This window comes from Lonchura striata, chromosome 1 (assembly GCF_050655825.1).
Source record: "Lonchura striata isolate lonStrDom1 chromosome 1, ASM5065582v1, whole genome shotgun sequence".
Lineage (NCBI taxonomy): Eukaryota > Metazoa > Chordata > Aves > Passeriformes > Estrildidae > Lonchura > Lonchura striata.
Window position 1 is genome coordinate 61,502,806 of NC_140703.1, and position 72,089 is coordinate 61,574,894.

At 40.4% G+C, this 72,089-nt stretch overlaps 1 long non-coding RNA gene across 1 annotated transcript; it reads left to right on the forward strand.

Annotated features, from left to right (window-relative positions):
• The first annotated feature begins 7,450 nt into the window (after positions 1-7,450).
• LOC146768694 (uncharacterized) lies at positions 7,451-39,539 on the forward strand. The gene is made up of 4 exons (XR_014954456.1): positions 7,451-22,391; positions 22,479-22,601; positions 25,877-26,041; positions 29,767-39,539. It is a non-coding gene; the product is annotated as an uncharacterized LOC146768694 (long non-coding RNA).
• The last annotated feature ends 32,550 nt before the right edge of the window (positions 39,540-72,089 follow it).

A 72,089-nucleotide genomic window follows, 5' to 3' on the forward strand; every position in this document is an offset into this window, starting at 1 on the left:
CAGTTTTAAATCAGTGGATGTTTTCATGCTGCCATCAGTAACATTATCATAAATAGTTTTATATGAGACACTTTCTTTTTAAGCCTTTTTTTGGCTGGTCACTATTTTGATATATGCTATATATATATATTTAATATTTGCCACTGTGCAGTAAAAACTTCTTTAATACAAAGCAGTAATGCAAATAAATGTTTCTTCTATTATATCTATTTCAAATTTAGCACCTACAGTGTATGTGTAACTGAGGATAATACAGCCCTGAGAATAATACTTGCTCATTGGTGACATACATTGTTTTTGTACCCATTGTGAGGTCTGTTATGAATAAAGATTATTAACTTGTTTGGGCATTTTCGTGCCTGTGTTAAAGGGATTATGCCAAATGTCTCTGACAACATCTACAACAAGTGAATAAGTGGTGGAAGTATCTTTGCTCATAAAATGTCCAGAATGACCCATCTTTTGTCAGCATCCCAGCCAGGAACAGACCAGCAATAGGCACAAGGGTTTCTAGTTGCTCCATGCCAAGTTTTGAGGTTATAATCTAGTGAGAGAAGAAATATGAAACACCTGACTTGCAGAGATTTCCATACTTCCATCTCTAAGGCACTGGTATTGTGTAAAATAAGACCCAGGCAGAAATTGTGCCTTAGTGGTAAGGAGGCTTTTTTTGTTCTACTAGTGTTGTTTTTGCCAGGTATTGGTGATGCTTACAAAACTGAACGGAGGCTCGAGTCAGCATCCGCTGCTCCTCTTGCGAGCCAAATGCCCGGGAGCGCAGATGGCCTTTATGACCATTATGGGCTGGAGACACATTCAATGAAAAGTAATTTAAGTTCTTACAGAAAAAGAAAAAGTATATGAATGTGGGTTTGTTCCCAACACGAGACAGTCTGAATCAACAATGGGAATGGGCCAGTTACCAAAGAGTCTGCTGGAGCAAGTTCCCACTGCCAGGGCAGGATCTCCTCTCCCTCTTGGCCATTAGAGGGAGGAAAAAATAACAGACTATAAGAGCCACTAAAATAAGGACCAACACCAAGAATGTACCATGGGTTTAATACCAGCTCCTCCTCTCAAAGTAATTATAGTTGATGCTGCCCAATGGTTACCAATGAATTATCTTTCATTGTTGGCTTTTGTTTGGAGTCAGTAGTTTGGGTTGAACATCAAGACCAGCACACCCTGGTCAGCTTCTCACAGAGAGTAAAACAGGACGGAAGGTGACAGGGAGTGTCATGCTGCTTCAGCCAGGGAGACAGGCAGCCAAGTTTGGGCTAGACCAAGGCCCTTTCTACATGTTTATTTCACATTATATAACCTTTATCCAAAAGTTCACCACAGGGCTAATATTAAAGTGAGAAAAGACCGGGCTAACCGAAATAGTGGTATTTCTCGTATTATCAACTCCTGCGTACTTGGAAATGTGGTATTTGCTAAAAATATATTGGTAAACTCAGAAATTTTCTTTGAATTTCATGATGTGACCTAGATTTAGGTGATGCAAGTAACCTTTGCAATACCATTTTCACCTAACTCATTTCTACTTATGTGCAAAGGAGATGACACATAATCATCCCTATGGCTCCCCCATACTCATATTGTAGGGCATTAATTTTTCTTAACAGGAAAATTAACTCAGTATGTGCCTCTGAAGGCTCAAATTCTGTATTACTCCTAAATTTCAGTGCTGCATGTTTAGGTGTTTCTTCTGCTATAGAAGTGAGACATTTGTTGGAAGTCTGGCTCATCACCCCAAAGCCACTGATGTGATGGATATGATTATGTGTAACTATCAACATAGAGGAACCTCCATTTTATTTACAGCAGTGCTCCCTTGGTAAAAAAATACAAACTTTTCTCTCTAGTATTATTCCTCTTGTTCATCTGCTTGGCTGTGACAATGAGCACTGCTCTCAGGTATTTAGAGTGTTTAAGGCAGAACCTTATTTAATGCAGTGAAAAACTTGGAAAAGTAGTGGGAAACCACATGGAGATCTCTGCAAATGGTCATCAGCAGTTAGGACAAGTTCATGAAGGTTTTGATGCCTTTGCTAGAGCTGTGATGTGCTCTGCTAGAATCAGAGCATTTAAGAGAAAAGCTCCTTCCAGAAAAGCTGCCGGATCATTTCCATGTAGAAGATCCACCCTCACCATCTGTCTTTGCTTTCTAGGGTACATATTTTGCTATTTTGGACATGTTTAGAACTGCGCCCATCTGGGCAAGTTCCAAGTAGAGAAGTAAAGAGAAAGCATACCCCGGGGTATGCTCTCTGCCCCAGGGGTAACAGGCCAACTGCTGTGCTAACATCAAGCCACAAATACATCCAGGGTCTGTATAAAACAGGGTGTTTGCTCAATGTTCAGAGGTGCTTAAATATTCAGCCATGAATTAGAGAGACTAGAAAAGCAAGGAAACATTTTCCTCCTTCATTGTATATTGTTTGTGTGAGATGGAAAAAATTGGCATCTGTGCCCTCCCCACACCACACTATGTTTCTCCCAGGTTGTTCCCATGTCAGCAGTGCCAACCACTATTTGTGCTCAAGCTTCCCAACCACAGGGCTACCCAGCTGTGCTTTCAGTGGTGGAGAGGTCTTTAACTGGTCCTCAGATTATCATCCTTTGCAGAGATCTACAGTGCCTCGTGCCTTTTTTAATCATTGGAACTAAATCGAGGATATCAATTACTTCTAAGTTGTTTTTTTTCTTCCCTGATCTTTCTAAATTAAGCGATGCTGTTAAGTTTTCAGGGGTCAGATTAAAAGGAGCAATGATCCAAGCCAACAATCCAACTCACTTTTTGTGAAGAAAAGATTCCCAGATTTTACAATGCTGAGTTCAGTGTGTGCAGGCTACCTGTGAAACTAGGTCACATCTTCAAGCTGTAACTTAAACTAGGTCGTACTTTCTGACTAGTGAAGGGGGGAGTACGAGTTTCAAAAGCTTGTAAATTATCATTTCCTGGAAAAGACTCAACGCGATGAAGTGCTATCCAAAAATCAACCAAGCCAGCTTGACATATAAGAGGAAGTTCATAAAACATCACTTTATCTTACTCTGCTTCATGAAAATGGAAATGTATTTCCTTTTCAAAATAATTGGTGGTGCAAACATTGATGCTGCTTGTGGTTTTAGCTGAGTAATTTAAAGTTTTCTGAGCAGGAACATTCAACACAGACTTTTCTGGTTCCATTTCTATAAATTGCATAAATAAGGGGGAGGTTTGCTCTGGCAAGTTTGAAAGACACCTGGGTTTGCAGGGGTCAGAGGAGAAATGTAGAGCTTTCTAAATTCACCAATGAAACATTTTGACATTAATAATCCTCACAATACCATGCAAAGTAGATAGCTTTTGGAAATTGTACATGAAAACTAGAATACTCAGTGGGTTCTTTAGACTCAGTAATGGGAGAAGCAGCCTCAGATGCTCCCCACGTCTGTGGAATCAATTGACCAAAACTAACCCTTCTGACAGTTTGACGTATCTGTGCTGATTCTTGCACGCATTGATTTCTGCACAAGAAAGGGTTGATATCTGCAGGTTCTTCTTAAAATTCCCAGTAAGTCCTAACTCAGTGTCATAGCAAACAGTAATGGACAGTATTTAGGACCATAAATAATGCACTTGGCCAAAACTATCTGAATACAGAATAACAACTGCAGTGACTGATCTGGCTGATATTTTTGAAGCTGAACTCAAGGATTTAGCTACTAATTTCCCTGAGAGCTGAGCACTAGAATTCTTTCACTGTCCTAGAAAAACCCAATCCTCTGAATTTTCCTGTTTACTGTGTGGAATGAGAAGTGTACATACTATAAGGATTGTAGGGAAAAATGACCAATGCTGGGATGGCTGTTGAGAAGAGATAAAACAGAGCCACATTTTCCCCAAATAAGTCCAGCCCCAGTTTGGTGGGCAAAGACTCCATTTGAATCTAACACTTGCTGACATGCACGACAACACATCTCGCCTTTGCTCAAGGGAAAGCCTGCAGCCAGCAGACTTGAGAATGTATGCCAGGGGCTTTTGCTGCCTTCGTTTTCTCTCCTGTGTTGACTGCTTGCTCACATCCTGCTTCTTGCGGCATTCTGCCACCCTCCTTTTCTCAGCTGAAGGCCCTCCTGTCCTCCATACCCTGTTCCTCTCCTTCTTTCTTAGCTTGCTGTCCCACAGGAACCCCTTTGCCACCGTTCAGAAGCCTGCATCCATTTGGCACTGAAAGTCTTTGCTGCAATGATTTGTTTTTTGATTTGCATCTGCTGTGAGTCCAACCTGCCTCCACCAATGCCCAGGGACGGCTTTCTGGTGCCTGTGTAACCCCTGGGCTGGTGAGCTCCTTGGTTAGCCTTTGCTGGAATAATAGTGATCAAAGCTAACTATGTTTTACATGGAGCTCAAATAACTTGTCCCAGGGGGTCAGTCAATGAGACAAATGGAGTTTTTTTCACCCTTACTTGTACACACTGAAAAGCTTTCCCTGTTGTTTCCCATATGAAACAACACACATTGCTCCAAGGGAGGTGGGGGTTATTCATCTTCCTCTCTTCTTCCCCAGCATCAGTGCACTGATTAAGACAACTAAGAACTTTTATCCTCTCAGGGTCCTTCTATCTCTTGTGTTTAAGGAGATGTTGGCCCCACTTCTCCAGTGGCTGTCCCTGGAAAGACCTTTCCTCCTTTCTTATTTTGTGTCTAAAATCTAAATACTCTAAGATCAAAGCAGACTTCTATTTCCTATCAGTCTTCTCCTCACCCCAAAACACCCAAGATCCCCAAGTGAGATGAAACATAAAGGGACCAGATTTATGGATCTTTTAGAGATACATCTCATTGGCAGCTGCTTCTTAACAAACAAGGGGTAGATACTGAGATATTTGCAGTTTCTGATTTGGCCTGTAGCAAAGCCAAAGTTAAATATCTGCATTAACCAGGATCTATGCTGCTTATTGCACTCTGAGCCAGCATCTACAGCACTTAAACTGCACCAGATATCAGCCACTGGCAGACCGGAGTGGTATAACACAGCAAGGCAGCTGCACTACCTAGAATTTCCTTTTCATTTGAAATACATCATAAAAAATCTGAAGCAGGAAATGGGTTATCTGGTAAAATTTCAAATGATGCTGTTATCTGGTATAACCTCAGCACATGCTAGAATTCATCACCTGCCCTCTAGTCCTGGAAATCAGTTCAATTGTGTCAAGCTGTTATTCATTTAATTTCTCATAGTAAAGGTGCAGACATTCACACTCCACTCTACTTCCTTCTCTGTGGGTTATTTCTCCAAAATGCCACTTTCACCTAGGAGCTGAAATTCTCATAATGCCAATGCAAATTAGGTAGTAGGGTTATGATAAAATACATACATACATACATATATATATATATATATGTTCTTAAATGTTTTCTAGATATACATTCACAAATGAAAATTCTTGCTTCTGAACTAACTGTTAATTTTGTTTCTCTGGAACATAAGCAGCGTGAATAGCTCCAAGAAAATTCTTGTGCTGGCTGATAAAACACATCCCTAGTAAATGTTTTAAGCATTATGATGTCAAAGAAACACTACCATTATGCCTAGATAAGATGGACTGCCACTAGTAGGGCACAATGGTCCTTAGCCTTTAAAGTGCCAGTCATATGAGGATTAGGTTTCTGAGACATTTTAAAATCCCACTTTAAATCTTTATGCTACCACAGCAGTCCAGGCAGACCTGTTTGTTCCTGGTGGGTGCAGCTTTTAGTATCAGTGGCAAATCCCAGGTTTCTGAGGTCACCCACAGATGCCTCCCAGGAACAGCTGAACAAGTTGTCAAGAGTAGAGGAAAACCAGCTTCTGCTATGCTCCCAGAAGATGAGAGCCCAGAGGGAGACATCACTTCTTCTGGTGTCAAAAGGAGTAAGGAGGACTCAGAAGATGCTGTGAGTTCCCCCTGGTCAGTAGACATGTCTTTGGGTAGTCTGAAGCAAGGTCCTGGTTTGTGCCAAAGGGTATGGCTGTGCTACTGAATAAAAGACGAAAGTTTGAGCACAGGCTCCTGTGCTTTGTGTGCTGTTTGGCTGTGGCTCTGCTGTTTGCTGCTGCAGCCCTGCTCTGCACTGGGCAGAGCTGTCTGCAGGATGGCCTGGAGCCCATCTGCAGGCTTGGCCTCACACTCATCCCTGGAACTCTGTGGCCTGAAGGACTCAGCAGAAGCAACCTGTGGTCATCCTGGCCTGGAATCTGATGGTTCCTCAGAAGGAAAACCTTGGGATTAAAAAAACAAAAAAACAAAAAACAAACATGAACCAACAAAACATATGAAGTAGAGGTGGAAATTATAAAAGAGATATGAAGAATTAAAGCAATCTCACAGGGAAGGTTTCTGGCTGTTCATCTGAAGGTTCAGATTAGGGGGTGTCAGGTGAAATCAGCTGGCTGTTTCCATGTTACTTGGGGGTAGGAGGAGCAAGGACATGTCCCCATAGCTGAAACAGCTGTAGCAGGGGCTGCCTACCTTTCTCTCCTGCTCTGTGGTTGGAGATGTGCTGAGCAGAATCCAGCAAGGCAGAAAGATGAAGAACTTAACTTTCCTTGCTGGGCATATAAATGAAGAAGAGACGACTGTAAACCAAAAGAGATGAAGTGGCCTCTAGCATCCCCCTTGGCAGGCTTTGGTTGATTTGACTTTTTGCCACTGTGAAACACAGTTGAAAGAGCTTTCCAAGTCAGCAGCTGGGCTGCTCTCTGCTCAATTTACTTGACAGAAAATCAAAACATTTTTGAACAAAACTGAAAATTTTCTCATGCAAAATTGCCCCCCTTTTTTTTTCTTGTGAGGACAATGTTATTTTCCCACTGAAATAATCTCACCCATCTCTGTGTTGTTGGTGCAAAGCTGACATAATAAGTTGTGAAGCAAGAACTCTGCGTGGAGTGAATCTCTTGAGGATGTGTAAGTCCAAAGAGTCATGACTATTCAAGCTCTTTTGCTCTTTTTTGCCTTTCACACTGGTTTCAACCATACTTCCCTCTGTCATGTTCTCACAATGTCTTTATCTTTTTTCCTGACAGCCTGTCTTCTCCCCCCTTTCCTATATCCTCTTCTGACATTTGAGCTTGGCATTTCCCTATTCAACCAGGCTGGCTGTATCAATGGCATGTGCTCTGTCCTGCCCATTGGGGTGGGCTATTATTGTGCTCCAAAGTGGTTTTTCACAACCAGCTCTCCTGGGATCTCTGAACAGCCTTCCACAAGATCCTGCCTACTGTTGCCCTGAAAAAAGTTGTTGTCCACTCTCCTTCCATTCATAGTAAATTTTTTGCACCATTTGTCTTCTGCACTTGACTAAGGGTCATTATAGGCTCTACCAACTCATGGTCCCAACAGCCAAGGGTGCTCTCAGTCATCACATGCTTGGCTAGTCATTCATTGTCCCCAAGCAGTTGAACTGGCTGAACACCTTCCTAGATGTTCAGCCTGTTAAAATTGCTCTCAACACATCCTAGAAATCTCCTGTCTTGCCTGAGCCCCACGGCAGATGCTGGAGTGAGTAAACACCACCTTGAGAACCAGAGCTTGAGACAAGAGAATTCATACAGTTGTTTAAAGAAGGCACCATCTCTTCTTTGATTCTTGACATTTCTATTGTAACTTCCCATCTGTAGCAGATGCCTAAGGTAGCATCCCCCTGGCTGACCCTGGACCTTCAACATTAATGTAATAAGAACAGTAATTCTCTACATTACTTCAGCAGTAATGTAAAGAAGAGAAACTTGAAAATGTATCCGTACCAAACAGTGCCAAACAATGCATTCTTGTCACCAGAAAGCAACTGGATACAACATTTTTTTTGATAACCAATTCAAATAAAAGACTGCATGCGGAAATAATACATGCAAGCCACTGAAGAGTCTGCAGATGAGAAAGATAATGATTTGTTCTTGAGCGTACACCAATTCAATAATGAAATTTTGATTCCTTTGATTCCATTGACTATGCACTCAAGTCAGGTTGGCAAACACACAAACCCTGAATTTAATCAAGCCTTTTACTATTTGAAAAGCAGTAAATGATGTGCTGATCTTTCTGCAATGTGTGATGTGTGCCATGCACAACTGGGTTGTGGTCACTGCTGCCAAACTCCTCTGAGCAAGAGAATGGAGCATATCAATTTACAGAAATAAAGAGAGCACATCAGACCTCTTTCTGTATCCTTGGGAAAATATTAAAAATTTAGCATCTAATGATGGTAAGAAGAAAAATGTAGAGCAGAACAATGTTAGCAGGAGAAAGCTAATCTGAAAAGAGAATCATTACCCAGAACATAGCTAAGGTAAAGAATCACAGTGGGAATCTGGAGATCTCCGAATTAAATGGGCTTGTTTTGGAACCCTGTCCAATTCTAGGTCTTCCCTAGAGAGATGTTAAGGAGTGGTACCTTATCTGGAAATGTAACAGTAAACTGCCTTCCCACCACAGAGCTGTGCAGGAAAAGGAAAGGAGAGAGCACAGAGACAGGAGATGCACAGAAATGTGTCTGCCAAAGAAACTTTGGCATTGTACAGCTGAACTTCAGAGACAACCAGCCCCTGCTAATTTCTGGAGCTTTAAAAGCCTAAACATCTTTAAAAATCTGTGCAAAAAAAGAAATTGTTTTGTTTCGCCCTCCAGCCTGAGCTCAGGCATTGTCTGCCTGTCTGTATTCTTCAGTTCCTGCCTGCAAGAGTAATGGCTTCAAGTGTCGGCACTTCTTCTATTTCTGAATATTCTGTCTTATTGTCCTTGCTTACTCTGGTGGATCCAGGACTACAGTGTCTGCACAAGACTCAAGGATTTAGTACCATATCTCCAAGGAAGTCAGAGAAGAAGCTGCAAGGGCTTGACCTTCTGATCTCATAGTGTACTGAAATCATGCAGGATTACTGAATAATAAGCCTTGAGAAGTTATGTTAATCATGACTAAACACAACCATGATCAATGATCACACTTCTCAGTTCAGATACAAATTATTATTTAACATTTACCTGGAAGCAGATTGACTGGTGTCCTGTCTCCTTATACAGTCCCTTCTTGGCCAGAGTGCTCCTGCATGTTTCAAGAACTGCCCAATCCCTTGTTATGATTCAGTGAGTTGATTTCTTGCTTACAACTGACCATGATGCAGCTGTAATGGTGATGACTGCAATGCACAAATATCACTGGTAAGGGCAGCACTTTTCTGTCAGCCTGTAATTAGCCCTTAACCTTGTATAACTCTTTCTATGGGTATCTTTTTAGAAAAGTGTCATTGAATATCCAATCTTCTTTCAAGGTTGGATCAGATTTTCAGAGGGATTTTGAGCACCCAACTCTTAGCCAAATGTACATATAATTACACCTAAAACCTATGAAGTTTGTTGTGGCATTCAGAAAAAGTTAAGGCAATGCCTGAGACACAGAGGTAGTGTTGTTTATGGTTTGGAAGGCTTGTTCTGATAGGGCTGGAGCTCATTTTAGGCCCTCCTTCTCCTTACAGCAATGTGTTGAAATAATTAATCCCAGCAGTGGTGGAAGTGTGAATCACAGTGGGAAAGCCTGTATCCATTGGGGGAAGGTCATTTATGCAAATTCCATTAGAAAACCTGTCCCAGAAGTTTGCAGTCTTAAATTGCATGTAATCCATTTGGATATCATGTTGGTAAAATATGAAGCTCTTCCCCCTTACAGAAATGAAAACATTGCATTTCTACCTTACTCTTCTTACTTTCCGTGTTTTTCAAAAAACAAACACTCGCAAGAAACATTCATCCATCCATCCATCTGTCTTGATAGGATTTACATCCATCAGGGAGATGGCACAGGCATTCTCAGAAACAGGCATTGTTCTGCACCACATGCTGCTGGAGCCTGGGATACCACAGCAGAGAAGTGATCAGCTACAGGAACCTGGGTAGAGAATTTCAGGCTTTGAGTCCCTATCACCACCTCTCAAGAGACAGTAAAGCTGATGCCCTAAAATCACCTGCCACATGGATACATGTGCAAGCACATTCCTGTGTAATATTTGTACCTTACTTGTATCTGAAATTTAACATATGTGGAGTTTAAGCGGTGCCCAAAAGATGGCACTGTTTATTTGTGCTTTTTTCATTCTTAATTGCATACCCTCTTCTAGGCTGGCATATCATCTGACAAAATTAAGACAGGACTTATGTACTCTATAGAGAAAAGCAGTACAAATCAAACTATTTCTGCAGCATAGCCTTTCCTATAACCTTTACTGTGCAATATTTTAATGGAAATGGGCATATTGATACTGTGTAGAATTATAACTACAAAGCAGTTGCCCTTTTATTTCCATCTAGCATTTTCACCGTGGAAGTTTCAAACTCATACATTTCATTTAATACCTGGTGAATGAAGAATGTGCTTCAGTCATTTCAAAAGAGAAAGAATTATTGACAAGAGGTGGATCAGAACCTGAGTGGTGCCTTGAAGGTCCCTGAAAATTAGCCTATACATCTCTGCCTGTGCAGTAATCATTGTCTGCATGCACTAAAAAAAAAAAACAACAAATGCCAAATAGCATGACAGCCAAATTACAGTGAATCAGTTGCCCACATTTCTGTTGAAACAGCTGAATCCCAAGTCCTACCTTAACAGCTTGCTGCAGCCATAGAACAAGAGCAAATGTGGAAATACAGTTTACCTTGCAGCAATGAATTTAATGAAAAGTTTGCTGGTAATCATAGCAAATGACAACATTAATCCCCATATCAGCTGTCAGGCTTCTCCAGGCCTTTAAAACTAGAAGGTGTGCCAAACAAGCTATAATAACAAAACTAGTATTACTAATACCTATGATAATGCCTTATTTTATTAAATCAGAGCTCTTTGCAATCTCAGCATGCAAGTCACTTCACCGAGGGCTGACATCAGCCATTTTCAAGGTAACAAACTTCAGGTGTCAGAATACCTGACAGATGGCTGTGATGGCTTTTGACACCACATTTCCCCAGTCCAGCTCAATCCAATCCAATCCAATCCAATCCAATCCAATCCAATCCAATCCATGTTACTTGTGGCTGCTGTATGAAACCAGAGGGTACCAACCAGTGATGGCCCAATAGGAAGAAAAACTCCATTGCCTCCATCCCTTGCCAGAACCTCCCTTAGGTCTGGTACCTCCTGCAGTGGATATAGCTGCTCAATGGGGATACAGACAGAGAAAATCTGCCTTGATGCTGCTCTCCAAGCTGCTGAGCACCAGTCCAGGAGTCAGCTGAACAAATTCCCCTCAGACCTAAATCTTGAGGCTTGACAGGTCTAAGTGGGTCATAGCTACAGCTGCACAAACATTTTCTGGTCTCTCAGACCTCCATGGAGCTTCAGTGGGAGCAACCTCCCTGTCCAAAACATATTTTTTCATCATCTGTGTCCTCTTCTGCACTCTCCTGTCCATGATATTTTCTGCTTGTCCTTGCTTCTGACTCCACACTTGCTCAATGCTATGTGTATGTGTATTTTAAATAAGTGTGGTGGGCTCAGTTGTGCAGAACTAAGACACTTGGCTGCTTAAAACCAGCCTCCTCTGAAGCAGTGTGTGAACAGAGAGATGGCTTGTGCTCTGGTGATTGCCTTATTGGATGGGGCTTGATTTCCAAGGTCAGGAGCCCATCAGACTGTGGGGGAAGTAGAAGATGAAAGGCAGGAAAGAGAGACAGGTTATCTTAAATTCCACCTCTCTTTTGACTGGAGGGCTTGTGACCAGCTCTGAGAAGAGACTGCCTGAGTGAAGCTTGCTTCTGAGTTCCTCCTCAGCATGAAGAAGTTTGAGACCCTGCTTCCTCAGGAAGAGTCCTATCCATCAAGAAAGGAATTAGATGCAACTACCCTCCTGAAAAAGCTGTAAAAAAAGAGATATTCAAGCTTCAGAGTTTTAGCTCTCATCTACAAAAACTGTAAGCTCACTCTGGCAGCTCAATGAACCCCAAACTCTGGGTCCTAGAAGCCACATCAGCAAACAGAAAATATAATCTGATTATTCAGGCTTTAGTTCCAAGGGTGTTTGTATTGCATGTGTTTTGTTTTGGGCATCTGTTTTGTTTTCCTTTTTTGTTTTCACCAGGTTTTTCTAACTAGATGTTCCTGGTCTCTCCCACAATGCTTACAACCATTGAGGAGGTGCCCAGCTTTCGCAAAGAGCTGTCAATGCTTTGTTATTTGTACTTTCAATTAAATACAGAGATGATGCCGAAAGAGTTGAAGTTTGGGTTACATCAGGATGCTCAGTTACTAACTGCCTACAATCATGAGTGGCAAAATTTTTGCTCATAATAATGACCATTGTTTTTGAGAATTTACTTCCACACAGAGTTATAATAAAAATTATATATTAGTCAATTTATTCTTGTGTTGAGAAAATAATTTGCCATTGAGGAAAAATAGGTTCCTTTTTTGGGCATAGTGGGGATGGATATTTTTCGTTTCAATTACAGTTTCAAGAATCATATGGGTACTGGAAATAAAACCTAATAAATTTTTTTCTTTTTTCTTCTTATATCTTCACTGCAATAATAAGGCATTGGAACTCATAAATTAGCTAGCAATTTTGATGATGCTGCTAGAGGTAGATACAGCTTGCTCTTCAGCTATCCCAGCTCTGCAGAACTGAAAACAGTAAGCATTTGATTGTGTCAGTAATTTGAGCTGATAGATCTTGGAGGGTACATACGGGCAAATTTTCAAAGTAATGCAGGGACCCGGAGCCACAGAATTCAGTGCTGCCGGGAAGTGAATGTCAGTACTGAAAACTTCAGCCACAGACAGCAGATCCGTGCAGCAGCGCGGTGGCATTTTAAAATCACCCAAATCACCACTATTTAAGGAGGTGTTTTTCTTGGAATGATTGTTTCAAGGGTTGGTGTAGCTAGGCAGCTATGAGCTGACTGCATACACAGCAGGATGTGCAAAGGTGGCTCTGGCACTGCTCCCATCCCTGTGCCTGCAAGGGGCTGAATTTCCCTACCCAGAGGCAGCTTCCCCAAGGCAGACCTGGGAGCTCAGTACGGGGAAGATTTGTGGAGGTGGCTGATTTTGGAGCTAGATACATGCACGGGCAGACTGGCTTGCTGGCAGTGGGTAGCAGCAGAGGAAAAACAAGAAGAGATGTTTGCCTCGGGAAATGCAAGCCCCAGGAGCTGGCATCTGCCCACTCCCACCCCTGCAGCATGGCTTCCTCAGCTCTCCCAACTGCTGCCTTGTTCTCTTGGAGCCTCCTCTCATCACCCCAGAGCCTGGAGCTGGGAGCAGGGCTGGGACGGTGGTTGTGCGTCTTTGACCTTGCTGCTTCATGACAAGGACCTTGATTCCTGTTTAAACACCTCCCACCGAGAAGCACTGTTGCTTGACAGGCTAAATTATATTTAAACACAGATTCTCAGCTGGTCTCTTTTCTTCACTCAAATGACAAAGGCACACAGTGCAAATAGCTTGATATATTATCTTACTCTAAGCTTAAATCTTGTCACAGGCATTGCCAAACCTGAAAGGAGGGTTGTCTCACTCTGGGTTAGGTTTGGTACATAGGCTGGACACAGGAAGGTGGCCAGCACACATGAATTTGAGGCAGGGCTGGTGTGTGGTTTGCCACATGTAGTCAGTTTTTACTGGGCACTGCCTTCTTTAGAGTATGTGCTTCAGTGACTCACCTTGTAAGTCAGCTGTGGTCATAAACTGCTTCCCAATTAAATCCATCTTCTTTTTGGGTTACCATGCCATAGGGGCATATAAGGGGTGCCCTCTATCCAATCCATGCTTCATTTTCAGACAAGTCTTTTCTCCTTCTTTTTTTTGAGGGTGTCTTTCTCCTCTGATACCAGATTCTAAAAGGATTGTTTTATGCCGTATCTACCTTCTCCAAATAAACAGTGGTACTCACAGGACTGCCCAGCTCCCTCCTGCAAGCACTGCCTCCCAGGGAAGGAGAGAGCAAGGTGTAAGCCCTGTGCTGAGACCTCCACCAATGTGGAGTGGCTGTCTGGCAGTAAGAAGTTACAAAAATCCCTCACCTGACCCCATCCCTGTTGAGGAAATTAATCTCATGAAAATGCATCCGATTTTCACACACCAGGGCATCAGGCATCCAAAAATTTCTGCTAAATCTGGATTACACAGATAAGGTAAAGAAGAAGAAAAATTAAGAGGCATTAGACTGTCTTCTCTCTCTCTCTTTGCTATTTAGCTACTATTTAACACTTTAATCCTTCTGAGGCTTTATTTTTTTCTTTTTACTATAATTCTTTAATATGGTCTGCACTGTTTATAATCATTCTCCTTTCTCACAGGTTTAGGCTACCATTTAAGCTCCCTTTTTTCACCTTAATTACCTGGTTAACTGTAGTCTCTCAGGAACCATAGACATGTGAGAGAGCAAGCCCTAATTATGAGGCTGTCTTCTTGCCCAGGAAAAGCTACTCACTGCAGTCTGTTTTTAAAAGCTTTATTCAGCAGGTGAGACTTAATTGCCTAAGTCAAGAAACTTCTACCATTTCCTTTCAGGTATTAGGCTGCAATAGAATGGAAGTCAGTGTCAGGAAAATTTTCTTTGAAAATTTTGCAAGATTGGTGTTTTGTACCTTCAGTACATTTTCAACCAGCAAGTAGTCCCAGCTGCTTGGCCTCTATGCTTCTGCTCCTAGGCCTGGAAGCAATCCTCGTCTCCAGCAAGCACTTATGTGAACAGCTGGGATAAACTTATCCAGGAAGGAACAGACCAAACCATTGCCCTGGAAGCCTGGAGACAGAGAGGAGAACTGACAGCAGTCAGCAGAATGATGGTGAGGCTGCTATGTGAATCCTCTGGCTCAGGTTGTAATAATAGAGTCTGGTCCTCTTAGGTGATAAAGCCTCTGATTTGTGATAGCTTTGTTGAATATTCACTGCAGTGATGTAAGGAGGAAGAATCCCAGCATGTACCAGAATAAGACACTATGTTCAGCATCTGCTGAGCGAGCTATTATTTGTTGCTTTGTTTATTTGCTTTCTTTAAATCATGCTTTGGGAAGTCTTCATGGGATGCAGCTGTGCCTATCATTGCAGAGTCGTGGGCAGGAGTAGGCAGTGCTTTTCTGCAAAAACAACAGAAATGAGCCTAATAACCACAAAATACCTCCTAGAGCAAATAACTCACAGAAATTTCCATTCCAGGCTAATATTTTGAAGTAACTGGAGATCATTTCCTATAATGATCATCACCTTTTCTGATGCTCAGAATGACTCAGAACCAGCTGCAAGGCTTCTGTGGTACTGCAAACACTTGAAAATGTATCTTTTGCACAAGCACCCACTACGCAGTCACAAAATGACTTGAACACTCTCAGCATCTCTTCCTGTGATCCAGCCTTTACTGCTCAGAAGGTATTTGTTGCTAAGGACTCAATGTTTGACAGCCCAGGACTTGTAGGGCTTCTGTTGCTGTGTTGTTAATGTTCTCTCCAACACCCATGCCCACATCCAGAAAGACACTCGGGCACTTCAGATGCCACACAGGTCTAACTGAGGCATGAGCAACGTGCCTAACCCTCCTCAGAAGTGAAGACTCCAGTGCTTGCACTATTGCCTGGCTTTGGCAGTCCTGCTTGTGTCCATTTTCAGAGATGCTACATATTGAGCTGAGTGTGGGATTAGTCTGAAGTTCCTGTGGGACCCACAAAGGCTTTGTAGGCTTAAATTCCTAAGCAGTCAGGTTTGGTATATTTCTTTTTAGCACACTTAACTCACACTGGGGAGACTGATTTCCATTTAAAGCAGAGAAACCACTGCTACATCTTTGTTTACCGAACTCACAGGATGGTGAGCCATCAAATAAGCTTTTGTTCAGAGGAAAGGGAAAGTGACATCCACCTTCTGTAACTGACTGAGGTGGTAAAATCATGTTTCTGGTGTCTTCATCTAAAAAGGAGATGTACATTCTTCTCCCACAATCCAGGGTTCTGTGAGAAGTTTTGCATTTGGAGTAAAAGGCAGAAAGATGAAAACTAAAATAATTGTGAGACCAGAGGGATCCTTTGCAAAATCACGTTATCATAAGGGCATTCACTGGCAAGTGCTTCTTCCCTCATGGCCAAAATAGTTAATGTATTTTATTTTAAGAGTATGTAACATAAAATTAATACTCAGGAACATGGCTATTCCCTTAGCAAGTGAACTCTGTGGACATTAGGCTTTAGTTTTTTCCATTCTATGAATCTCCCATTCCTTTCTGGATGATGGTCAAGTTTCCAGAGAGGAAAGAGCAATGTTGTCCATGTGGTGGTTATGGGCTCTCCCTGCAGCGGGTGTGAGCTGCTGTTGGACGCAATTTTCTGGTCTGTGATCCCCTTGGTGAATTCTGTGATGTTTCAGGCACGCTGTGCGTGGCTGGGAGGGAGGACTTCTCTGCTCAGGACCAGCAGCAGAATGCATGATGTTAATGCACCAGGTCAGCACTGCACCATTCATGGCTGGTTTGGGATTTTATCTTCCATGAGTCTACCTAGTAGCCAGCTATAGCTTGATGTCCCTTCTTCTGCTATCCTTGGTTAATGCACTACATTTTTGGCCTGTTAAGGAGTTTGTAGATTCCTTAATTCTTGTGAACTCCAGGGAGAACAAAAAAAAAAAAAAAAAAAAAAGGCCCTTTATTAGTCAATGTTTGTACAATGCCTTGAAAATACAAAATGGTGCACAAATGATGAGTGCTATTTACTTCAGAGCTAATTTGTTAACATTTTCTTTATTTTGGGAGCCTTTGGGCTTAGCTGTTCATTTGCTTAATTGCATCTCAGGCTTCCAGTTAAAAATGCTACACAGACAGCAGTTACACCATGCCTTGGGAAGAAAACATTAGAGATGATGTTACTGACTCACCAGCCACAATGCTTTCTCCATTCATGTTCTGTATCCCTCTCTCCATTTAGCCTTCTGTCCTCAGTTCTTCCCACCATCTCCCACAGGTATAGCTAATACAATCATTGGTATCACAGATTTACAAAATAATAACAACAACAACAACAACATCTTCTCTCACATGACTTATTCCTCTGCTTACTCATTATGTGCCTCTTTGGTGCTTTTTGTAATTATCTCTGCCACATCCTTGGACAAGCATTTGCATCATTAAGAATGTGCTGTTAATGATATGGTTTTGATAAATTAAGCAATATTCAGAAAAAAATTCAATATTCTGTAGATTTTCATTAAGTTACAGTTATAGTGACACAATTTGCTGTGCTACAGTTCACACTGAGTTAGCCTTGTTTTCATTAAAAAACTCATTATTTAGAGATTTATAACTCATTTATAGAAATTTGCCCTAGGGTGAAACTTGACTATGTTTTTCACTCAAAAAAAAATTTAAAAAAAAGTAATTCACTTTATATTTTGTGACTTTTTCAAGAAAATTATTGCACCTGTTTTAAGCTTTTTGTGTTGTGGAACTAAAAATAGCCTCAATTTCAGAAATGCGATATTAGTTATAGTTAATTATTAGTTATAGATCTTAGTTATATATATCAATTAACAATAATTGATGTTCATACAAATTCTACTTATGTAGAGGAGGTAGCTCTAAAAGGTGAAGACAATAATGGAATTGGGGTATTTACTCACAAGTAAATGACTCTTCCACTTGTGGCAGGTGAATAGGATTTATTGTTCCTACTGTACTATGCTTCCCTCTGGAATATTGCAGGAAACACAGAAAATATCAAGGTATGGTGGTTCACACATTGCTTGCCATGATGGTTTCTCATAGCTTTTCCTGGAGATTTGGGTCATTGCACTAATTAGTGCCTTTGCCACTCTTCATTCCTTTAGTCTGATTTGGATAATTGAAAAGGAGAGAGAAGTTTTGAAACAGGAACAGCCAATTGTTAAGGAATGATCAGGCTCAGAGTGTCTGGGCTGTTCTGGTAGGCAGCTTACAAACACAGAAATAGGCACAGTATGAATATCAAGGCTATAAACGCCAGTTCAGAGTAAGTGTGATGCAAGTATATTTTTGGGATCGTGACTGCATTTATCAGTGTTCTGTTCTGTCTGGTATAGAGTAGCTGGTTCACGGGGATTTACAGACCTCCTTCATGCAGAGCCTCAAGGCACTCCAGCAGTGGAGTTTTAGATCCTCATGTACTGAAGCAGTGACAAGATTGTGAGGTCAAATATTAATTTCTTATTTAGTGCAATTCATTGATACTGCAAACTCTTTTGAGTGCCCCAAGTCTCTTGGGAGAATTTGTTTATGTTTGGGGATCTGAACTGGAGCCAATTTAGAAAAGTCAAAGTTTTAATTCTGGCCTTTTCCTAGCCTCACCTATATTATACCAGAAATAGTTCTGCAGTGTTTCATATTCATTTGTTGACTGTAGTTTCAGAGCCTGCCATACTTAATATTATGTATGCAGCAGACTCAGGGTACGCTTGTTTGAGGACACACATTCAGCCAATTTGAGCTCGCAAATGAGAGTTTTGTGTTCCCACTTGGGTGGGTAAGGTCATTTGTGCACAACAAAATTAGACCACTAATTATAGAGACTATCTTAAAATTTGGTAAAAGGCACATTTTCCCCAGGCAAAGAACTCACTGGGCTCAGTGAGTTTCGAACATTCAACCCGCAGGAGAAAGCTGATCCTACACAATATAAGAACTTACTGCTTTTGTATATCAAGTATAAAATATAGGACCTGCAGTTTTACCATCTTCCATATTCCCAGGCCTATAAGAACAAAAATAAAAAGACTTAACATTTTGCATAGATGCAGTGACTAATCCTAAGGGCCTTGTCTTTGAGTTCCTAATACACTCTGGTCAGCTTTTTTTGGGTTAGAAGAGCTCAAAACCAGCCTTGTCAGCAGAAATTGAGGAGGAATTAGTTATCTTAGCAAATAATGGGAATGTCTTACCTCCATCTGTGTAGCAGATTAACGCTACCCAAATGGAATGGACTTGGAGATTGTGAGGAGAAGTAATGCTTAAGACTGAAATTTCAGTAATGAAATTTTTAGAAATAGTCGTTCGCCAGGAAGTTTGTTCTATGTACATGTGTGGTATAAAAAAAACACTGATAGCATCAGGTATAAACTTGATTTCAGTGCTATATAAACAGTAGTAAAACAGCTTTTTCTGAAACCAGAGCAAGGAGTAGATTGCTTTTAAGTAGTGTTTGGGATTGATGCTAGGGGAAAGAAATACTCAAATGAAAATTATTGATGCAATGAAGATAAATTCAGATATTATTTTCTATCTCAGCCTATTTTTCAGGCAAAGTTAAAAGACAACATTCTCTGGGCAAGAGAACACTAACTGTATATTTGGGGTTCAGCTTTCAAACAGGAATTTTCTTTCTCTACCCATTCCCACTGAAGTTAATGCCTTTGTTTTACTGAAAGGGTAACACTTAAGGGTAACACATCTGTGATGTTAAAGTCCCTCACAAATACTGCTTTTCAGGGATGGAAATTCAGTTTTATGAAGATGTGTAGGAACATAATTCACTCTAATCACCTGCATTTTTCTGAGGATCTGGACTAGACTACCTATCTGTACGTGTAAATTATTAACTACAAATATTGTGCCACCTGAAACAAGGAAGCAATGTCTACCTGTTTTAAAGGATTGTTCTAAGGGGACAAAAGAAGCAGCAATATCTAAAGTAGGCAGATATAAGGAAATTGTTTGAATATGGCTTCAACAGCCCAATTTCTAGGGCCATTCGAAGCCCACTGAGCTCACAGGAAGAAAATGCTGGACATCTAAGCTACAAAAAGAAAGCAAAGATAGAAAAAAATGATTTGGCGTCTTTCAGTGATATCATTAAGATTTTCTAGTTAATTTAATTAGAGGCATGCAACAATGAGCTATTTTTCAGAACTGGATCTGCACTGCTTCAGTGAACCTGTAGCGACTTGGGCAACTGCATTAGTAACATATCTGTCCTATGGGCTTTGAATGGAGTGACTCGGCTCCTGATCAGAAGAAAACAGTGAAGACTGTCACCTTTGTCATAGGAAGACAGCTTTGGAAAGGCAAACCTCTGCAAGGCAAACACTGTAATTAAGATGAATGCACAGCAGCCCTCTGTTTCTGCAGGCAGCAGCAAGGGAGGGCCAAAGAATTCCTCCCAACACCCACACTTCTCACGTAAAATAAATCAACAGAGCTTAGGAAGCGAAGTTCCTGATAAATCCCCTGGATAAGACGTCTGCCTCACATGAACCACAGGCCAGCTTTGTGCATAGCACAGTGTTAAAGCAGAGCTGCCTCTTCAGCAGGGTGGCCTGCCTCAGCAGCCTGCTCCTCTCAGGTCTCACAGTCACAGATGGGAAATAATTACAGTTGCAGAAGCTACAAGTCTTCCTAATGTGTATAAATCCATCTGTGGATGCACTGTAATCTCCATACATACCAAAAAAGATCATGTGTGGGAATTTCCGTAGTATGCTCCCAACAGCCTGTTTTTAGGAAGAGAAAGTAAGAGTATTGCAGAATCCCTGAATCCCCCTGCTAGCACAGCTGCTTCAAGCACGCACCGGAGGGCAGCTGCGGTTTTGGCATCTTCTTTCCCTTGGATGGGACCCATACCAATCACACAGATCTGGGATGTGTCTGGCTCTTAGGGGCACGGGGGAGGGCAATACATTTGGATGGGCTCCTTCCACTGAGGATGGTGGGTGCCCTCACTGAGGCAGCAGCGCTACTCTCTTTGGACTCCCTGTGCTCCGTGGGCCTGGCTCACCATCCAGGTTTGACAGCTCCACCTGACAGCCAGAGGTGGCTGGAATTCTCTTCACTTTCTAAGCAGAGTGCCCTCCCATGCCACCCGCTGCTCAGGGCAGCTCTGCTCAGCAGAAGGAGCATAACACAAGAGGGAGATGACAGTGGAAGAATTGAGGCATCTGAGAGTCAGACAATACAGGACTTAGTAGGGTTGTATTTTTTTTTTTTCTGAGTAGGCAGGAAATTGATGATGTTTTTAAAGATTATTTTCAGTTGTTGGTCTGGATGAGGAAATGGGGCAAGATAGATTACCAGGCAGATGTTGTATGATTTGCTGACAAAAAAGAATGTTTTCTGATATAGCCCTAATTAAAGACTTGGCAGCAAATTGCTTATTAGATGAGAAATGAGATGCCTCAGATGGAAGGCAAAACACCTTGTCATATTTCTCCGAAGTGTCAAAATACAGATGAGTGACTGAGTGTCTAAGCTCTGTTGTGCCGCTGATCACAGTTTGTTCCAAAGAGACAATATTTTTCTTGTCATGGGAGAACTCTTTCAAAGACTGTTTGCCACAAAACTTTCTAACTGATAGGACATACAGAAGATCCACTTGTAGCACATGCCTTGCAATGACTCAGCTGTGGAGGGAATCTCCTGGTGAAGAAGATGACATCGTGTTCATCTGCCACATGGGACTTGTGACAGCAATAGTGCTGTGTAATACTTTCTCCTGTGTGTGTCTTAATTGTGTCTTAATGTTCTCTCACCCAACACAGGAAGGCAGATTCCAGCAGAATTGAGTAAAAAAAAATAAATAAAGGTGGAAAGGAAACTGTATGAGCAAGGTTTTGAAGGGAATTGCAGATCAGTTAAGAATAACTAAGCAAAGTATTGTTCTGCTAAATTATTGTGAAATCCTGAAAGCTGAGTCAGTATGATTATAACAGCCAAATATTGCAAAACAATTAGAATTATAGATAAAAATCAAATGTATATATGGGATAACAAGACCAACATGCTTGGAGTTGCTGGGGCAAGGAATAATAGCCTGGGGGATGACATGGGGTCCTGGACCCTGGGACAAGGGAGACCTTGAAGGCTGGGCAGGGATAGTCAGGTCATCAGTGTCCCCAGGGTCTAGGCAGGGATTTAAAGCTGGCTCTGAGCAAAACAGAGACAAGAAAATGTAGTTGTTCTTGTACCTCTCCCTGTCACCACCCACATATATGCTTTATCCTCACATGTGTAAATATTTGCCTGAGAAGCAGCTATGTCATTATAGTTAAGGCTATTTTGGTCTGAGCCTGTCACAGGGAGACTGTTGAACCCATACAATTGCAAAAAGCAGATGAAGCTGTTGATCAGCCTCTCTAAGATGTCACTGAGCCAAGCTGTACCATCTTCATTTAGCCCTGCTGACTTCTCTTACAAATCTTTCTCTTCAAACCATTCCTCATCCTGGTACTTTTTGCCTGTGTTCTTACTGGTTGTTGACATTTTTGGCAGTGATAGTCATCTGTGTTGCAGGGATTTGCTGTTACTAGACAAGTTCATTAAGGGTGAATGAGAGCTCCAGAAATGCCTTGCTGAGTTACCATACTTCAGCTACAGCCTGGTGGAGGTGTCTTGCCCTCTACTCCTACCTGATGAACTTGCTTCCCTGTGAGTGGTGACCTAATGGAGAATTTCTGCTTGTAAAACATAATACACTGCAATATTCACTAAACATTAATGTATGTTTTCAAAAAGGGCGTGGGAAATTGCTTCCTGAAGACTCTTCCATCCATCAGTTGAAGAAATGGTGAGATACATGGTTGGAAATTAAAACTCAGCAAGCTTAAGAAATTAACAAGCAATTTATCAAGACCTATGGTGAGTTTATCACTGGTGATTTCTTGGGGGTAAAGATTGGTGTGGTTTTTTTTGTTTGTTTTAAAAATTGTACTTTGCTTCAAAGAGAATTTGAAGTTGGACATGCATGACACAGACAAGACTGAGATGCCTTCTGGAACACTGCAAGAAAACAGAAATAGAGAAAGAGAAATGAAAGTGTTTTGACAGTACAAAAGTGAAAGTCAGTGCTGTTAGCAAGAACTCGGTACTGTTAGCAAGAATTTCTGGTATGAAAGATGGTCATCAGTTAAAAATGAAGAAAATCTGGCTGGATAAAGCCCTGGACATCCTGGACTGCTCTAATAGGTCGCATAGTGCAAAGTAGACCCTAACTCAAATAGAAGGCTGAACAAAAGGTCTCCTAAGTCCAGCTTCCAGCTTGAATTATTCTCTGATTTGTACATAGGATTCTAGGAAAGAAAAGACATTGTTATTTGATCTGGATACGTGGTGTAAAGTGGGGGTGTGGATTCAGGCTCTTAAATCTCAGCATCTGCGATATATGTGCCTCAATGCAAGCTGGATTGCTGAGGTCCTAAAGTACACAACGAAGATCAAGTTGTTACAGAAAATGGAGCCTGCAGAGGCTCATTTAAGGTTGAGATTAACAACTAGCTTGGTGCTACTGACTGTAATATAAACACACACATACAGACACAGAAATTTTAGAGTCCAGTTCTGGAGCTACATGCCATCAGTCAGTACTATGATACGGCCATGAAAAAGACAAATGCACCCTCAAGTATGTTGCACAAAATGTGCTTTCTAGAGGTAAAGTTCCAATGTTAGTTTCACTGGGTCTTGCAACCATTTCTCTTTCAATTGAAGTTTACCATATTTAAGATTAATGAGAAAGAGGCTACTGAAATGATCAGTGGAATTTCACAAAAAGTCTTACTATCCACAAGGGATTGAGTTGTTATTAGACTTGCTTATTGTAGCAAACTGAGGACTATACTTTCTCTCTCTAAATATTTCAGGAGTTAAAACCACAAAGCATTGAGGGAACAGTGCTGACATGAAACAATTTAAAAAGTGATTAAGAGTTAAAATTCTTTAGTGTTAGTATAAAATGACAAAAATCTTGTTTGTAATTTGCTAGTATTCTGACACCTTTCTTTCCCTGGAAAAGCAAGAAAATCAACAGATTTCAAAGGCATCATCCCACAAAAAGCTCCATAGTGCCTTTCGTTACATCACTTAATGCCCCAGCTGTTAATAATAATATATTTATTACATAAATATTAGAATATGTGTATCCTCTTTTATGTATCAAATGTAATTACCATATTTTTGGCATTCTTGTGGGATAATGACCCTACTAATTCCTTTAAAAATTCCTTTGTGCTATTATTTCAACTTCATAAATATCTTCATGCAAATGTACTATCAACCATCTTCCTCAGTTCCTAAACTCATTCCAGTACAACAAAATAATGCATTGCAGGTATTATTTTTTTAACCCTTTATATGAATAACAAAAAACGAATGGAATCCTCTGTGACAAAAATAAAAAAAGTTAAAAAAAGGAAAATGTATTGGTATTAGTAGTATTTTTCCAATCTAAGCACTTTCTTATTGTTTTTTACAATAATAATCACTACTTTGGTTTTGCTCTGCACTTGAATGTTCTTTTTTGGCAGTAATTCTCATTCACCTAGGATAATTAACCAAAAGTCTTCCCTTTTGCTTCTCTGCCTTGCTCTTCACCATTGGCAAACGCTGCTCCTCAGTTGTACACTATGTCCACACCTGCAAATATTTGAGGTCCAAGTTAAGCCTTGCAAACCATGCATTGGACTTAAAATATTTAAATCTTCATAACACATCAGGGGTGGCACTGCACTTGCACACATTTTATGTAGATTCTGTTTTTAGCAAGACCACGAAATGGGCAGTTGGTAGTTGCATAAAAATACCTGTATTTGGGCCAAATGTTGGTAAAGACATTGGGAATGACGCATATAGGGCTTTTTAGCTCAAACAACAACAAATACTGTTGGAACGGTGTGTAGCAGCTCTCAAGACCCCAACATTCGTCAAGATGTTTTTTCTTACAATAGTATATATTTAATTATTGCTCTCTTTTTATGGAAATATATGTATGTATTTGCTTAATTGTTATATTTATTAACTTATTAACCTGATTTTCTGTTTCATTAAACTGATGGACTATTTGATACATAATTAAACTATGAAATCTTAACTTGCTATCAACATAAGTTACACTCTTGATTTTGTGCATTTCATTTAGATGGTCTAAAATATTTACCTCCTAGTGTTAAATTTTAATTGAAGGTTTAGTTTGGTTTGAAACTACACAAACTAGTGCTATGTTGTTTTTGTTAACCAAACATGTATTTTAAGGTTTCTTATACAAAATTTTGGAATACTTTAATAAGGGAGATAACTTTTCCCACTTTCAACTATGGGAATATGGGAATATAGCAAAGTTAGCAAAATCAGACCTGTGAAAAGTGCAATGTAAGTTTTTGTGGCTTGGCCCCAAGCTTTTGAGAGTCTAAACTGCAAGTATAGCCTAACCTCTGAAAAAGCTCCCACAAAAAAATCTCTTTGCTAGTTCAGAGACTTACAGTCAGTCTCCAAATGTATGGGGACTGAAATAAAACTAATAATTTTGAGTTGGAATTTTTCTTCATTTTCTGAATGACAGGCCCTGGAATGAATTTCCAGGAGAAATGCTGAGAAGAGAAAAGCTTGTTTTCTTAGAAATAGAAACAATAAGTTTCAACTTAGAGTATTTGGTTCAATTGTCCACAAAACCAAGATATCAGTTTAACATTTCTCACCTGGTTGTGTGTTCTCTGTTCTGAATTCAGAAAAGTCCCTTTGGTTCAGTGCTGTACAAGTCAGGCTCACACATTGTGGTCCCTCTGGACTAAGAGGTTATGAATTGTGCTAAATAGCAACATCTATCACTGTCATGTTACTTCTAAACTACTTTGCTTTCTAGTATGGACAGACATCTGTGAAGTCAGTATTTTACAAGCAGTGGAAAAATCCACAGTAAAAAATAATAATTGCTGAAAGTATTCTAACAATCTTTACCTTGACACTATGAGAGTAAACCAATGAAATGAGAAAAGTTTTTCCAGCAGCTAGATTTTATTAGATTGTGTAAGAGACTGAAGATGTCAATTATACCTAGGCTGAACACTAATTCTTGTGGCATCCCACTAATCACTTCCCCACAATTTGATGAATGTCTGGTTATCATTACAACTTGTTTATAGGCTTCCACACAAAGGAGGATGTTTCGAGAGAATAAACGCTTTATTCCATTCCTGGCCCTAAGAGAAACTACACCAGTGACAGCTCCTCTCAAAGAAGGAAATTGTTTTGCCAGTTATAGCCAGTCAGGAAGGAAGCCAGCTAAAACCTCTTATAAACACCAATGAGTAAGTATAACTGGTTTATTCTGCTTACTATAATGGGTCAGCTTTTCCTGTCCCAGTTTTGAAGAACTTCATGTCTATCGGGCAGAATGGCAAGATTTCACCTACCTGTACTGCAAAATACCATCTGAGATTTTAATGTATATTAATAGTCATCATCTGCTGCAATTTTTCTTCTAGTCAGTGAAAGAAATTGACTCTATAAAAGGTTCACAGGGATTAGCAAACACTTAAGATTCTCCTTTGTTCTGTTATTGAGCACCCACGTGGCTCCTACTTCAAATAGTTTTCCATCAGCATTTTGAAGTGTTTTTCATTTGAATCTTTATCATGCAATGGAAAGCTGCTTATTCATAAATAGAAAACAATGACAAAACATTTAAATAGATGTGTAGGATGGTGGGAGAAAGTCTGCCTGTATTCCAGAATTCTCAGTGCAGATCCCTGTTCCACAAGGGTAGTACTATGGACCATCTCCACTACAGGCTGGAGGTTTGATTCAGTATGAATAAAGTCTGAGGGAACAACTGGGATTTGTTTCATAACTCAAATCAAGGGAGGTTACAGTTTTAGATAATATTGAAAACAAAACATTCAGTTTTTTTCATTATACAGAATTATAACCAAAAATAGAAAGGGAAAAAGAAAGTTTTGTTTGGTACAGAAAAAAATGGGTTCTTTTAGTTTTTAATAAAAGCAAACCAATTCAAAAGCTCGTGTACAAAAGTACCATTCTCCTTGTTCAATGGTGTGGGCACTCAATAAGTCTGCAGGATAATAATAGAAATCATTTTGCTGCCTGATAGGTTTAAATCTAAGTATCCCATGCCTAAGAATAATGCCTATGTTATATGATGGACACATTGGGGAGGTACTATCTGGATGAACAAGAACACTTGCTTGGAAATTGGGTTTGAAACCCAATGTATTTCTTTGGCACTTTGTACAGCAGGTTATTAGTTCATTCATGCACACAAAATGTATATTTTTCCTTTTTTTTCCCTACAACTTGGTGAACAAAATAGTCAAGCCAAGATTCAGCAATTTTCACAGGAGAAGGTAGGAAACAGCTCAACCTGGAGTACAAGAGAACAGGGCAGTCACTTAAAAAGATCCAAGGCCCTTTTGGGAAAAGGTGCAATCCAAATCAAATTTTACATGCTAAATGAGTTCTTTAACTCTAGAGTAAATGGGAGAGGAAAATACTTAAGTCCCAATAGACAGAAATGTTCTACTTAACCACAGTTTTCATATGTCCCAAACTTAGACATAATTTTTCATATTTTATACATTTTTGTATTTATGTTCCTAATAATGCCTGTTGTTTATTTATGGGGCCTGACAAAGTTGGGTTTTTTTTTCTTGTAGAAGTACTTTCATTAATTTTTTGCTTATTGATCTGCACAATTCTGTTCATGCACTTACTTTTTACTTTTACAGCTGCTTTTCTCCATTCTAAACACAGAAAGAAGATACAGATGAGATTTTACAATCAAAGGCCTAGAACATTACAATATAATATGATCAGCAGCATCAAACACAAACACTGTTATCTAGAAGGTGAAACATAGGCAGTGTTGTCCTCAATAATGGCAGCTGAGATGAGGCAGTACAGGTGTCTTGGATATAATGAGACTCAGAGAAAGACAGTTAAGTCTTGGTAAGAGTAAGCATGAAACATCTGTTTCATTAATGAATTTATGACAAATAGCAAGATTTAGTTCTGTCTTTCTTCCTAAAGATGCTGATTTCTTCTTACTTCAGGATTTGGATGATAGCCCAAATCTTTTCTTCTCTAGAAAGCAATTCCCACCCTCTTTTAATGCAGAATGCTTAAAAGCCAACTGTTTCCTTGATTTAGAGCATTCACTCCCTTTCCCAGCAGGATCATGGCTCCCCGGGTCAGAAGAAGATTTTGCCCTGTTATTTTTACCAGTATCTTGCACCATCAGGCTCTCAAATTTGCTTTGTGTCTTTGTATGTTACTGTAAAAAATAATTTTTTACAGCATATAATTTGCAGAAGTCACCTGGGAAATTTCTTGCAGGGACAATGCTTGTAAGTATTTCAAGGGTAGTTCATTAAATATTACTTCTCTTTCCTTTCTCTGTCACTCCACACTGAGATTTCCTTCACCTTTCACAGGAAGGCTGGCACAGGAAAAGATTTAGATCTTTAGAAGGGACTGAGAAAAGACAGAAAACCTAACAACATCTGGAAGAGAAACTTTCAAAAAACAAAATCTTCCAAGTTAAAAAAACTGCGGTGAAATAGGAAGCTATTTTTGAAAATACTTTAAACAATACAGAAACCCAGATTGCAAATATTTAGCAATTTTTCTACAAATATTTGGTTTGTTGTACCCAAATCCTCCTAGATAAACCACTGGATGTATTATTCCACTTGTAATTTTCATCCAAATTTGACCAAGGTACAGAGAGGTTAGAGTAAAAACAATGAAGTTATTTGCTGAACCATGGCAGAGAGGGAAACAGTAAAATTTCCTATTCCCATGTTTTAAGTTATTGTTCTGTTTTTGTTGTTTAGGAGGTGGGGAGGATGGCGGGGGGGGGGGGGGGGGGGGGGGCGTGTGGATGGGTTTAAAAGATGCCAGAAGCTCACCAAAGCTCACCACCACATGAAATGTGGTGTTTATCAAGAGAACTGTGATCACAATGGGAACAAAGTTGTTTCATCTATTCAAACGCCCTTCGGAGAGTCAAAAGGGTAATGCACAAAGCTGAGGCAGGTAGAATGAGCAAAGTTTGGAAACACCAGGCCATCAGTGAATGGAGTATTTGCATGCATTGTAAGTACCCAGGAGTGGAGAACTCAAACCCTGCTTCAGTCAGGGGATCTTCACCTCAAACAACTAAAGCCTGCAGGGTTGTTGTATTCCCTTTCCACCCGCCCTAGGCAAAATACACCGTTTCTTTACTGCCTATCTATCTACAAAATGATGTGAAGCACAAAAACACACACAGCCCTACTGGGGGCTTACTCCTCAGAATGATGAAATCAATGAACACCTTTTGTGAGTAAGTACAGTTCTTCTTTGGCTAGGCAGAAAGGAAACTCTTAGGAAGAGAAAAGAAAAGAAAGAAAAGAAAAGAAAAGAAAAGAAAAGAAAAGAAAAGAAAAGAAAAGAAAAGAAAAGAAAAGAAAAGAAAAGAAAAGAAAAGAAAAGAAAAGAAAAGAGAAAAGAAAAGAAAAGAAAAGAAAAGAAAAGAAGAAAAAAGCTGAGATGCTGCACTACTGAATTATAAAACTTACTTTCATTTTATAATCCTCTAGATGTAGACAGATTTAAGCAACAGCTAGTTTCATGAGTTCCTTTATCCTGTTGCAGAGAATTGACAGAAGTTACCACAGGTACCTACAAAGAGAATTAGTGTGATAATAGTTGTCTGCTAGCCACATGCAGATATGCCAGGTGCTGTAGGGAGTCTAGAATATCACTGGACTTCTGTATTTAAACAGCTGAAGCCATCTTCATGACAAGCTGTTCTTTAAAGATTTGCACTTTTAAATTTTTATTTCATCAGATGTGCTTTTACGGATTCAGAATAAAATGTGCACTTATTATATGGAGGATGAAACACACCCTGTGACCACCCCTGCCCTCCCCCCCACCCCCCTCCCCCCCAAGTCCTACTCAGCTGTTTAAATTTTGTCAAGAAAAATATTTGTCACTTCCAGAGGTTGGTTGCTGTTATTTTTTCCCACAGGCTAAAGAAGCCAGATTTTACCCTATGACAGAGCCTGATAGTCTTCTCATTGTCTGAATGAACAAGTGACTGTCATCTCCTGAAGAAGCTTGCATTCAAAAGACGAAAGTCTTCTTGGTTTCAGCACAAAGTGCAAGTGGAATTTGGTTCCTAGGAAGGGAAGTGCCTGGGAAGAATTGGAATTGCTGGTTCGTCGCTGTCATGGTGAAACAATACAAAGTAAGGCAGGTTCAGTCTCCCAATGACTTGAGAAATGTCCTGTGAGGGAGGGTAACTGACCCTTATTTTTTCATTCCCAGCAGTCTGTTCTGTAGCGTGCTGAAATTCATACGGTAAAAGCTCAAGGCAAATTTTCTTATCTTTCTCACTCAATTTTTTTTGGTCTGAAACAAGAGCTCTGCTGATCTGCCCACTGCATTCTGTGTCTCTGCATTCAAGTGCCCTTTGTCCTATTTTCCTTTAAGTGCCAAATATAGATTTGATTGCAGTTAGAAATGTCTTTCTTCTTTTTTTTCTCCCATGTGCATAACTATTATCCAGTCAGGGAATTATCTTGCATTTGTGTCAAAATTAATTTTTTAAACTACTTTAATTGTCCTCTCTTGCTGCAATTATAGCATCGCATAATGAACCCTTCACATTTCGGTATCCAGAGGGAGGTAGTTCAATAAATATTTTTAATTGCCCATTTTGTGTTTCACAGAGGTGAGATTCCCAGTATGAAAAATGTCCAGAATGTCTTATTATACTCAATTTGTTCTCTTAGATTAATTTTTATGGTACCATCCCTGATGGGACATTACCATTCCCCAGGTGTACACACATCTTCTCTATATGCAGCCAATATCTGAATCACCAAACAAGGATTTCAGGGATGGACACTTGGACCTATTATTTGATGCCAGTAAAGCATCAAGATATTTTTGGCTATAGTATACTCTGTCTCAGTAACGTTCTGTTTGTCTGCTTCAAGAGGCCACTTGGTAAATGTTTATCTTATACTTTTGGAGGCATGAGCTGTTTTCTTTTACAATTGTAATTTTCAATTGCTTGCTTTCTATAAAATTTCTTTATCTTTTGACAGGTTGAGTCAGAGTCACAAAGTGAGATTTTCTTGCTAATAGACATTAATAATTTACTGTGTACAAAACTGATTGGGAGCTTTCACATGGTTTACATTTAGAGGAAGGTACAAACACATAAGCTTCACAAGTTGAATTTCCAATGCACCTAGATTCCAAGGATGGTCCTTGTTTCCCCTATGTTTGTAGGTTTTAATGAGGTAAGTCCTCAGTTAAAAATTTCACCTGATTCCTTCTTTTTATCCAGTGTATTGTTTATTAGATGTGGTTATACCTCTTCCTTTCCCCTTTAGGTTTTCAGGCTTTTTTTTTTCCTTCCTTATTGGTTTTTAATAGATACATTAACAACAGAAATGCTCCTGTCATTTCCCTTTTCATGTGTTTTAAAGAAAAAAACCAGCTAATTCATAGGTTGAAAATAAAATCTCACATTTTGAGGGTTAGACAAGTAGGAAATGAACATACTAATAGAAATTCTCTTGACTGACTAAGAAAGTAAAATAACACAATGGAGGAAAACAGAGCAACAGACACTCATGGGACTGAAAGACCATGTATGTCCTTCTCTTTCTCTAATGCTCCTTTTTTCCCTGTCCAACTTTTCAATTTTTAATTTGTGTATTGTGAAAGCAGCTGTGTTGTGACCCCTTGCATACTGGAAGACCAAAGCTGAAGTTTGCTGCCATAGGTCTTTGGGCTGAAGATGACCAGAGGACACCCTCATCAGAGTCAACAAAGAACAAAGAGATGTCCATGGAGGCGGTCAGCTAGTTAGTTCCCGCTCACAGAATTACGGGGATTTTTTCTGTTGAGATTACAGGGAGCAGAAGCAGGTCAAAAGACAGCCAGGACGCGCTTTTTGTAAGAGCCCCAGCAGTTGTCTGCTGTTTGTACATGAGTTCATCACTCAGAGGAAAAGATCATGTGTGTAGGGAAGCGTGGAGCACTGCCTCAAAGAAGTGACAGCTCTCAGAAGTCTGTCACCAGAGTGGAAATGTCAAGCTACATAATCATATAAATCTCAAGCATATGAGATAGGAGAGATTGATGGCCATAAAATAAATCACCTCCATCTACCAAATGCCCTGTTTCTGTATTTCTGAAGAGTTCTGTTAAGGGTGATTTATAATGCTTTTTCTGGGTACCCAAATGTTATGACATCAGAAGCAGTTGTTTTTCTGGAGGAAGGGCAGAAGGGGCAAGTTGTTTAATGCTGAAATCATCTGCATGGATTTATTTATTGTTCTGTTTATAATCTGGTTTCTTGCTTACTAATTGTATTATTGTAAGGAAAAAAACCAAACAGCATTGGGTTGACATTGTTGATAGGACGAAAAAATGGCCTGAAGCACCAGGAATGCTTCAGATTGGACATCAGGAAGAATTTCTTCACTGAAAGGAGAGTCAGACAGTGGAATGGACTATCCATGGAGGTGGTGGAGTCACCATCCCTGAAACTGTTCAAGAAACGACTGGATATAGTGCAATGGTTTAATTGACATAATGGTGTTTGGTCAAAGATTGGATCCCATGATCTTGGAGGTCTTTTCCAACCTTAATGATTCTATGATTTTATGACATTTTCCCAACATTTATGGTTCCTTCATCTAAAATAGCACTTGAGGTTTTAATGCTTCTTTGTCATTCTTAAACTGTATGGGTGTGTGTATTTTGTATACTTTAATCAAATTATTGTTTTTAAGCAGAGGATAGAAACAGTTACTATATAGTTCCAAAACAAAAATTCCAAAATATTCAATTTGTGGAATAATTTTTTTCATGTTACAATAAAGAGCTTAATAAAAAAAAGTTGTACTGAGAAATCTATCTGTCTGTTATGCAGAGAGCTTTTTTGTGTGTGTTGATCAAGGTCCCTGCAGTGTAGGATGGCATTTGTCTGCCCAAAGAGAGGCATCAAAGAATCCATTCCACCTTTAGGGTTGATATAGAGAAATACAAAAACCAAGATGGACTTGTCAAGTATAACTCACTCTGTCCTGAATGGAGTCAGAGATGGGCCTCTTCTGTATTTCATGACACATGAAAGAGTTTTCTTTGCTCCTGATGTTCCTCAGCCAGTCCTGCATCAGAATCGTGATGTGTCACATAAAGGTAATGTGAAATTATCTTTATGTAAAAAAAGCATAAGGCAACAGAGTTTAGAAAATAAGGCTGTCAGACAGGAACTTGACTTCTGCATCAATAGCACAATGAGGGAGCAAAGAGAGGCAAGATAGTCACTCCCAGCTTGGCACCATCTGGCCAGAATATTAACCCATAAGCTAGAGAGCAGGGGAAAAAATAATAAATTCAATCAAACAGCTGGAAAATCTGCAAGCCAGCCAACAATCAACCACATAAAACTTGGCTAAAAGCCTGAAAAACTGCAGATGATTTTCTGTGACCTTCACCCCTTGTTTGGGGCTGTCTCCCACCAAATCCAGTGAGAGCTCTAGTGAAGACAAAGAATGAAGGGAACTCTTGTGCCCACACTTGTCAGACACCCATGGGGAAGACCTCATTTTCACCAGAAAGGAAGCAGAAGACAATTTGGTCACTGATTCAGAGCTAACCTTCAGCTATGTAAAAATCTACTCTGGAAGCACAGATGAAGATTAACACCCTGTATGTTCCTAGACCTAACACTTACCAGCTCAGTGACATTGATGGAACTGCAGAGAGGTTCTGTTTGATTTATAGATAAGTGCATAGAAGAGTTTGAATGAGAAGGATTTCCCACCCCCTCCCCCTTTTTCCTTTTCTCTCATATGCTCTCTGCTCATTATAATGGTGTTTTTTAGACACACAGGTCCACAAAGCTGGCAAGGATCTTTGGTGGTCCTCTCAACCTTACTTTGCTCTGTGTTCCCTTATCTCAGTCGCACCAATTCCAAGGTTTGTACATCCACATTAAAAAGGATTCAAAAGGATAACATAATATTATAATGATAAGGATATCTCATCTCCAAGGAAAGATACTCATAGAGTGAGAAAGTCCTAAGGAAGCTGATGAATCTTCACAGTTTTTCCATTTGTAATTATTACTGGGGACAGGAAATGAGAGGAGAGCGGCAGTCAGCAGGGTGGTGTTGGGCAGAGGGCTGGGGCTGGCCTGTGTCTCTGTGTGCATGTGCAGTACTTGCTCAGTGCACAGGAACAACCTGACTGAGCCTCCACCAAATGGGCAACATCACAAGGCTCTTCACTTTTTAGACTAAAAGAGGGTCGATCTAGATTGCAGTGAGGGTGGTGAGGCATTGGCACAGAGAGGTGGTAGATGCCTCAAACATTTTCAAGGTCAGACTGGATAGGGCTCTGATCAATCTGATATAGTGGAAGACATCCCTGATTGCTGCAGGGTAGGTGGACTAAGAGGCCTTGGAAGGGTCCCTTCCAGCCCAAAGGAATCTATGTCCTATGATCCTATGAACTGCCACTAGATGGAGAGCTTTAGATATACTCCATGTACATACATCCCGGTGCAAAGATTCAAGGACTCCAAGGCTGGAAAGCAGGTCTATTACCCTTAAGTCTGAGCTCCAGCAAAAAAAAGGCAGAATATTTGGCTTAAAGACTTCCACACTCAGGTCACCATTCATTGCTGTGCCAAAACAGCTTCACAGAAAAGAAACATCCTTTATTTCAAGACTTCATACAAGAATCCACCATATCTGTACTGAAGGTGTTCAAATGGCTGTTCAAAATTCACACTTCATTTCTCATCTGGTTCTTGTCTGCTTGGAATTCCAGCCACCACCTCCATGATATTACATGTTTTTTTACAGGATGTTTTTACAAACATTATATCTATGGTTTATAACTCAGCTTCTATCAGCATTTTTTTATTTCTGACCCATATTATCTTGAGCTGGTGTGTGTAGGAGTTATCTGACATTAGTGGAGAAGCTAAGTGTTCTGTATGAGTTTCAACACTGAATTTTTAAATTGCATTTTTGTTTTAAAAAAACTAATTCCTCACTTATCACAGTTTGGGCGGGGTAGGGGGAGAAAGGTTTTGCTAAAGACTTCTGCCATTAATTTAACAGATTCCAGTGAGAGTTCGGTACTGTCTGGTTTAATTTAAGCAGGGTTACCTTGAAATGCAACGTTCATGACTACTAATTTTGACTTCAAAAAGAGCTGAAATTCAGTCATCAAATTATTCCATCAAAGTTTAAAGCAATGTTAATAACTCTCCTTCTGTCTTGTTCCTTGTACTTCTGTGAATTATCTGCATTAGGAAGCTGGATCTAAATAGTTGTGTCACCTCACCAGACCTCTTCAGGGGCTTTCACTAGAGGCAGAGAAATATGAATAATACAGCACAGGAGGCTTCTTACAACAGAACAGCTTTATTTCTGTGTTTGTTCTAAATTCAGTCCTATTGCAGGTGACATCAGATGGAGAAATACTCTGCAGAGCAGAGGGGAAAGGCACACTGGATGTCCAAGCCTTCCTTACTCAGGCATATCCAGGCCAAGCAGGGAGTGGGGACAAGTTTGCCCAAAGCACATGTCACAGACCTTGTCACAGCTGCCCCACCATCTCTTGCTGAGAGGTCACCTCTTGATCTGTGCCAAATTTCCTAACAAGGATATAACTGGGCTTGTGGGGCAAGCTTCCTTCCCTTGTCCATTTGCATATCCAAGTGGAGCACTGTCAGATGTCCTCTGTGCAGAATGGATCTTGTCAGAAGTGCTCTTAAGTGAGAGACCTTAACCCTCACACCCTTTCCTCTCTTTACTTTTCATCATTACTTCTCCTTACATCTCTCCTTCCCTTAGCTTCCTCTCCTTCTGAACCCTCTGCCCTGACACCAAAAGAAAGTCTAACTGTGATCCCCTTAAGAAAAACAGTGTTTCGGATGGCTCTGCCACAGGGAATGTGTCACTAGCTCGTGCTCAACTCCTGCGCTCTGAGGCTGCCTCACACCCAATGGACATGAAATGGACTCAGTGCTCTTCATGGGGTTAAGCTTGATGGAGTTTTCTGGACTGTTGAGAAGGATAAAGGCCTTGTATTGTGTTGAGGAACAGAGTTATTAACAGGAAAAATATTTGCAGAGTTATTTTGGTGCCATCCATGTTGAGATGATACCTTCCTCTTTCAAAGAGAAAAGTATTCCTTTCACTGATAGATGCACAATTTAATGGGACCAGGTTGCACAAAGAGTAACTCATGGTCCAAGAGATGCCATCCAGCTGGGAGGAAAGCAGGAGCTGGTGGTGACCTCAGCAGCACCAGCGCAGGAATGTACTAGCTGTGAGAGGCAATTGCAGCAATAGTTCAATGACAGCTAGACCCACCCCTAGTTGCTTGAAAGAATGAAGATGGGAAGATTTCAGGAAGGCAGGAATAAGAAGAACCTGGAGAAGAAGGCAGGTTTTGCTGACTTTGTTCTGTTGGAAGGCGTTTTTATGCCCTTAATTTTGCCCAACCTCCAACCAAAAAGAACCTCATCACTGAAGCATTTACTTTTGTTCATTCACTGTTCAAACTCATAAAGGAAAGTTAGACAGGAACCTGATCTTTCTGAAGTCTGCATTTTCATAAATATTTCCCTTTAGGAGTTTGTGAAATTGAATTTTGGTTGATAACCATGCTTTGTTCACCTAGCCTTATATCCTCAAGAGAACAGTGAGAAAAATGAAAAGACTTTAACAAAAAGTAATCATGGCAATTCAGTACAATGGCAGGGAGACAAAGATAAGATGAGAAAGAAGGTACTGTTCTCTCTGCTTTCCTTGTTCCCTCGTTTAAGTGATAATTTTCATACCTTACCTTTGAAAGATATAATTACAGTAATTGGAATCTGACTATTCATGAGACCTATGCTGTGCAGTACTTTTTTCCCTTGATATTTGTGTCTTTTTAACTAATATAAAATCTTTAATCTACTAAATAAATACGTAGGCCTTTATTCTCTATGTCCATGTACTTTGTGCTTCTCAGGCAAATAAAAGCTGCATTAATGCCAGCATAAGAAATCATGGGAGCTCATGCACTGGAAAAAAGAAGGGCTATTCAGAACTATTTCAGAGTTTCTGGGACCACAAGGAATACAAGCACTATTGTGGGATATGTCTTACTTGTCTCTCACCACGTAAACATCAGCCTGGTCAGCTATTCCTAAGAACAGAATGGAAGAAGAAGGTGAGTCCAGAGGGGCAGGTGTTTAAGGGAGAGGGAAAAAGAGTTTTGTGTTTTCTTGAAGACTGGGGAAGAGGTAAAAGCAAGATGAAAATGTTGGAGAAACAAGACAGTGAGTCTGCTCAAGATGGTGTGCAAATCCTCAGCATGGCTCTGGGAGGCTGGACTGTTCCCAGAGACTCTCCCGGAAGGGTGGGAGACTGCTGCCTTCCAAGTCTTTCAGTCTCTGCAAAGGTTAAGAGTCAGTCACCTAAACTTGACCATCTAGTTCTGGTTTAGATGTTTTGTTAGTGTCAGTAGAGAGGTCTGGCTTAGTTGCTTCCCCAAGTTTATGTATGGCCAGGAATTTTCTTCTGCTTTGTCTCTGAGCTGAGGTAAATTGAAGTATAAATACTCTGGGGACCAGGACACTGTCCAGCCAGCCCTACAATTTGGGAAGAGCAAAGGTCCAGGGTACGTTCCTTATTGTGCTCAGCTGCCTATTGGCCACATCTCAAAGCATAACCAGTGTACCCACTGTCTTCCACTAACACCATGCTGGGAAAAAGCCAGGTTACATGACTTGTGGGCAGTACAAAGAGCCAGTGCTGTGAGCATCAGTGAACCATAAATAGCCTCCTACAAAGTAATACATGTGCCACCAAAACCTTTAAATATGAAATCCTACATCTTCAGGCATGCATATGAAGGCAGGGAGGTTTTGAGCAGCTGCAGGAAGTAGTGGGATTTGTGTGTTTTTTAGAATTTTCCACCCTGGAGTGAGGTTTCTCAAACTTTGTTAGTTTGATACCATCAAAAACAGCAGCAGCAGCAGCTGCTCCATCAGTGAATGCTGCTGCTGTTGAGGAGAGGGTAGAACCCACATCAGCACTATACCTCAAGGTCCCTTCCAGTTGCAATCTTCCTACGATTCAGTGTTGACTGTGGCTGGGCCATTGCTCACATCAGGGCTGAAGGATTGTTGAAAAAGGAGAGCTAATAGAGAGATACTGTGGCTGGGAAATGAGGCATGCCATGTGCAAGGAGAGCCTGAGGGAGCTTGGCTTGTGCAGCCTGAGAAGAGATGGTTTTGCAGGGACCAAATACCAAAGTTGTAGGGACTGTAAAACTTAAAAGAGTGTTGGACCCTTTTTGGAGGCACACAGAGAGAAGGAAAGTGCAGCAGACATCAGTTGCAGAAAGGGAAATTCCAGTTCAACATAAGAAAAGAGGAGTTCTCAAGTTTTTTTAAGAGGTGGAAAAGATTGTCCAGAGAAGTTGTGCAATTTCCAATCTTGGAGATACTCAAAACTCATCTGGAAAGGCTGAACTTCAGTGCTAGTCCTGCTTTCTTCAGGGAATGAGATGATCAGGAATAATATAGATGACACCCAGAGGTCTTTATTCACCTGAATCAGCGTTTGTTTTTGGTATTTCCACCTTCATCAGCTGATCTCTTGAACTCTGCTTATACATAGGATGGGTTGCATGTGACACAACACCGTTTTCAATGACCATGAGTAGTTCTAATGGTGCATGTGGTCTATTCTGTTTTGTAAACTTTCATCCTTACAGAAATAAATTATGATTTCTATTGTTCTTTTCCCTGAATAATCTTTCTGACTGGTAGCCATACGGTACAATGATATCCATTGATTAGGGCTAAAACCAGTTTCCTTGAGACTGATCAACATTTTGTGTTAATGAGCTAAAGAGTCTTTTGTTTGGCATAGCCTCAAGTCAAAGTTCCTTGTGGGCAAAGGAAAAAGAAGGAGTGGGCTGGCTGTGTCTACATCTCTTCACACTCTTTGGCAACTGTTGTACTGGGCAGGTTTGGCACCTTGGTGTGCTCAAGTGCCTTTGTTTTTAATACCTGGCTGGATCAGAAAGGTCATGCTAGAGCAGATATAGCTTGGCTGTTTCTTAGCTCACTTAGAGTGTGGTTTGTGTCTGAGCTGCTCTTAGCTAAAGCCAGTGCAAAAGATCATGGTGCTGTCAGACTGCATTTAATTTTCTGTTATAGATACAACTTTTGTGTCTGCCTCAGTTTCTTTATGCATTATCTGGGAGATGGAGTAAAAGCTTTGGGGGAATGCTGCTGGGATTGGAAGAAGAGAAAAGGCTCGACACTTTTAATGTGCTTTCTGTTGATGCCATTATACTGTGTGAATAATATCACTTTACTGAAATTTTTTCACTTAAGTTTTACTGAGGTATTTATAATGCTTGCCAAATTGCTATGTACCTCTCACTACTGAAAGTAAGATAAATGCATGATAGTATAATTCAGCTTCACTTGTTTTCCATCCAGTTGTGAGAAAGGAAAAAAAGGTATATCTTGATGTCTTCTTCCATTTTAGCAGTAGTTTCTCATTCTGGTCTATTTTGTTTCATCCTTTTGAAAATGATGATGAGGTAGAAAATAATCCTGTGAAAATGAGTAACAATAAAATTATAGTGATTCCAGATGTCTTTTTGAAAGATAGCATCTACATTTGCAGGTTAGTTTTGATTCCATTGATCATTTCTGTTGGTATTTTCTTGTTTCCCTAAAGGGAGATCCCTTTACAATATCATGACCCTGCACTATCTTGGGTGATTATCTTTTTGGGAAGGTGCTTCATATGCCAAGAAAGCTACCAGAGACATCACATGTACAGTTACTCAACAAATGGGTTAGTCAGAGTGGATGTTTTTTTTAAGTGATACGTACTTTTAAAACCTATTTTGGACTGAAGCACAAGAAGGTGGAGTGACTTCCTTACAGTCACACTCTGAGTCAGTGGCTCAGTACTCCAGGCTTCTCATATTTTTATTCCAACCATTGAGAAGACCACATAGCTTCCTCTTGGCGTGCCTTGAGGTTTCACAGCTGAGAGGTGCATGCTGTAAAGGTTTTTCTGCTAATGTGTGAGCGGCTGATTTTAGATCAGAAGTTCTTTAATGTAGGAGGACAGGATCCATCCAGCAGCAATCAGTTTGCTTCTTGTCCATGCAATCCACCTCCTGTCTGTGGAGCTCCACTCAGACATTTTCCTACAGCACTATCACCCACCACACAGTCTCTGCTTACCATGGGAGACAGAAAAATCACCGTGGTTTCTGTTCCCAGGGCTCTATGTCAACCTTCTGTAGTTTTGGCTGGTGAGGTTCGTAGACTCTTACTTTTCTCATCACTTCAACTGCTGAATGAAACTTCCTCCCTCTTTTCTCTCATCCACACCAAAACCCAAAGCAAAGAATCAGCTGAAATGGCCAATTTTTGCTGTCTTTCAGACGGAAACCAGGCAAAACCACAGAGTTTGGCCTGGTGTCTGCCGGAAACTATAAATAGGGCTGTTCAACTGAAACTCATCCCTGTTTTACTCAAGCCACAACCCAAAGCTGTGAGACAGTCTCCAAAGCCGGGTGGTTGTTTTGCAGTGTGTTGGCCAAGTACGGTGGCTATAAGAAATTGAAAATTCTGCTGAGTTACCTGCTTGGTTTGGGGTTTCATTGCTGAAGTTCCATATTTCTGTATTTACGATCAAATGCTCTCAAGCTTATTTTTAGGTGTCTCCTGGCCCTTCTTCAGGTTAGGTAGAGAGCCCTGGAATATTGACTACTGCTTCTCAGCATCACTGATTCTCAGGCTGGTCAGTGAAGGGATTCTAATTCTTCCTCAATTTGCCAAGATGCTTTGAAATAAAACATGATTTTGTATTTGAGCATTTTTACTCTGATCAAAATATGGTTTATTCAAATCCCAATAATCTGAGGATCTCATCCAATACTCTCAGCATGGTAGAAAGGATATTGAAGGAAGACATGCTCTTCCCTTCTGTTTAAAGCAATGCAAAAGGCCAAAACAAATATAAGTATTCAGAGTCTAACAAAACAAAAGAATTCAGAGTCTAATTCTGCACAAGTTACCTCTTAGTCTAAGACTCTGCACTGAACTTCTAATACGTTCCAAAGAAGAAGTTAGGCTATAGCAGTGTTTGGATCAATACCTTTCCATAAAGCAAGTAAAACACTTTTTGACCCAGCAATTAAATAACTTTGTACATTTAAATTTGTCCACCCTTAGAGAACAAATTATTTCGTTGTATCCTGCTCTATGTTTCTGTCTTTTGCTACACCAAACTTTACAGCTAGGGTAGGTTTGCATTTTTATTGGGTTGTATCATGAGACAGGATGCCTTTCCAAATATTTTCCTCAGCTGATAGTTTAGATTTTCAGTTTATTCACCTGAGATAGCAACATATTCTTGTGTTAGCAGAGCTGTCACACTTAATTTGACAATTTAGAATTTCTTCTTTGGTTTAGTGGATGAGGTGGTTTTGCAAGGCAGTGTAATGTAATGAATTTATCTGCCTGAAAGGTGTCACTCAGAATCTCAGAGAGATCTATCTTTATATATTAGTAGGTCAGCCTTGACTCTGGAAGTACATTTAGGTCACAGTGCATTCAAACCACTCCAGCGTTGGGCATGTAAACAGGGAGCAGGAAGGCTGCTCCCAATCCAGCTGTCACACAGGCACACCAGAGAAATTAATCACAGGGCCAACTGTGCTTATTGCCTCCCAGCCACAAAATGCCACAACAAGGACCCCTTGTGAGACCGTAAATACTGTGTCTTCCATCAGCAATGAGGATGATGCCACCCAAACCAAAATGTCTGTCTCCAGCTCTCTGTGCAGAGGGCGAGGCAGGGTTCCACCTCCTTCATTTCTCTAGGCAGACACTGAAGTGATGCTTTGTTGTGCTGCTCTTGTTTTCTAGGAGTCCATCTTCAGCCTCAGCTCTGATTTGTGAGAGAGCTGAGCATTCACAGCTGCAAGTGAATATCAGCAGCTGCACTTTGAAGGTAGGAAAATGCCAGGTCACAGGATGCTACAAGTGAGAAATCCCCAGGTTAATGGATATTTTTTCTTACTTAATTCCCTCTCTACCCCCTTTCTTGGTCTTTAAGAGAGGGGCCACATGATTTCATCAACAGCAGCAGAGCTGTGGGGCCACTAAATGTTCTAGCAGAATTGACAACAACACAGTGAAAGCTACATCTAATCTAACAGGATTCGTGATTTGGAACAAAAAAGGACACATTGATTTTCAATTTTGTTTAGATTAAAAAAAATAAAAGAGGAGGTTCTGTTTTTTTTTTTTTTTGTGTGTGTTTTATAGGTTTTTTTGTTGTTGTTTGGTTGTTTTTTTTTTTTTTTTTTTAAAGATGGGAATGGGTCTGTGGAAATAGTTTAATTTTTACTTTCCAGAGCCTTTTTGTTTGTATCTACTCCTAACTTTCCTTCTGTAACCTATTTTTACATGGATTGATGTCTCTGTTTGTCTTCCTAAATTTTCTTCTTCCAAGTAATATTCCAGGCTCTTTTCCTTAGGCTGGACTCAGATTGTTGCTGGCATTCTCCCCTCCAGTACCTGGGCATCAAAGGTAGGAAAGATGGAAGAGAATGCTTCACTCTAATTACCCTTCACTTCTGGCTATGGCTGAAATTGTAGGAAAAGTCTCTCTGAGCCCTGGACTGGGGCACAGCAGGGCACATAAAGCACTGGCAACCCTCTATTAAGCCTGCACACATGGTAGTTTATCAAACCCTCATAACCAAGCCCCATGTAGACATGATTTTTGTTTTCTTAATAGTACTGGGCAAGTTCTTGAGCAAGATGAAGCCTTGCTGTCAAATCTGAACACCTGTAGTCTAATGACACAAAAGGTGTCTTGAGGAAACACACAGAGAAATTAGTGTTTTGCCTTGCCCCACACTCAGAAACTGGTGATATTTTTTCAAATAAATAGTGTATGCGTGTCTATCTATAGATAGACCCATAAAACAAACAAACAAAAAAATCTTGGCCTAAAGCAGACACACAGAAAGGGAAATTTCAGTCTAAATAAAAAAAATTGGCAAAGGGCTACTAAATCCTATGGCAGATTGGGCTGAACTCTATTTTATCTACTCTGTGCTTCTGTTGTTTTTATTCAATTTAGCTGTCTAGACTAGCCTTTCAGTTTGTACTGAGCAGCTCTTTAAATGAATACTGAAGTCTTCTGAACATGTAGTACAAAAATGGAACATTAAAGAAAAGGGCATTTTAAGGTGACTGTTAAAATAGGGTGTATCTCTGGATTGTCCTGTTACCTCTATTTCAATTATATCCTTTCTCTGCTCACTATGAAATAGATTGAAAGGATGTTGATGGGTCATATGATCCCAGCCCAATCAATTAGCAGCTGTTAAAGATGACTATTTTTTTTTCTGTGACATAAAACAAAATTACACTTGAAAGGCCTAACAGAGCCTTTTAGAAAAACTCCAGAGATGTATTTTTCCATTTGTGATTTCTCTTTTTTATCTTTCTCAAAGCCCAAAGCAAAGATCTTGATGAGATGATGTTGTGTGTGCATGCAGCAGGCTTTTCCTCACATTACTCCTCACCACATCTGCAAGTATGATTCTAGACCATGCATCTGATTCCCACTCCTTGTCCTGAAACAGCTGGGTTGACCAACACACCTCAACTTTTGAACAGACAGTGAAAACAAATCTATGTCAGTGAAAGGACTTTTGTAGGCAGCAATCATCCTTTGCATGAATCTGCAGAATCCCAAATGTTTGTTTTCATTATGTTTTTAGGGATATATTAATTCAGATACAGTCAAATCTGTATCTGACTTATGCTTTCAGATGCAAAGAATCTGCAGAAAAGCTGCACTGAAATAAGCTCTTCCCATTTCATGATATGTTGATAACATCCCATTTTAATTCAAAGACTTGAAAAGAGGCTTTCTTGATTGCCACTTTGTATTAGTTTAACTTCAAGTCTTGTAACCTAGTTTACATGATATTTTTAGCCCCGGAACCATGCTACAAAGCAATGTGAAAGAAAAACCTCCAAAATGCCCCAAAGCAAAACAAAGAAAAACAACCAAAAATCTCCTCTCTCAATAAACCAAAGAATGGACTGGAATATAAAGGAGCAACTTGGCTCTTTCTAGTGGGACTAGCTCCCTTCTAGATGACTAAACACAGGAAAAAATATGCCTCTCCCACACCACCTCCCAGACTTTTATAATTTTTACTCCCTAGTTTCCTTTTTTTTTTTTTGTAGACACACTAAAATCCATTGAATACAATGGGTGGAATAGAGAAAACTTTGTAAGTAGTGGTAGGTTTCAAATATGTTCTCCCATGTGAAGAAGGGAAAGAAGGGAAAAAGTAGCCCTTGAGAGCAGAAGAGCTTATGGAGCTTACTTTGTACAGAATAAGGGAGGCCTGCACGCTGAGCATTCTGCTTGCTGCACGTGTCTGGCCTGAAGTCCACACAGAACCATAGAATTATAGAATGGTCTGGGTTAGAATGGACCTTAAAGATCATCTGGTTTCAACCCTCCTGCCACGGATGGTGAACATCTCCCACTAGACCAGGTTGTTAAGAACTCTGTCTAATCCGGCCTTGAACAGGAATGGAGCATCCATAACATCTCTGGGCAACAGCAGTGAAGGAAAATACTGCTTGAGCCTTCCTTCATCCTTTCTCTCTCCCCATACTTTTTCTGGAGAGCTTAGTGTGTTGCCCTGCCTGAGTGGCCATTGGGGTCCCACACGCTTTGAGTGCCTGCTTCAATCTAATGAAGAAAGTTTCTTTTTCAGCTGCACCATCAATCACCTCCTCCTGGAAATTATATATACTTTATATTCTGCATGAAAAACAGGGAATTAATAACCCCTCGGTTCATTTATTAAAATATTTATTCTCAAACTCTTTCTACCATCTCTTTTTCTTAGATATGGCAGTGAGTGATGAAAATATCTGTCCTGCACTGAGAACTTTTGCAAATAATGCAGAAGTTTACATGATAATAAAATATTGTTTCCTGTGGTGAAGGCTCCTGAAGCTCAAAGAAGCACACACCTTTTCAGCTGCCATTAGTGTGCATACAGAACTGACTAATTATACACTAACAAAAATATTTTCCCTGACTCTATAAGCACACAGTCTGAACCTGAGTATTTCTGCTATCTAGTGCTGCTTTCCCTCATCTGGAGTGTGAGCTGCTGATTACAGGAACATAGGTCTGAAATAATGAGAAAATAATCTTTTCACTCAAAGGCTGATCTTGGTTACCACCTTCCTTTGCTCCACATGTGAACAAAGTTTTCTAGTCAATATGGGGATACTTTACATAGGGGAAGAGAAATTGCTGTGTCCTCAAGGTAATTTGTATTACTTGCTAAACATGCAAGTGATGAACTTGGAAGAAAATAGGTATCAAAGAGAAAACACAGGTAGTGATTCAGGCTGAGATGGGGGTGTTGGATGGCAGGTATACTCTGTGCTGTTTGGAATGAAAACGCTAAACATTTTGTCCCTGCAAAAACCTCAGGCTCATTAAGCTGCTCAAAGAGAGATCAGAAAGCTGCCTTTGTTCACAGCAAGGGCTTTGTGGCTTTAGGAAGGGGTCAGTTTGGTGTTTTCCAAGACAGGGATTTGTAAGGACCAAGTATTTGACTCCTGCCTCATGTACAAGGCTTGTGCCTTGCCAGTGATAGTCAGGGCTCAGCTGTTCCCATGACTTCTTCACAGCCCATCCACCAGACTGAAATGCACTTTGCCCAGCACTTCAGCATCTCAGCTAGAGCAGGATGACTGATTAACCTACACAACTCTCTTCCTGTTGGTCTGAGCACTGGATTTTTATATTATCCAATCACCTAAAGGGGTGAAAGAGGCTGTCTTTTTCCTCAGAGTGCCTGACTGTTTCTTTACTAGGCTCTTTAGCCTTAGCTCAGTAGGATTACTTGATAATGTTTGATTGAATGGACATTTTAACCAGGAATCCCTGGAAAATATCTTGTGGGCAGTATCTGTGCCAGTAAATTGTTTCCCTTTTGAACATGAGCTCTTAAGAAGAGAGATGATGATGTTATTTTCCTACATACAGGTTGTTAGCTATCTGTTGATATCTTAGCTGTCTGCTCTCTACTCTCTTCATAGCCTTTGCAGCAAAATGGGAATTTCTGGGTGTGATTCATTTTACCCTAGCATAGCTGTCTGTGGTTAGAGAAATTGCTCCCTAAACATGCCAATTGTTTTCCAGAGTTTAGAGAAGGAGAGTAGGATGAGTCTCCCTAGATAACTACATAGGCAAATATCTAGGGTTAAGTGAAACCCACACAGGCTGTCCTTTTATTTGTACTGAATTTGGCATATCAGCTGTGTTTTGCCAGCTGGACTCAGAGATACTGCCATCCTGGAGCTCATCAACTGTGACACTGATGCTAGGAGAAGCAGACACAGGGAAAATGAGGTCTTCTACAACTCTGAATTTGTGAGATATGCTTTTGACTGAGTGATCAATCTCTCATTTGTAATAATTCTCAGTGTTGCTAACATTGCAGATACTGTTAAAGCTGGATCAGTTACTGAGGTGCTGAGGAGATCAACCTCTTATGCCTAATGCTGTCTGTGACCTGCATGGAGTGGCACTCATTGACTGTGACTGTAGATGGTTCTTTATTAGCAGGTGAAGATGGGCTTGGTCTCAGGACACTAGGGCACCCAGCATGGCTGGTAAAGCTGATTAGGTAAAGAGGGTTTAGCCAGAGTGGGAGAGGCCTCTATGATAATTTAGTGTAACAATGCCCTAGAGAGGTGGCTCTAAAGATACCCATCCTTCTTACCCTTTTACCCTAGGCCAGTTCATCTGCTTCCTTGCAGTAAAAGAAAAGAGATGTGAGGTTCTGATGGTTCAGTTCCCAGGTGCATGAGGTCAGGCCTCTCCTGTGTGCAGCTACCAGCAGTTATTGCTTCTCTTTCAATGTCTGCTTTTCCACTGGGCTATCTTTGAAGAGGCATTTTTCTGTGATAACACAGGCCCTGTCCAGAGAAAATGAGCCTCATCTTTCAGTAAGTACTTTATTTCTGGGGTTTTAAAAATCTATTGAAATTGTCTAATGGTGTTCCCTTTTATTTTTTTTTTTTTTAGTTTTCTAAAGGTATCCCTTCATAATCAGAACATAACATTTCAGAAAGAGAAGGGCTGTTCCCCAGGAAGAGCTGTTGGCAGGACTTCCAACACCTTCAAGAAATAATGAATTCAATCCAATATGTGTTCATGGCATAGGGTGTTTTATTACCCCTTGGTGTATTTGGAGCCTGTGTATTAATCATCACCTAGAAGCAAGAAGAAAATTGTTAGAGTCTCTTGAGGTGAAGGCTGTGTGGAAAGTAGTTGAGGGCTTTGTGGTATACTTTAGTGGTTTGGAAGCTGAATTAACGTGCTGCTTTTTTTTTCTTTTTTTTTCTTTTTTTTTTTCTTTTTTTTTCTTTTTTTTTCTTTTTTTTTTTCCCTTCAGCACAACCAGCCCTGGCTACAGAAACGGATTTCTTGCTGTAGAAAAAGAATTTATATATTTCCTACCAGATCAAAGTGAGGAGAGCTGTAATTTTTCATCCTCTTGGCATGGTGATACAGGATTAAGTGCATTTCATCTGTGTAATTTGTGGATACTGGTGGGCTTTTTATTCAAATTCTAAGGCATTTATCTTAACACTGATATGCACTTTTAACTGTGGAAGGCACAGCTCTGACCTGGCTTTTTTTTCTTTTTTTTTCCCCGTGGTCCAAGGATGATCTTTAATCTAATTCATGTACCTGCAAGAAGACATCTAGCCTGCATATGAGACAGCGTGGAAATTCTGACACCTACATACTCACATGAAGAGCTTTGTTTTTGCCTTCTGGGTTCTCAAAGGGAGAAGACAAAAAGTAAAAAAAAACTGCAAAAGAAAAAAAGCCAAATAAACTTGGTATGTTGTCTCAGAACATGAAATGTAATACAAAAGTGGCAGGTCGAATAAAATGTTCTTCTAGCCCTGCATACTGGTTCCAATGCTGATTGGAACTGGAGATTAGAGAGGACTGTTAGAGAAGAAGAACAATAATAGTACTTTCCTCTAACACCTTCTCATATTTTTAAGTTTTCTGGGCCGGACGAGGTTTTATTAACCTTCAGTGAACTTCTCAAATCTCTTCAGTCTTCCTTGAAACCTATATACACTTTCTCTGTCTACAACATCCTCTGTCAAGGAATTCTGCCTGTGAATAATTACTTTCTTTTGTTTATTTTGAATTTTCTTCCTGTTATTTGATGCCTCCTGATTCTACTATTAAATCTTGGCATAAGTGTGATGTTACAGGCCCAACATGGTTAGTTTTGCCTGAAAGGACAATTCAGAATGCCAATCCAGGGGCATTTTTCAATCAAATTCCAGGAGAACTTGCAATTTTCTTTTATTTCCAAAACATGTTTTGGTGTGCCATTCTGTCCCATTCCATCACAGACCAAACCCAAGGCAAGCTGAATTACTTGCATTTTCCCCTATTGCTTGCATGTTGTGGTAGCTGCTTACACAAATCAGGCCTAAACTGTTGTTTGCTTAGCTCAGAAAGCTGTGTTAACATGACATCAATCTAATGTCATTGACTGCCTGAGGGAAAAGAACCCACAAGTTAAGCCAAACATGCTGGTTGATTGACTGATGGCAATAAAACCCTCGCATGGGGCTACCACAAAGTTCAGATGGTTTGGCGAGGCCCTCTCCGCTGTATTGTCTCACATTTCTCTCCAGTTGTCTGAGAGTAGACAATTTAATGAACACCCAGTCAAATGTGTCTTCTGCAGAGAGTGGCGTTTCCCTCCCCATGCTTCCATACTGGGTTTTGCCATACAAGAACAGCCCAGGCATTTCCAACAGGGTGATCATTATGGCAAGAGAGCATGGGAAAGCAGAACAGCAAATTAAATCACAGCTTATTAAGCTTACCTTTCTCCTTCATCGTCCCTAATGCTCTTTTTCATAACTTAAGTTATAAACTGGAAGAAAAACAAAATGTATCCTCCTTGCAGCCTTGATAGCACCTAGCATAATGAGGCTTCCTGCCGTCTTATGGCCTACAGACATCACCATAATTTAAATTATTGGTAAAGTAATTCTAGTTCATGGTCACAAGCATACAGACAGATTCATTCATGCAAGTTAGGAATGCATTAATTAGTTTTAGTAAAGGAGTTAATAATCAGTATTCTTAAACATGTAAAGCTCAGGGAGGATATTTGATTTATTGTCTGAAAATGGAAGGACTTTGGTCATTAAAAGGATGTGAGAAAGTAATCAAATTGTGTCTTCTTGGCTGCCTGTGGGTCGCATTTCCAAAAGTATTTGGATGGCTAAAGGTGCTGGCAAGAAAAATTCCACCTCAAGGGTTTTTTTTTGTTTTTGACACTCAGAGGTGCTGTACAATTGGTGCTGTCATGCTCTGGAAGGAGGCAGCCTGACTGAAAGGCTGCAGGGCTGGAAGCTGAGCTGTGGTTTCTCTTTCCAGCCACTGAGACTGTCCTGCAGTGTTAAAATAGCCATAAGATAATCACACCCCATCCTGCACCTCATTGCTGCCCATTTGTAAACAAGGTACAGTTTTGTGCACTTGCAGAAAGGCCTTTAGGATCAGTGAATGATAAAAAGGGATACTTTCATTCTAGGGCAAGACTCAGGTTCATTGCCCAAGACTTGCTATTTCTGCTGACCTTGCCCAAGATATGCTAAATTGTGAGTTACTGCTAACTGTGATAAGGCTTCTCTGGTGTGAGCAAATATTCATTAGGGGTTTAACTGAAGCAATTGCTTCAGTTTAAATAGCTTAACAGTGATCCACTGAATGTAGATGAGGATACATATCCTGTGGTATGGCTCATATCGATACTGGAGATACGCACATTATGAACCCCCTCAATCTGTTAATTCTTCTCCCCTATATGTGGAAAGTTATTTTATTTTAAAAAACAGCAATTATAGCATCTTGGTTTTCTTAGGGTGTGTCCATTCCTCAGGATCAGTCAGGAGGTCTTGCAAAGAAATTCCTTCTGTTGCAGAACTCTTTTGTTGCAGGTATGCCAACTGAACGTGCATATATGGTGTGGTAATTTGGGATTGCGATCATGGAGATGTTTAGATGGCTGACAGACCAGGGAAGAGTTAAAATTTTACCTTTACTAAATCCATTCCTTAGGGACAGCCTTTGTGCTCACAGCTGATTGCCACCCATCGTTTCAACATCACCACTGTATTTAGCGGCCGTGTTGTGAGCCAGCTGTGGGCACTCTGTGCTGCAGAGGTTGCTGTCTCACAGCTGGCACTGATGGTTGTGGTCCTCAGTGGTGCCCGTTTGCCAAGGTTTGGTGATCAGGCCCAAAAGCTCATTTATGAAAGAAGCCAGAATTGGGCTTGTCATCCTTCTTTTCTCTGTTTATTTATATATCTGCTTATGCCTGATGGTTTTGTGCTGATTCCTATGAGAAAGGAAGAACTCACCTCCTCCCTGTATCACTTACTGTGCTTTTTGCTTTGCATATCATCCTTCTCATGTAGTATGCAGATTGTCCTGGCTATTTGCAGTCCCATCTGCTTATGCTACTCCCTGTCTGGCAATTTTTGTTAGCTCAATGCCACCTACTTGCAACTTCACTCATCTTTGGTAGTCATGCTCCTCACATAGATTCTTATAGATTCTTATAGGTGACATCTTGCTGTGCCTTGAGTGTTACAAAATACTTATATTCTGTTGTTAGTTACACATATTTAAAATGAAGGCAGGCATATGAATTATATTCTAATACAACTATAATTTCTAGGTGTTGCAGACCTCTGTTTTGCTACACCTGCATATTTCCAATGTCATCCAGCCTTCTGACCTGTCTTTCTGTGGAACATGATGGTAGCTTTTACTCTCTTACATTAGGAACCTGGTAGCCATGCCGTGCTGTGACTTTGTAAACAGATGGATATTTTGTTGGCTTCTCCATGGCTATTTCTGCAGATATTGACTCTTAAATAGCCTGCTGGACAAGAAAAGATACTCTATTCAATTACTAATAAAGCTCTTTATAACTCTACCTGAAGGATACAGAATGTTTTTTACTTTCCCGAGAAAGCAATTCTGCCAAGAATAAGGTCAAGGAGTGGGCCTCATCTCTGTCAGTATGATATAGTGTCATTTGTAGAAATAATGCTTGAATTAACTGGTAAGTTTGCTGCTTTACCTTTGAACTCATCCTGTCACTTTGATTTGGGAAGCTGCATTCCTTGGTGGATAGGAAGAATGAGAATGAGACTTTCCTCAGCTTTGTCCCCAGATCTACCAGCATCTTCCCTTGTGACCCTGAACAAACCCCTGTGGACATTATTAAAATATTGGAATAACAGCCAGACAGAAAAAAATGTTTTGTAGAAAACATAATTTTATCTTGTTATGGTTAGTGGTCCTTGAGATAACTGCAGGGGAAGTCCTTGATCCTGAGTGAGTGTAGCTATCCCGGTGCTCAGGACGAGTCTCTGGAGTGGCCATTTCTCTGGTGCCTTCTGCTCCTTGGCAGGTCTCCCTGGCAGGACCACATCTCAGGGGATCTTGTGATGTGAAAAGGTGTGCTGCCCACACTTGGTGTTTGTTCTCCTAACAACAGGTGAGCCTGATCCTCATGCAGCCCTTAAACCACTCTAACTCTTGTTTTCTCAAACCCTCAGTTTACTCATGAAAGGGGAAATGTGATATCTGCCTCACAGAAAATGCTTAGGTAAAAAGGCAGCTTCTCTTGATATTGGTGTAATCATTCTCTGAGGTCAGGCTGGATGATGGGATGGCTAAAATGCTAACTAACTTGTTGCCAGGGTCTCATCCTTCCTAACTGATGAGGTGTTTTGTCATCATCTGGAGGAGTCAAGCAAGCCTTCCTCACCCAAGATTTTCCATTTATCTTCTTGTAAAGTGAGGGAAAGTCCTTGGAAAAGAGCTGACAAGTAAGTGATGGAGTTAAAAGCAATAGGGGTACTTTGACCTAAGGAAAGTGAAGTGAAAATTTTAACTCATGGGATCCTATGGAGAACTTGGACAAACCTAATGTGGTAGCAAGGGTATTTTTCCAATTTACTGAAGTCTCATCCTATGCATTTCACCAAGTGGTTCGCTACCTGCTGAGCCCATGAAATGCTCATGAGCTGCCCCTGTGATTTGGGCCTCATCTTATGACTCTACTGTGGTTTAGTGAACTAGGCATTTAACTACATAAATATTAAAAATATTCAATTAACTTTGCTTGGATCTGTCTGGAACTAAGAAAGGAAAAATTTCTAGGGTTTGAAATATATGACTTGGCATGATTATGTGGTGAAATGAATAACGTTTTAATGAATGATTTGTAATTATTTAATAATTAAAGAGCTCTTATGAATATTCTTGAACACCCTGTGGAAAAAATAAATTGTATGCTGATTTCATCAAGCATTCAAATCTAATCAGAATTTATTTTTATAGCATCATTTTAAACATAGTCTACAAGAACATTGCCACAATAATGCAGATGGAACAGAAACGTGTCACACTGTAACAACTCTGCTTTTTTAAGTATACACTCCTGATTCTTCCACGCAAATAATTGTTCTGCAATAATGAATTGCAGCTGGACTCTGTTTCAAGACCTGCAGCAGCCAGTCAGGTTTCATCAGTGGTTCGGTGACAGGCTGAAGGTGCACCAGTTTTGGTTTGTAAACACAGATGAATGGTAGCCACGTGCTGCAGGGGAGATTGGTCCCTGTCATGCCTGGAAATGAAGACAAAGAGAGACAAAAAAGCAAAGCAAGAGGATGCAAAAAGGGAACTCTTTCACTCCTGACATGAAATCATTCAGTCTCAGTCTCTGGAAATCCAATTTCCTTTAATTTCTCTTTCCATGGTATGCATATTGCAGCTTTGGGCCAATTTTAATAAGATGATGTTTTCTCTGTCTAATCCTGGAAATATTTTTCCCAGGTATAGCAGAGATTCAAGAAAAAGGTAAATTATGTGAACCATAAATAATCCCAGATTTTTCTAAACTAGAATATTAAGGGTCAGGCAAATTTTTATGCCAAACAGTTTTAGGTTAGCAGTCATCCAACAGATCTGAAAAGGAATAAGAGGCCTTTGGACGAAGATTGTCAGAGATTTATCCATCTATTTTTAAAAGAATTACCTCTACAGCTCAAGAAATCAATCCAGAATCTTACAGAACAATTTGGTATTAATTTCTGAAAGCAGTTTGGTATGCCCATATTTGATGGGATGGAAGAAGGACCACATGGGGGCCCTCTTCCACATGGACGTCAATACAGTTATTACTTCTGAGGGTATAATTGTCCTGTAGCATTGCATGAATAATTCATTTTTAATTCCATATTAGATTAATTTCATCTCATCCTCTCTTTGTGAATTGTCCTCCACTATGTTGTAATTTTCTTGAATATATTTATTATTCAGAATAGACTACAGAACTCATGAGTCATTCATTTCAGGTAGGTGACATTCAGAATTTCAGGATGGACATACAGGTCATTTTTGTGCCCTGCTACACAGGTAAAATATACAGAACTAAGCTTCTACTTCCAACATATATTTATAAATCTTGAATTCACTTGCTTTTACTATTCTGCAATCCTAATTCTGAATTCACCATCTCAGCAATACAATCTAGCAGATTCATTGGCCAGAATATTTGAAAGTAGGAAGAAGTGCTGAACAAATTAATTAAAATAATATAGAAGAAAATATTCATACAGCTTTTTATAACACTGAGTGACCTGACATTTTGCCAGAGATTAAATAGAGAGCTTATTACCCACCATTCAACTTCTCATTTGAATTTTTTTCCTCAACTTTCTTTCCTCATATAAATCAAATGTTGTTGATCAGAGTTTATCACTTCAACTATTTTTTCCCTAAAACTCCTATCTTCCCCCATTTTCAACTCACAAAACCACAGAAAGATTAAACCCCACAATTTTCTGAAAACTCCTTAATTTTGCTGAGACTGAAAATAATTTCCGTGTTTACAGAGGGAAACTGTTCACTTGGGGAAAAAAAAAGCATTTTTTTGTACTAGAATTTTTTTATCAGTTGAATCATAGAGTTCTTTTGGCTGGTGTTTGCATTTCTAGTCATGAAACACTTGCCTTTTGAAAGTTCCCCCCATCCAGAATTGGGTTTCCTTCTGTTGTTCGGAGAAAAGAGCAAAATCCTGAACAATGGGATCCTAGCAGCTCTTCTGGGGTTGTACATTTGGCCCACAGTAATTACATGGGCTTTCTGCACAGCCAGTAGAGAATGGGGGATATATCCGGGGTGTCATAAGGGCATTGAGGGGATATAGGAAGTAGCTGCTGTCCTTTGATGGCCCTACTCAACAGCACAGCCTAGCAAGTAAGTACCTTGTTGGCAGGTAAATTTGGGCAAAATGAAGGTCATAGCGAAAAGAAATATAAGACAGGTGAGCAGAAATGGAGAGATGAGAGCTTGTCTGGAAAGGATGTACTTACAGTGCTTCTTTATGTCCCCATGTAGCATGGGAATGGAATAGAGAGGGAGAGTTCTCCTCTCTGACTCTCTCCAAACAGAGTCCTCAGGAGTCTGTTTCTGCATTTGATAAGGAAGGATACACTTTCATCATGCCTTGAAGCAAGAGCGTGCCTCATGTTGATGTTTAGGGTCAGAAGAGAACCCTTCACCATCCTGAGGGATTTAAATGTCGTATCTTATTGTAGACATGGCTCAAGAGAGCTATGGCAGCCCAAAGCAAACATGAATGGAACCATTTGTGTTTGGCTTCTGAAAGATCGAACAAGTAGTTTTGGTACAGGGTTTCAAATAATTATAGGGCTCATCTGATGTAATCTGAGCAGAGAGCAAGGTGAAGTCAGAATGTCTTTAGCAATTGTGTCCTGTGAGGATGAAAAAGGATTCACTGTTCACAAGAGGATTGATAAATCACAAAGAAAGGCTGTAGGTAGGTAGCTGATAGGCATCATGCATGTGTTATGTGGGAAGCAAAGGGAGAAACCCCTCAAGTATAACCCATATTTTTCATGTCCTGTTATAGTAAAGGATCCCCAGGAACCTCCTGGACTTCCCTTCACTGATGCATTGTATGTGCCCTGTTTTGCTGCATGAGGAAGTCAGACCCTATGCTCAAAACCCTTGACATAATGACCTTTACAGGATGATATGAGAAAGGAATAAAAGTTCCAGAAGTTAAAAGTACCAGACAGGAGTTGGTTCATTAGTACCTTAGTGTGTCCTGTGGCTGCATAGAGTGCAACTAACCTTACCAGCAGCACTGAGCTTAATATAATTTTTTTGGTCAATGCTGATACACAAAACAAGAAGCAGAAAATAAGAAAAAAAAAAAAAAAAAAGAGACAGGTACAAGAAAAACAACTGAGTGAAGTAGAGAATAAATTATGAAAAACATTATTGAAGCTTTGAAGAAGCCTGTGCTTCAGCCTGTGTTCATGTTATTCTCTTTTGAGTAAGCAGCAGTGGCCTTTGTAACTATTCAAGTCTTTCTGACACATATTTTGTCATTCTGTTTTGTGGAAGTGTCCTGATGAGTTGGGTTAGAAATTACACCATATGCAGGATTAAGTCTGCCAAAGATTAAGAACGTAGCATTGCGATTTTTGACTGTGGAGTTTTCAAAACCAGAAAAAAAAGTAGAATAAACACCAAAGCAAAATCTCACTCATCTCACCAGAAAATAGAATATTGTGTCCCTATTATCTCTTATGATTAAAGTGAATTCAGCATTTCACAGGGATATGCAGTAAAGTAAAAGTACAAAATGAAGGGCAAATTCTAGTATATATTCAGGATCCCAATTTTTCCTTGTCTTATAGAAAAAAGTTAAATTGTGCAAAGTATCAACATATGAAGAACACTCATTTAAGAGTCAGATGCCATTTAGATTATAAGCAGAATTAGTTTGCTGCTGTCATTACAGGGTCCAGTGGGTGCAGTTCTGCTTCAGCAATCCATCTCAATGTGTGGTGCAAAGCATCACAATTGGTGGATTCTGCTTTGGATCCGCCTTCCGGAGAGACACGGGCAGTTTTGACAGGTCAGCCCTGGAAGGTGTGCAATCCTTTGTGCATTCCCAGCATTTGGTGTCAAGTGGTTTGTCAGGCCTGGAGTGTAGTGCATTAGTCTGTCTCTGCTGTGAAAGGCTTGTCTCTGCAATAGTATTGGGGATCTCAGGCTAGTGCACACTGTTGCTTTAGGGAAGGAGAACAAAACTGTTCTGTCAGACCTGAATTAAGATGGATTTTTGTTGAAAGTTCTTGGAATTGATTTCTTTTCAGTTTCCTTATTGGTAAGAGACATCACAGTTGGGTTCAACTTGCAAAATATCATTGATTTCTCTCCCCAAACCACAGATGATTCAGCTTGTAATTTCCTTTACAATTATAGACCAGGTCTCCTTAGAAACTGCCTGTATCCATACAAAGTTTTGTCTTGTGAAAACCACATTTCCCCTCTCTTTGGCCAGATATGCTTGACATGAGACCAGAAAAAAAAAAGTGGAGGAAAGTACAATAAACATTTTCCTGCTCCCATTCCATCTTTTCTGCTTCCTAAAAGGAGATTAACAACATTGCAACTTCATTTGTCTCTGAGTACCTTGGGATCTTGGCCCATCCCAAGTGGTGGGGTTGGCCACAGGTGGGACTGCTCGTGGCTCTGCCAGTTTGTAGATAGTTTTTCTTCTTTAGGAGAGGCCAGGGTATAACACAGAGGTCATGGTTTCTCCACCCTGACACAGCACTGTGCCACCAAAGGCTAGTCAAACTAAGCTGATTTCACAATTGGCTCTGCCTTGGTTGGCTGTCCTGTGTTTATTCTCATACACAACTTTAACGATGCACAGAAGTCTCCACCTTCTCTTTGCATCCCCTGTGACCCTCAAGGGAACAAGTGTTCATGCAGGGAGGCCCTGCCATGGAAATTGCTTGGATTCTGGGTTTGACAGGGAGTCTCAGATAAACCACAGGATTTCATTTAGACAGATAAATCATACGACCTGACAACAGTTTGAAGAGCTTTGAAAGAGAGAATCTTGTGCTGGGACAAGGTCACACACAGAGTGTTTCTGAAGTTTGTTCTACCCTCAGTACTTTCCTGAAAAGGTCAAGATAACATTAAATTGCTGTTGCATTTGGAAAATACTCCTTAGTTTGCCTCAGTTTGCCCATATCTGTTCCTCACTGTGCCATGAGAATCCCACAGACTGGTCTGAATTCAATCATTATGGTGGCTGTAGATTGACACTTCAGTTAAGGATGTTAAAATTACATCTATTATGTGGAAAACTTTAATGCATGCCAGTAAAGAGATAGAGAAGGCATAAGGAAGGCACATGTATAAAAGTGGTGCTTCTATAAGACATAAAATTGCAGCAAAAAATACATGTGTTCTTACATATACATTTGTGGATGTGTATGCATACATATGTGCACTCACATACACATGTGGGTAACAGCTATTTGGAAGTTTTAAAAATATGCAAAGAATTTTAAAGCCCACCATCTTACTAATAAACTGCGAGGGATCTAAAAAAAACATGGTAAAAAGGAGATAGATGCCCATTTTTTGGATGTGTGTTCTTCCTTTTTGTTCCTTCATCCTTTTTTTTTTTGTGCGTAGGGAGAAAAAATTTGGTCCTTTAGGTGTTTATATTATGTCAGCTTTTACCAGCATGGTTGAAAATAAACAAATTTCCAGTATTATACTTGAAATCTGTTATACAGAGATTTTTCCTCAAACAGGTGGGATCTGGTCTTTCCAACACCTTTTCTTACATAGCTTCAAGTGTCTTTGTGTATCAGGTCCTTAAGCTGAACAGTTCATTGTGAAATCATAGGAGGCCAAATGCCTATCTCAGAATGGGAGGCAGTGTGGGACACAGTCCAGTATTTTAGTCAGCACTGCAAAGCCTTTTGGTGCAGCTAGGCAGATGTGCACATGGGGATTTAATTTCTGTAATTTTGTGTGTGTACTGTGGTGTGGAGAGGTGCCTGCTTATCACTGTGTCAGCTGGAGGGCAACACCTAACAATAATTTTGCATAAACTGTCCCTTTGGGAGAGGATTTTCACATAATGCCAATATTGAGGTCTGCTGGTAAAACAATGTTATGGGACAAAGCTGAGAAGCTTTTCAAGCTCTATTAAATTTACATAGGCTCTACTACCCATTTTTAATCCTGTTCAAACATCCTTGTGTACAGCAAATAACTTCCACGATCTCTTAAAAAGCAGTCATGTACAGTGCACATTTGCACTGATGTACTTATTTAAAATCCAAATATTTAGTAAAGGGGCTGAAATTGCCTCCGTCCTTCCTCTATACAAATACACACTACAAATACACCACTGGACCCAGAGAAATCATTTCCTTAAAATTACTCTTGACTCCTAATTGTAGATGGGATATATTTTGGGGATGGCTTACTTTTTACAGACACCACAGATGGGAATCCAGATCTTCCTGAAGTGCAGTGTGGGTGCTTTTAAGATCTTGCTCAGCAATCATCGAGATCTAAATGTCCAGCAATTTCGGGGCAGTCCATTCTGGTGTATGTGCACAAGCATGGTAGATGCCTCTTACAGAGAGCACAGGAGATGAGATCTAAAATCACACCAGTAAACTCCTGGATAAACTCCTGATTTACGGTCTGCAAAACTACACTTGGCTTCAAAGAGCTGCTTTGTTTTACAAGTAATACAGTGCAAGATGTGTTCTGTCTTTTGCGATGAACATCAGTGGATGAAAATTATTGTGCTCATTCTGGAGAGCAAGGAAAAATAAGTGACCAGTGTTTTCTACCCACTCTTCAGTCTCACCACAACATTTTTGTAAAAAACACCATTTCTGAACGCTAGCCATTTGCTAAACAGCAGCCTCTCCACTGCAGCTACAGTGCTGATATATTTCATCACCTCTTTTTGGTTTTTTCCTTCTGGAATAATTATGAATTAGGCATGATCACCCCAAATGCATCCAATATCTGGTACTATTTACTGCACACTTCTGACAAATAATCTTTGGCTTGTGTGCTCTTTGTGAACATCCATATTCCAAATATTCATGGAGATGTATAAGCCATGCTACATGTGTCTTTCTCCTGACACAGTGCAATTAATTTTCAGCAGTAGAGTTTCAGATTGTGAATAAAAATTTGGCTTCTATTATTATCTTACCATACTTATTGGAAAGTTACAGTTTGACTCACTAACTTGGTGTTTGTGCTAAAGTGGTACAGAAAGTTACAGAGGTTCAGAGATCCCTTTGAAAATCAGGATTTTTAGATTTTCAAGATTTTCAACAGACTTCACAACCCACAACCCCCTGATGAAAGTCAGTGGGACATTGTAATTCCATTTCATTAGGATTAAATTAAATGTTCCGCCTCTGCCTTATTAGCACAGTTGAAACTAGGTTGTTTGAATCACAAAACAATTTCAGAGGATTTTCCTGGATCTGTTATTTCTACCTACATGAAGATAACTGTTTGCTGTCTGGTTTGCATAGCATGGACATGTTCTCTGCCTGATGTTAGGATGCATGATGCTACTCATGTGCACTCCAGCTCTCAGCATCCCTATGCATCCATGCAGAGACAGACTTTGAAGGCTGGGCAAGGGTTTCACAGGGAGAATCAGAGCAGGCGGATGCATTGCAAAACAGCAAAGATGTGGTCATCTGAAAGAAACAGCGGTGCTATGGCTGAGGCTGTGCAAAACACATCAGTTTCCAGAGCTCCCTGCCACACTTTCTGTCTCCTTTTCCTCAAGCCCTGTGTTGCTGAGATATTTGTCAACAGAATGGAAATGATACTGTTCCCAAGGAGAAATTGAATTTAATATTAATGCTATCTCTTGTGGAAAAGCAAGAGTGAGTCAGAGCTGAGTAGAGTTTGTTTTATATATTAAGTCTTTCATTCTGGAGAGTAACTCAGAGCACAGAGCTGTGAATTTAATGCTACCAGCTTGGGAAGCTGGTAGGCAAACACAGCAGGCTTTGTGCATTAAGCAGCAATGTGCATTGCTGTAGTCATTAGAAACAGTTTCACTAACAAAGAAATAGGGGTAAAATAGTCATCAAAGTCTTTCTCAGTGAGCAGTATTTGATAAGTTCTAAAAGAAGCTTTGAATACACACTAGGCTGAAAATGTTTAGTATCACCTTGCTTTAAATGGACTCTGCTTTGTCTCTGTCTTTCCAGCCTTCTTTACATTTTACATTTTATCTTCCTTCTCAAAATGAAACTCTCATCAGCAGTGATTCCTATGTTCATGCTGCCCTTATTTCTAAACAAAGTAATATAGCACAATTTTAAATGCAAAGATTCAGTAATACAAAGCTCAAAAAGAGCAGCTTTGTCTGTTTTTAAAGTAAACTCCACCTTTCCTTTGAGTGCCTTCTCTGTATGTCTCATTGGCTGTGTCCTATGTCCTGTCATGTCCTGATAACATGCCTTAGTAGATGCTGTTATAAGTAGCTGGTGCTACCCTGCACTTTAATTTCCTGTGGGAAAGGAGATTAGCTGCTGAAGGAACTCTGCACAGCTCTGACAGTGCTGTATGGATGTCCTGGCAAATGGAAGGCCGTGGTTACTTCTGTTCTGCTTTGAGATGCTGCATTCCCTGTTTGTGGCCAGGCATGAAAGGCATAAGAGGAAGGAGGGAAGAAAGGATAGCAGAGCTGGAGAAAAATATGGTGTTTTGTTGATGCTTGCAGGATCCAAGGCAGATGGTCAGTCACAGATGGATGCCTTGGGCTGGCAGGTCAGCCACAACAGCTATTGCTCTGGTTGCTGGCTGCCATCCCCAGTTAACTGTGTGGCCTGGTCAGCTCTCTCTTTCTCTCTCTCTCCTTTTTACAGATTTTTCCCAGTCTGGACAGCTAGCTCTGGATGGCTCCTGATATTGCAGCCTTTTGGCTGCAGCACAGTCAGTCTCAAGATGGCTGAAAAGCCAAGTGCAAGATGGAGAGAAAAGGCAGACAATGAAAGATGAGCTTCGAGGGAAGGTGACTCAGAAGGATTGCATGTTTCTGGGTCTTTGCCCATGCAATGGATGTGACTGGGAAAAGTGCCAGTGGGGATATCATGGAGCCATTGTGACTCCTTGTGTCCCATGAGGCAGTGTTCCTGCAGCATAGTAGATGCAGGTTGGCTTGTGCCCTTTTTCCCTTTCTCCAAGTCTGTCTTCCCTCCCTCATCCACTTGTCTTTTTTTTTCTTATTTTTTTAAGGAGGAAAAAATGGACACAGGTTCATCCTTTCATTATCTTATTTCAATACTTCTGGTGCATCTTTTTATAAACTTATTTCTGACTCCAAGAGAGCTCTACACATTCTTTGGGCTTTTCCAGCTGGAGGATTTAATTGGTGTAGCTCTATATCTTTCTCCTCCTTTTTGCATCTTTGCTGTTTATACTCAGTGTTCAAGACTAACAGAATATTTATTAATCAGGTGTGCACTTCCCAAGCTTCTATTTCCTACTAGTGTAAGGCAGCAAAGACTCAGTCATTAACGTGCTTGCTGGTAGGGACTCAACAACTGAATTTAAGGAATCATCAGCTTTACTAACATTAATAAAAATAGGCAAAAATACTTTACTGCTTCCTTTATTCCCCATCTTTGGGCTCTTAATCCCCAGAAAGTGAAGAGCTGCACTGGCATGTCACAACACGTTGAATCTTTGAGCTAGCTGCTGTTTTTCAGGCTGTTGCCATCTGCCACTGAAAAGCACCAACATTTTTGGAGGTAACAGAGGAGGTTTCTAACAAGTGTTGCATCACGAAAGCTTGCTCTTAGTGGTCTTAAATACTTAAAATGTTCCAATGCATCTCTCAGTCTATAGTTTTCTTCCTTACTTTTATTCCATGCTTCATTTAATAAAATCATCTGCAAGAGAACAGATGAAGAAAAAAAAAAGCAAATGGTTTCTAAGACATGTGAAATTACTTTTGAATCAGATGCAAATTCAGTGCTATTGTTCACAAATTGCTATGTGCAGCCTTTCTGTGATAGGTCCTATGGCAAGGGCAGAAGTGCTGCCTCTACAGCACCATGAAGCTTTATGGCAGCAAACCTGAGGGAAACACAGTGCCATTAATCCAAGCTCAGCTTCCAGTGGCAGAGCTCACTGAGGAAGTGCCTGCTGGCGACATGAGAGCCAATAACCTAAAGGAATTGGAGCCTGGAGGATAAAGCTGGGTTTGGAGTGGGTGATGAGGGGAGGCTTATGGGCTGTGCAGTCACCACACACACACACAGACCCAGGGGCTAGGAGGACCTCTGGGAGCTTTTGGATATGAGGATATGAGCCCTCTGTGCCCTTCTCAGCAGAGTTAATGCCGACACCAGCAGGGACAGACAGTGCTCCCTGCGCATAGGGGAATGCTGCTGCTTTCACTGATCCCAGGAGCAGGGCCACAGCGCCAGGACCCTGACTGCCAACAGAAAGCTCAGCAGCTCCAGCTTTTAACTGCAAACGGTACCTTCATACTCCATCATTCACTCTTGGCAAAGGCCAGCCAAATTTACAACCTTCTGCTGCTTCAGCCAGAGCTGCTCTGTCTGTGGTTGAGCCAGCTTACCCATGCTGCTGGATGCTTGTCCTGAACAAACTCTTCAGCACTTTTAGGGATATGTGGCCTTGTGACAGGAACAGCAGCAATGGACTGACCACATGTGTCTTCATCTCACAGCAGAATTATTTTCATCTCCTCCACCTGTCATCCAGGTCACATTACCTAAGAATAAGTCAGTTTTACTTCTCTTTTCTGGAGCATGTTTATGAGAGATCCCCTGGGACAGTCTCAGCTTGAAAGAGCATCTCAGTGTGAAGGGTTCAGCTGGGTATGAATGAAATCAATTGTACAGACATAATGATCCCAAGGAAAGACAACTGTTAGCTCCTCTCTGGCTAAACCTGTATTATTTCCTTTTGTCCTGTCAACATCCAGGAATTAATGCATATTAAGTCCTTCCAGGTGTTAATCATTAAAATGTGTTCTTTCTTAAAAAACACCACCAACAAAAAATAATCCAGGTTACTGTTTTAACCTGTGTGTTTGTAAGAGTAATAAGAGAGAAGAAAGATTTGTAATAGGAACTGTCCAGAAATGGGCTGTTACAAAAGGCAGCATAAAACTTTTCCCATCTGTCCATGACAGTGATTTAGACTGTGATTTTTAAAGACACACCTGATGTAGTGAGGTGTCCGATGCCAGAATGCTTTGTCAGGTTCCCAGACTTCGATGTGAGATGAAAAGCATCACTTGTGGCCCATATCTGAAATATTTAACTGCTAACTTTCTGAGGATTTTGTCGACTGGCTTTATTTATTTTTGAAGGGAAATTACTTGAATAAGACCTGTGTTTTTTATGTTCTCTCTGCTCTCCCAGTCACCTACACCTGTAGAAGTAATATTTCAGTGCATCACTCCCATTTCAGAGTCTTCCATGTGAGTCAGTATATCTACTTAAGCCTGGCAGACACATTCTCCAGAAAGTTCTGGAGAATTTTCAACTCTTTAACAACAGCTTAAAAACCAGGTTACTAACTGAAAGAAGAAAGGAACAAATAAGTCTCTTCATTCAACTTCTCCAGCCTTAGATAGGGCATCAGCAATCTCACTCTGTGTATGGGCTTTGGGCTTCTTGAAAAACACACCAGCCTAATTAATGCTCTTGAAATTGCAAAGGAGCTCTACTCTTTGAACAGGTTTCAAACCTTCTTTCAAATTTAGGATGTGCCCATAATGGACTATTTCCCAGAGAAATAGAGAGAGCAGAGGATGGGGTACAGATGTTCCTGGCAGAAGTGCAGCACTTAAACAACACAAAACCAGCACTGCTAATGCCTTTCCTTGCTGCTGCTGTTGAACTATGAAAGAAACATATATAAGGGTTGCCCTAGATGGCAGTTTTTCTGCAAACTGTACTGGCCTAAATACAGTTAGTCAAAAAGGTTCCATCCACGCTGTTTTTCAGAGGAAAATTAAGTTTTCCCTAGGAAGCCTTTGACTTGGAAAGTGTAATTGTAGTTTTGAAGGCAAAACTGGGTATGATATCCTATTATTCCACTATCCTCCCAACTCACCTGCCCTATTTCTCTCAAAAAATACGTAGGCTTGAGTCAAAGGCACACTTGTTTTAAATTGAATAATAAATATTTTCCAAAAGGAATAAAGAACTTCTTGCAAGTTTAATTAATTTTGTACTTTCTAAACCCACTTCCTTGTCCTTTACTAAGACAAGCAATGAACATGTGCAGGAGTACATTCAAGCAACATTGAATGTATTAGGTTGTTTTATTAACAACCTAATAAAAATATTTACTTGCATTGACTTTGATTCAATTAGAGATATATTCTAATTATCCAGCAGAAATTAACTAGCTTGCCTTATTAGACACTAAACACAATAAATTCAATAATTCATTCAATCAATTTGAACTCACAGGAGGAAATTTGCGATGAGCCAAATACCCTATTCAGCCTGGTAAGGGGTGCAGTCTGCTCAGTGCCTTGCAGGATGAAGCCTCCTGCATGCTCCCCTTCCTGTGGGTTTGCTCTGTAGCTCCCAGCCCTTGCAGGGATCATGGAGACATGAAGGGATAATGAAGTCTCTGTCTATACAATTATAATGAATTGCTAAAAGTATTAGAGGTGCTGTAAATAAATCATTATATCAGGCTCATTTAGCTTGATTCCTACTCTCAGATGGCTTATAATAGAGTCCTGTCTCTGCAAGTCAGCCATTCCTTTGCAGTTAGATTTATCACTAATCAAAAATGGAAGGTATCCTGCCAGCTTTCAATTGCAGTTGGAAATATCATGTTAAGCTCAAGCCTCAAAGCTGAATTGATTCATTTATTCAAATTTTAAAACCACCCATCTGCAAATATTTAAATGCCCTAACTATTAGTTAAAATTTACAGTGACCACGTAGTGAGGTACAGCATGCACATTAACCCAGACATCACAGCACTAGGAGAGCTCCTTTCACCTCCCGTCTCCTGGCAACACACCTTCCAACTCCCTCAGAAGCTCCATTCAGTAAGGAGATAACAGCAATTGCATCTCTGCAAGATGCAATTGTCCCTTTTCATAGTGCTTGACGGGATGACTGATCTTGCAGGGACTGTGCAGACAGACTTGCACCAACTGTTCCTTGGACAGAGCTCCCTTGTGGCAGGATTTCCCACCCCAGGCCACAGGGGACTTCTTCCTGGCTCAAGACTCTCTTAAAAGGCATATGCCTTGTCTGCCTTGCTATGTTGTTTGCAGCCCCAGACTATATAGTTGCACCTGATGCCTGGGTCCCCACTGAGTTGTGCTTGCTGCTGACCTGCTCTGTTTTGTCTCCTTTGGATCTCAAATCACTTGTGTGGGTAGAGAAAGAGGGATTTTGCATCCTGGAAGGTCTCAGGCCACTTCAAATTCAGGACCAAATGCTTATGCAGAGGTGAGTACAATTCTATTCCCCACTGCCAAGTACACCCACAAAATCCCAGCTTAGTAAATTCATCTTCTGCTGATGTGCACTTGGCCAGGATACCAAACGACATGCTGCGTGGGTAGATGTAAATAAAATCCCTTTATCATTGTGATCTAGCCATCTCTTGGCAGCCATGGCAACTGAATAACAGTACTCAGATTTTGTCATCGGTGATACAGCATGAAAGTTTATATAACACAGGATATGTTTATACCAAGTTCCATACAAGGAAGGCAAAAGGTAATATCATATTTACCTAGAACTACAGTAGAACCAGGCACATGGAAGACAAAATATCTGGATATGACCAGATTATATTTAGTAGTTTAATCCCTTTTCTATCTCATATTTAGGTGTCAAAATAGTATTTGAAATTTTTCCTCAGTGAAATTCATATCAAAGAGCAGCATTCTGCTAGTTTGCATACAATGGCCAACATTCCATGACTCTCTCTACACAGTCTTCAAAGCTGCTTTGAAAATACTAAATTGTTTTTCCACCACCATGCCATCCCATGAAATACTGATATTGGATATACTTCACATATAAGTCTTGGTCCCTCAGGGGATGAAAGGGAGAAACGTATGCCTAGGGACAAGGAATTTGTGAGAGTAATAAGTATTATGTGAAGCAGAAGTCCACTCTGTACAAGGCAGAAATCCAACCCCAGTTTCCACCCAAATATCTTCAGAGGTCTGCTCTTTAGCAAACTACAATCTTCACTATTAGCTAGAAACTGGTAAGGGGATAATATTAAAAAAAACCTTCCTATTTTTTTTCTGTTGTCCAAAATATAATGCATTGCACAGAAAGGAATAACTTAAAAAAAAATTCCCTCTTTCTGACTATAATAGGCATATATAAAACTGAATATAATCTAGAAATATTGCTGTGATTTCAAACTGAAAGTTTGTCAAGCACAGAATAATGGCTCTGCAATTTACTTTTGCTACTTCATTGCAACATGTTGCTTGGTAGAGTCCAGTTAGTCATAGCTATTCAGTATGTGGAACTAATTAATGTAGTAATTAAGTGGCATCGTGCTATAGATTTCAGTAAAGTGTTCACAATATGCTAATGTCTATGCTCACCTGTAGTAGTTGCTCTAGAAAACTTCTTTGATCAAAAGCATGCTGGACCTGGTGCTGCAGGGTGGGAACATGGCTCTGTCCCTTCTGATATGCCAACCACAGACTAGGAAATACCTTACCTCTGGTGAGAGAAGGTCTTCCCAGTTGAATAAAACAGGAGTTGCCAAGGTGCTCAGCAACACCCTTTTAATCCTTTCCCCAGTCTCTTGGTCTCAAGAGTAAAGTCTCAGTGTAGCCCTCGCATCATAAGGATGAGGTGCAAACTGATCATGAGGGAAGATGCTGCTACATGAAGAAACTAAAAAAGGGGCACCTGAGCCAGAGTACAAACGTGAAAGAAACGCTCAGCTCCACATAGCATGGCCAGGACCTCACACAAATGCATACTGCTAATTTCCAGGATAATTCAGTGAACAGCTTATTATTAAAATCTCTCCTAAAAGCTCATAGAAAATGCAAATTTATCGGATCCACAAGACGTTACTCCCTGCTGTATCATAGTCAGTTACACCTCTCTGACATCACTATTACAGCAATAAACCAGATCCATCATATTTGTATGAAAACCAGTAACATACATTGGAACTAAGGAATTTAACAGAACAGTATGTTTCAACAAAACAACTGTTTCAATTCAGCAGAAACTGCAGAAAATAATTCAGTTTTATTTTAGAAAACTCCTTTTTCTATTAAAAATATTTTTTAAACTCATGACAATTTGAATAAATGTAAAGGGAACTCTTTAGACAGAACACAGAAGATGAGAAAATGGATGATTAAAGTTATAGAACCTATAAACTTGGCTTCCTTGAAGTTACCAAAGCTAGTAGAGAGTCTGATGATAAAAGGGATAATTTAGAAGAGTGAGAAAATGTGGTAGAATAAAAAGCTACATTAAAGCAGTTATCACTGAACTTGCTGCTGTTCATCACATTAATATATCACAAACTTTACCAGCAGTTTTGTGAATTTAGCAAAAACAAGAGGAGGTAATTCTGAAACATTCAGATCAAATTGATACATCTGAGACTTGGATATTTGATGTGGGCATTTCTTTGAAACCAGGAATAGTGCTGTGGGGTCTGGGATGACCTGTGGTTTCAGCAGTGAGTGTTACATGAAAGGCTGGATGCAGACCTTGTGCCACATGTACAGCCTGTCCTATAGCAATGGTCTCCTACCACATCTGGTAAATCATATCTGCACATCATACATCTTAACTGTGGGCTTGAGGCTGCACAGCCACTCCTGTCAGGCTCAGGGCCTTGTGCTGGCCATGTTGTAATGACAGACATGCAGGCTAAGCATGCTAAAAGACATTCAGGTCTCAAAGTTAGGAGTGACTGAGTCCGATTTGTAAGCAGCTGTTGCACTCTGGCTGCCTCTGTAGTCAATGGAGCAAGCTACAGACTGGACTGCCTGTGGCTAACTGTGGGCATAATGGCCAGATTGTGACATCCTTTCTCACATCCACTGAGTTCTCACCTCTGCAGGTTGCAAAGGGTCTACCAGCCTTGTCTGGTACCCCTCTAAGTCATTGATTGCTGTCCTGATAATGAAGGCTGTCTTAACAGCCATCACCTCAGTCTGGCTTTGGTACAAAGGCAAGAGGTCTGAACATGGTCCATATCTATGCTGCTAAAATAGAAAAGGTTCAGGTGCCCAGCTGCTGTACCACAAGCCAAATAGGGTGGACAATGTCCACAGTGCCTTGCATAGGACCCTATAGAGCAACCTTGTTTGGGAGAGAGCTGGCTGAGACAAATCATCAGATGAGTCATTTTGATGATCAAAGATATGACCTTGTTTGACCTTGTTCCCTGATAACACAGACCCATAAAATCGAATCAGTTATGCAACATAGCCTGCAGACTAATGTAATATTCCCTGCAGAAAAAAGAGGAGAAAAAGTCAGATCTACCTGAAAAAGTCAAAGTCTGCATTCTAACAGCTTACAGTATTTATTAACACCTCTATAAATATTGAGAGCTTCTCACGCAGTCAAGATAGTTTCAGTAGCACTTACATTACGAAAGACATCTCTCAAGCTTTACAGAAAACCATGACCTTGCCTTGCAGACTTCTATATTTTTTTTTGTGCTAATGGACAGATTTTTTTTAATTCCACCTGCTCCCTTTTACAGGAGGCTATGTTTGCTATACTGCAAAAGAGCTAATGAAGGCATTTTTATAACTAATTCTGAGCTGAAGGGATGAACCAGATGACTCAGAGGCTTTGGTTGCTGCAATTTTGTTATGCTCATCAATGGCAACATCTGTTTATTGAGTGTGTGAAGCAGGAAATATTTTCTTTCCTTTTTTAGTTATTGGAATTATTTAAAAGAGGAGGGGTGAGGTAGAGAGTTGGCTCCATGGTGTCACAGCTACAATATAACTGGCACTTCAGTTCTTTTATCCTAAGATTGTTCATGGCTTTATGCTGGACATCAGTGAGGGCCAGACCACTATGGGTATATCTGGAAGGAAACAGTGACAGTTCCACCAACACTTTCCATCTGCTGAATCTTCATCCAACATGGAAGTGGTCTATCTCCTGGTTTGGAGAACAGGAAAATTATCCTGTAGTATTAACTGTGAACTGACACAGAAGTCACATCCCTTTCTCAAACCATATCCACTTCTACCTGCTTTGGAGGAGAGGGTACAAGACAGTAAGGGTGCAGAGGCTGATGCTATTAGACTTGAAAGCAGCATTGCATAGGCTCTCCTTCAGCAACAGCCATGAAGATCTAGTCCCAGTCCTGCCTTGAATGGCTAATACAGACAGGTCCACCAGTGGTCAAGTAAGAGGCAGATAGAGAACTCTTTTCTTATAAAGAAATGAAAACACTGATGCAAACGTTCCAGTGTAACTACTCAAGGAATAGCTCACCTGTGTGAGAAGGAAATCTCTAATTCTACCACATACTGAAAACAAACAGGTAAACAGGAGTCCTTCACAGGAGTATTCTGACCACTTTGCCCTTGAGCACTTGGACTCTTTCAGATCTTCTTACTGTATGGAGAGCAGTGGTACATCAAGCACCAAGGAAAAGTCCCTTAGTCTGCTCTTGTTTGTTTACATTGAGTGCAGGAACACACTGAAAGGAGCACTAGAACATGGTTGAGAGGTAGAGGGCTTGTCTGGGAGAGTTGAGGATGGAGAGGCACATGTAAATCAAAAATAATCATGCACTTTACTGAAATCCAGCCACAGTCTTCTGTGTCAAGGGGGAGAATATATAAGCTGGTATTAGAGGTGCAACCAAGAGATGCAGAGCTCTAGCAGATACACAAAGTAATTTTGTGCCTAGTTAGGCAGTCCCAGCATGTCTTTTGTCACACATATGTGGGCCAACCCCAAATCATGAGGTACAATTTCTATTCTTTGCTCCTTTGAAATTCATCCAGAATCCACACTCTCATGACAGTGCCACAGCAATGTCAGAATCTGTTCTAGATAGGAGATATTGAGAGTAGAGCTGACAGAATGGACTCTAGATCTTATTTACACTTCTCTCACCCATGCCAAAGCAATGCCACGCAGTAAGATTAGACACATTCCTCCTGATACTGGCTGTAATGAGAAGCAAGAAGTAATGAGGTGATTTATTATCCCGTCTCTCCAAAAGACCTCAACATGCTGGCTCTGCCCTGTACTCTTCTGCAGCTGACTTCAGAGGGACAGAACTCTACTCAGTATTTTGCAGCAACAAAATATCCTGCCTGTTGCCCAAGACAAAGAAATGAGGAGGCGAGGCAAGTCACCAGGTTCTCAGAGCTTTCCCTCATAAAAGCAATATATGTGCTTACTGTTCTTCTAGATTAAAAAAATTGGAAAGGAGAAGAGAGAACAGTAAATTGCACAGTGCATTTTATGGAATGGAAAATGCAGCACGACTGCTGCAGTGAAGTTCATTTAGCCCATAAACATGTCATGGCTTGATGGAGAGCACCATAGTCACTCAAATGAGTCAAGATTCCCCAAGAGGACTTTCCACTGAGTTCAGCATGATTTACTAGATTTGATGGAGAATGAAGAACTGTGGATTGGCTTCAGTGGCTAACTATCCCCTGGCTTCAGACACTCCATCTCTTAACTGCTATAAGTCTTCTGCACTCCCAGGTGGCCCAAAGTCTTGGAGTAAGAGTCCTGTTGTGCCAAACATTGTACAAATAGAAATTAATAAACAGACTTTGTCCTGAAGACATCATGAGGTTACCTTCAGATTTTTACTATGCTTGAAAAAATGAGCCTGAACAAAATCTAAGGAAGGGATGAGAAACTTAATCTAGAATTTGGAACTTGTTCAAGACAAATTAGATTCTTAGGCTTTCATGATAGAATGCTTTCTTCACACTTGATCCTCTTGATTTCTTTGAGCCTCCTGGTGAAATAAAGGTGTAATAGATCCAAACCATGCTTCTGGAAGGCAGGCAACAGTGTCCCTGGTGATATTGCTGATATTGCTGAGCATGCAAGCAATAGCAGGATGACCAGGTTGGTCTCGCTGGGTAGGCAACTCTCTAAAAGAGTGTTGTTGGTACAACCATGGTATAGTGCAAAGTTTAATTAGTGTTTATTCTGTATCACACTGTGAGGGTCAACAAAAGCAGGGTGAGCAACTCAGGCTGCCTCCAGACCACAGCTGCCAGCGTCCAACCTCTTGTACCACTGATGGAAAAAAAAGTCACTATAAGTCAGGCTATGTGTGTCATTTATCAACCTGATCCTGTGGCTGCTTGAAGGCATGAAAAATGTCTGCTGTGATCATTGGGTTAGCCTTCAGGGTCTGCTGATACTGGAAGTGGCCCACAGTACCTCACTTAAATGAGGCAGCACTAGTGTCACACCAGCTTATAATCACAAACAGTGCTGATAGGCCCAGTGGCCTTCTTCATCAGAAATAAAAGTTCCATAATGTGAATCTGGGAATCCAAACAGTTTTTCATGTACTGATTAAGTTACAATGAAAAGAAGCAGAGGTAACAAGCTTGAATTTCAAAGTAACTCACAGAAAAAACCCGATAGTCCTTCTCTCAATACAGAAGACTATCCTGGGAGACATCCTAAAAATGAAGCTGGAATTCTGTTTGCCTCACCTACAATGTTTATCTCATGCTGGTTTGCAGCAAGAAAAAGCAGTATTTAAGTAAAAGCTAGATTAGGATACCTCCGTTAATAATGTAGGAAACTATTTTTTAGTTTCTTAGGGCTGCTTTCTTTCCTCTGAAATTCTCTCAGGCTCAGGTTTGATGATGGTCTGAGCAGCCCAGTCTAGTTGAGGATGCCCCTGCTCGTTGCAGAGGGAGCTCCTTCCAACCCACACAGTTCTATGGCTCTATGACTGCATGTCATGTGTAGTCTGACACCTAATGCTGTTTCTTGCTCTGCAGCAAGGATATGAAGGAGAAACCACATATTCCCTGGTTATGGCTTCCTTAGCCCAGCCATACAGTTCATCTGTGTTTGGGGTCTACTTTGACAGACTGGCTATAAGGCACACCTGAAATGTGTCACAAGGGCTTGGGAGGATAATTCTGAGCCACAACTGAGCAGACTTGGTCAGAGTGACCAGTCCAGCA